This window comes from Syzygium oleosum, unplaced genomic scaffold (genome assembly GCF_021117445.2).
Source record: "Syzygium oleosum isolate NSW1041296 unplaced genomic scaffold, Sole_v2.1 Sole_v2.11, whole genome shotgun sequence".
Taxonomy (NCBI): Eukaryota; Viridiplantae; Streptophyta; class Magnoliopsida; order Myrtales; family Myrtaceae; genus Syzygium; species Syzygium oleosum.
Window position 1 is genome coordinate 11,375,996 of NW_026607495.1, and position 65,106 is coordinate 11,441,101.

Consider the following 65,106-nt stretch of genomic DNA (forward strand, 5'->3'; position numbering starts at 1 on the left):
TTACATTATTTTACTAGTGTTAAGTTTGTTTTAATAACAAGTCCAACTAAATTCGTGTTATGTTGGCCCCAGTTAAATGTTTTAAGCCTTCGTAAAATTCTCATAGGCAATAAAATTATGGGTTAATACCACAAAAAATCCCAAACTGGTACACCAGTGGCAAATTGCTAAGTTGGATGACACGTGATAGTTGACAGATGTACCAGTTTGGAGTATAGATTTCCCAATTTGTGATTTTTTGTGATATTACTCCAATTTAACTGAGGGTAAATTTATTACAAGTATACCAGTTTGGGTGTTTTGTGGTTAAAATATTAGTTCGAGGTAAATTTGTCACAGATATACTAGTTTGGAGCCGAAATTACTAACATCATTAAATTGAGCAAAAGTTAAAGTGAAGCCAGTATTTCCTAATTTGAGATACCACGTGCTAGGCACATGTATATTCGGCCACTTTAGAGGAATTATGGGCTTGTTCAAATTTTGCACTTCTATAGGCTTAGTCTAGATAATTCCATTAAGCACAAAGCTTCACTGCAGTTTATGTGGGCTTATTGCTATTAAATGAAAAATGCGCCTAATATGCCAATGCAAGTTAAAAATATTTTTGTTTAGGAATCGTGGTCGATCCCTAATTTTCTATACAATAAATAACTAAATGGATTGCCAAAATTTAGGTGTTAACAGATTACAATTGGATTCCCAATATTCCATACCTCTGATTCACACACCGATCTCATCCACAAATGGTTTCAGCTTCCAAGCGACTAGGCCAGTCAACCGTCACTCGGTATCCTTACCTTCAGTCAATATCATTGTCATCATGTCCTCCCTTTGCTTTCAATACTTAGCCAAATTCTAGGATAGCTAAATCTTTGCTTGTTCCATCTATGAACTTTGTTGAACACCTCTCAGCTATTTGTTGATGCCAATTCCATATAATCGTCGATGATTCTTCTTCATAGATGTCAATATTCATGTCATGTCGATCATTAAATGGCTTGAAACACTCTCATCGACTAGTCTTCCTCGATCGACTGCACTCCAGTGCTCATCGATAGCTATATTGTATGGTTGTAGAGAGCCACACATTATGCTCATAGATAGATTGGTTTTGTAATTGTGGATAACCATATCATGCAGTTATTGGTAAATATGCCGATACATCAGCCAAACTCAATTAACCTACTAAACCCACTGTTTATCAATTTAAAAGAGTTTGGTTTTTATTTTTGTGTGTAAACAGGTAGTCAATCATCACAAACAATTCTTTACCCAATAGAAGAGAGAGTTTGAGCAACAAAGCTTCTCCTCCATAAATAGGAAAGAAATCTCATGTCGTTTTGTTCAATATTGGACGATGCACGACAATGTATCTTCAGCCATGGTGGGAAAGATACAAACAAAGCAATGTCCAATCCAGTGATTTTAGCTCCAAGAACAAAACGGACAACAAAGTGACCAAACTGGTTATCCAGTACTTTTCGCGTATCTGCATTGATCGTTAGATAATGAAAAGATAACCATCCTTAGGGACTATATATAGGATGTCCCAACTCTAATTCTCCATCAACCCAAGACCTTTTTCGCTATCTTCAAAGGAAATAAAATGGCGATGAGCATGTTCAAGATCAGTTTGTGCCTAATGCTGATATTGCTTTCGCTTCCGAGCTCCCATGCGAGAGCTCCCCACATCGTGATCCGAGGGAAGACACTTAGGCTCCGTTCGTTTGGCGGAAAATATTCTCCCGGAAAATATTTTCCGGATTTTCCAGTGTTCGGGGGGCGAAAAACGTTTTCCGTGGGAAAATATTTTCCTTCCCCCCTCACAAAATAGCCTAAGTCTACGGAAAATGACTTCCGCTTCTTCAAAAGCGGAAATTATTTTCCAGAGCTTCTTCTTCTTCACTAAGGTCGCCGGCCGCCGCCGCGCTCGGTCGCCGGTCGCCGGCCGCCGCCGCCGGGTCGCCCGCCGCGGCTGCCGGTCGCAGCCTTGATCGCCGCCCGGACGCCGGACGTCGGTCGCCGACGGCGCACGCCGCCGGGCGCGGACGTTGGCCGTCGATCGCGCCCGGCCGCCGCCGGACGCCGACGTTGGCCGTCAGTCGCCGGCCGCCGCTACCGCCGCCGCCGGCGAAAAATATTTTCCGAAACTTTGTCATATTGGTCGCTGAACACCGGACAATTATGTTCCGGGAAAATATTTTCCAGGAAAATGACTTCCGGAAAAATATTTTCCAAAAGGAGAATATTTTCCGCCAAACGAACGGAGCCTTAGTATGGTGGTTCGAGCATTACGTGAAGACTATGGAAAGGAGGGGGATAACAGGCAAGGAAGCCATTACGAGCTTATGAGGCCAGGTCCTGGAGGTCCTGATCCGCAACATCATTGAAGTAATGATTAGCAGATCGATCGAACAAGACGGTTGCCACCTTCTTCTATTTGCGAATAGCGTCCTAGGGAGCATGCGATAATGCTCCTGTTTCTTTGTTGTCTCTCCGAATTTTACTGTGTCTTTTTCTAATGCAATTCCATAGTAGGGTTCTCACGTTGAGTTGTTCATGGAGTTTATGGGATTGGCAAGGAAAAGTACTGCATGTAATGTGTTTATCATAAGCGGACTTATAGTAGTAAACATTAAATAGATGCTATTGACTAATCTTTGAGCTTCTGAATCTCTACAACTTGGAGAAGATCTAAGGTAGTGGAACCAAAAGAGCTATGTTGTTATCAAATATGAAACTGCGCAAGTATTTTTGTTCGAGGGTGATATTGTCCGAATACAAAAGTAAAACCAGGAGCACAAGATGTAAAGTTGAAATCCACGGGATGGCAACTTCACAATGCTTTTCACACTGCGACGAGTCCTCACCAAATTGCGTATTGGGTAAATAAAAATTAAGCACAACCAGACCATTAGCATAGATTAGGGCCAAATGATAAAATTTCAAAAAGAGTTGACCCAATATGTTAAAGGTCCTCTTTCAGATAACTGTTAACGCATTATTTTCTGCAATTATGCGTTAGATGCCCAAATCTATATTATATTTTTGGTCAGGAGAGAGGGTCATTATGAAATATTATTGGTTATGGATCTTGCATCCACCAAGCATGAAGCCTTAATATCTGTAAGAAAAATATGTAGTCCTTACGTCCTTTAGTGTCACTCATACTTTAAGACACTTTCATATTGGAATGGAGTTGGATGAACACTTATTTGTAGATTTCCACAAAAAAAAAATGACATTTATGGACAAATGCAATCAAAATCCTAAAACATGTAAAGAAAAGGGAATTTAATCCTAAAATTTTCAATTTGTGCAATTAGGTATTAAAACTTGGCCGAAAATTGCAGTCAAGTACCTCTGTTAGCAATGTCCAATTTGGTGACAAAAAAAATGTTGAAGTGGCATTTTTCAACATTTTTCGAGACCACATGAATAGGGGTGAGCACTGGTTCCTGGTCAACCCGGAAACTGGACCAAACAGTTCGGTTCTGGGTGGTTCCTACAAGAACCGGCTCGGTTCCCTATTCCACAAACTTGAAACCGACAATAACCAGTCCGGTTCCTTGTTCCTTGTGCGGAACCGAACCAATTTGATAGGGCTGATGGAACCGGCCCGCTTCTCGTTTTTTTTTTTCTCAAGTTTGTCTTGTACTTCATTTTCTGTATATGTTTTATGGCATTGGTGGCCTTTTACTGCTGCAGGTTGTTCAACTTCTGCAAAACTGGGAGGTGTACACCTATATTAGTTGATTCCTAAATAACATGAAGAAGCATTGGACCTAAGTATGTCCTTAAACTGCTTCATCTAAACTCTGAGACGTAAAACTCGGGGGTATTCCCAGGAGAGAGGGAAGAAAAACTTTCTCTTCAAATAGTGGGCTGGACATGCGGGTATCGGCACGTTAAAATAAGGAGCGCAGTCCTGTTAGCCCGTTAGATGTATACACCTAGACAAGCGGGGTGGCCTAGTCTTATGTGCTTGAGTATTGTTTGAATTTATTTTGGCAAAATGATGTGACTGGCTCTTGCTTGATTCCAATTTTTTAATTTCATGTGTTAGCAATATCTTTCCAGTTTAGGTAGACATTGTTTTATCCTTGTCAATGAGGATCATCATGCTGCACTTTTAGATCAATGATTGCTGTGATTTCCCTTTGCCACTTGATCTTGACCGAGAGGATCGATAATGCTTATATTGTCAAAATAGTTCTTTTGAACGAAGAAACCAAAATAAAAGAACCCGTCGGTCCCGGGATGACCTTAGAATCAGATCGGACCGGTTCGATCTGTTTCCAGAGTCAATTCCCAACAAACTAGGAACCAACCTTGTTTTGTCTGATTCCAAGTTCCATGGTGGGAACCGACCCACCATAAAATTGATCATCCTTACACATGAAAGTTAGCAAAAGTCCCGAAAAATTAAAAGAGAAAAATCAGAACTGGAACAGTGGCCCTCCCTGCCCACCTTCGCTGGCGAATGTTGCCCCTCACATAGGCACTGACAAGGACCGGCGAGACAACAACCTTCGCCAGCCACAAGCGAGGGCAAACAGCCCTTGCATGGTGGTGGCGCCAACATCACACGAGAATAGGTCGACCCTCGTGACCTACCCTCTTGGGGTGGTGGCGAGACCACCGCGCGAGGGCTTGCAATGGGCAAGATCCAGGCGAGGGGCCTTGCTGGCAAACCCTCGCCTACTCAACACACGGACCACCGCTCCATTCCAGTTAATCAATGGGTGCTATTTTTTTTTTTCCTCTTGTTTTCCCTTTGTCTTTGTATCTTTGGTTTTTGTCCTTCTTGAGGATGATGCTAATCAGCACCACGTCTATTCAAAATATTAAAAAAAAACTCATATAAGTTTTTTCCGTCACTCAAATTGAACGGATCTAATGGAAGCATTTAATTGTACTTTTTGGCTAAGTTTGAAAATTTGATAACACAAATTGATAATATTTAGGATTTAATTGTATTTTCATAATGAGTTTTAGGTATTTAATTGTAGTTTATCCCTTAACTTTTCTGCGACAGAGAAAAATGAAAATGGTACATATGCATATTGGATGTATGATTTGCTACACAGTTAAGCGTGCTAATGGTACCGTGGCCATTCAAGTGATGGACATGACAATGGCGGCGTGGTTGGATCTGAGGTACCCAAACCATCCCTTATTTTTAATAATGAATAAACGGATTGCGATCACTACAAAAGAAACTATGCTATCGTGATAACATTTTGTAGCTTTGGCCCAGTCTCTTCGTACCAATCACCTATCGCGATGAAATTTTATCATTCTAATATATTCGTCGCAACGAAAAATATTTGGGCGGGATAGATGAACCAACAGCAACAACAATTTCATCAAAAAAACGTGCCAAACTTTGTCATTGCCCATCTCCCCTCCCCCACAATGATTGGACATGGTTGAGGGGGTCAACACCACTTGAACAGGGCAAAGATCTGAACTTAATCAGATTACAGGTTTTCTAGAGTGTTTTATGTCTAAATCAAAAGTTTGAACCTACCCGATTAATAAAAAAAAAAAACCTAACTGATTCATGAGACTTATAAGGTGTTTAGTAATTATTCGAGACCTTTATAATTATGCATAGATCTGTCAAAATGGGTTATAGACTCATTTCTTAACAGACTGAAATATTATATAGGTTAGTCATATTCGACCAAATAAATAAATAAATAAATAGGTCATAAATAGATTGAAATGGTAAAGCCCAACATAATATGATTGTTAAATGTGTTTACAACTTTCTTAGACCCAACCACATCTATGACACTTTCTTCATTCTCTCTCGTTCTCCCTCGATCTCAAGTTTGCTCACTTCTCGCTCTCATCTTAGTTTGGGAATTAGTTTTTCTAGATTGGGTTAAATATGTAAATATTTTAACAATATTAGTCAGGTCGGGAGTTTTTCTATATTGGGTTAAATATGTAAATATTTTAACAATATTAGTCAGGTCGGGTATAGATTGGGTATGGGTCACTTGATTTGCATTATATTAAAATGGGTCAAAACAGGTTAAATGAGTTTATTTGAGTTGAACCATTGTCAATCCGACTCGACCCACGCATTTGACGAATCTAGTTGTGCCCTGGATTATGAAAAAACAAATTTTGGTTACATAGGTTCAAGTGTTAACAGTGTATGATCTTCTGGCATTGTATTAAAGTATTGATCATTAGCTTAAATCCTGACATCTGTTAAAGGAGACTATATGTAAATAAAGTGTATCCAAATCCAATGTTCAAGCGATGTTGGATAAATACTACATCTCCTTACATGCAAATTGAGACTGAAACCGACTAGCATCTAAGAAGGTGTGTGAATCGAAGAGCGTAGATCCACACATGCATGATATAAACCTGGGGCACAAAGGACTCCAAGGCTTGGTTTTGATTCCGCATTAACCAGCCCAACCCAACCCAAATTTATGTTACTAGATGGAGAGAAATCATGTAAACATAACCCAATCAAATCGAGTTGTTAAGCGACACAGGATAATGCTTTAATACTTTAAATCATTCATTTCAAGTATAAATTCAACCATATGTAAGGAAGAACATTACAGTGGGATTTGCTTTTTCTCCACATAAGTTTTGTGACAACATTTAAACTTTTAAATAAGCGGTTTCCTCGACAAGGACAATATTTAATACGTTGTAAAAGGTGGCTAATACGTGTTTCCATTTAACTTGGTTCGAAACATTACACTTTCTGTTAGCACTAATATTACATGATGGCCAAACTTACGAAGATTGGGGTGGCTCATTTCTGATTTGACGTAGGAAAAAGCACAAAGTGAAGGGGCAAAAGAGATGAATGTGTCGGCATGTAATCAGAATACTTTGATTAACATTTATAAACCAAATCCAAAGCTCTTTCCAAAAGCATTGGACTACGACAGATCAGCTCAAAGGGAGGTCCTTCCGAGTAACGAGAAAGCAAGCGTAGTAATTGCACTAAGTGCATATGTTGAGCCAATGGAATGTAGGCGTTATGCGTGTCAAGACGGCATATACATATTTTTTTTTTTCAGAATAAAACAAACCAAATTGTCGTTTGGGGAAGTTTTGTCTGCTGTGTGTTTACTTGAGTAAATATAATCGCAATGCACAAGCTCCAAGAGACTTAAAGGAGACTTTATTTTAGGGATTAGGATTCTCTAAAATTTAGATAATAACTTTTACCAAACCCTAATAGTGATTCTTTTTATTGGTGAAGGGGGTTGGCAAGGCTACGTTGGCTTAGATAGTGAGGAGCTTTCTCTGAGTTATGCAACCAGGTTGAGTCATTAATTAGGTCTGATAGACCAAAACAAATGGAAAGAAGGATAAAGCAAATGTTTAACAGAAAACAAGATCTTGAAGATATCTGTAAGACTTGACATAAAACCAATTAGGTCTATTGTTTTTCCATAGGTTATGTAATCAGGTTGAGTCATTAATTTGGCAATTAGGTGATGAGTTCAACTCCCATTAAAAGCAATAATTTTATTGAGATCGCTATACCTAAACTTCATGTCGTGCACGATTTATAATACCAAAAACCAATTAGAATGAAACACGAAAAGTCTGAGCATAAAGTACAGCGTGATGTTAATTAATCATTAGATTTTAAAAATACACCTAACAATTTAAATTTTTGAGTTAAACTTTCTAGCATGATATTAGAATCGAGTTCTGGCAAGTTTATTTCACGTGTTCGTCCACCCCATTTGTTGTATTCCATAGGTCATTCCTAATCTAGCATACACGTGAGAGAGGATGTTGAAAAGTCTCACATTACTTGACTTTGGGTTTGTATGCTCTTTACATACATATGGTCTCTCTCCACCTATGATTTCAAGTTTTTAGGTTGGATTTTCTAATAAGATTATAGAAATCAGACAAATTGGTAGAGAATCAAATTTTAAAGATTAATATCTATAAGAGTAGACTCACAAACATGAATAGAAGATTGTTGTATTTTATAAAACGATTTCCTTATTGTATTTCATGATTTCTATGAGGTTATGAATAAAAGCTTTTATCAATTGAAAGTTTGATATGAGAAATCATTTTAGTAATAATGTGATTATACTGAAATCAAATCATTGTTTCTTAAATGTAAAGGAGTTACAATAGATTATATAATGAAATACTTATTGAAGATAAAGAGGAAGAGCCGCAACAAATAATTAATGAATTGGTGAAGGAGAATAAGTCTAATGTTGTCAACTAAACAAAATGGCAAAAAATAGCATAAAAAATCTATGGTTTCTCCATTTGCAAAGACCTTCCACAGAGATCTCTCTCTTAAATAAATATCTAACTATATCACTTAGTTGCTTTGAAGGGTGGGCTCGACAGGTAAAGTCTACTATGAATCTTGATCAATAGGGACTAGATCAATCACGACAATTAATCATGCGAGCCACATTTGAATTTGTCGTGATTTCAGAATCAAAAGTTTGATTTTACATAATCTATGGATTCGAATCTATACAAAAATTTCATTATCGGATCAAAGAAATCTAACTTTGCATGATGATAGCGGAAAAATCTATCCACCTCCAAAATATTTTTAAGACCCAACTACGTTTAGTAGTAGGGACAAAAATTATAATAGGATAAAAAATTTTCTATCCTATGCTTGATTCCTGCTCAAAACAGGATAAAGTTGAATATAAAAGAGATATAGCCTGGATAAAATTATCCAATAGGGAAGGTGAGCTAAAGGTGAATAAGATTTCTTATATCCATGGTATAAAAACTATTTTTCTCAATTAATAAACTTCTAAAAAAATTCAAATAATAATTAAGTACAAGTAACATTTGAATTTCAATATAAAGAAAGAAAATTCAAAAATAACAAAAAAATAACAACAATTTTCGTTTTATTTTATATTTTAATTTCTTTCTACTTTATAATATATATTCTTTACATATTTAGTGTTTATGTTTATTACATGTTTTAGGTATATTATTATAGTTTATTATTTAATAAATTTTTTATGAAGGAATTATGGAAGGGAATAAAAAAGAAATAAAACAGAATATAAACAAAAAAGAAAGGAAAAAATAATGAAAAAATAAGTAATAAAAATGAAGTAGGCGGGAGAGTCAATCATTTTCTCTCTCTTATACTAGATTTTGCATTCGCTAGATGATCTACCTCGTCGATGTTGCTGTACACCATTTACATTTCTTGTCATAATCGAACATGTAATGTTGTGTCCGATTTAAGATCTCCATAATTAGGTACTTATTGACGAAGGTTATCTTTGTTTGTGTACTTGTGGTTTTTGTAGAAGTGAATCGTATTTTTATTATTTTTGTTTGTGTATTTTCAAGTTCATTTACACTGATATGTTGTTCATACCAAACAATGAACATGATAGAATATAAAAATATCATTCGAACAAAAAAATGAATATGAAAATATCCAACTTTATTACTGCAATTCATCAAACATTAGATAAAATATAGCCAAATTCCCGAATTTCATATCTTATTATATTTAGTTATATTCTGATTAGAAATTCATATGACCAAACATGGCTTTAAGATTTATACGAGTCTTACAATATATCTAAAATGGAAATTTACGCATTTGACTTTGCAGTTTTATGTTAGTCTTCCACTAAAACAACTCTTGCATTATCATACCCATTACAGCCAATGGCCACTTAGCTTCTACCACTTTCTTTTGATGCATAAAATCAAATACACTTACACGCACGTCGCACGGGTTGACTCTAGTGCAATGTAAAAATATATTCCTATTGTACGATGCATGCTTTTATTTTTCCCCTTGTTTTTTTTTCCGTCTTTATACAATAATCCCTCTTATTACGCAACATAGATCCGATTTTGTTAGTGATAATTAGGATATTTTCATATATTAAAGATAATTTGGAAATTTCTCTTAATTCTCCATATCTCTTAGTATTGTGCATATATTTGTCTTGATTGTGCATATTCCTAATTGACTATAATTGATGTCGTGGCTATCTTATTATCTTAAATAGTCATCTAATAAAACTTATAAATAGGCTCATGTGCACACAATTCTCATTTTTGCATTATTTATTATCCGATATAAGTAAGGAAAAAGAATCTGGTACTATTACCTCCTTTGCATGAGTTAATAGGAGTTCGCTCAAAAAAATAATTAGGAGTTAAATTTATCGATCTTGATATCAATCTACTATACTACCTATAAAGGGAAATATTTTAGAAGTGGCCACTCGCAGAAAATGACTATTTTATCCTCGTTGTAATTAGGGGCGAGCGGTTCCAAGTTCCAGTTGGAACGTGTACAGAACCTAAAACCTACCGTTGGAATGGGTTCCTCATTTTTCGAAACTTGGAACCTATCCTGCATACCCTAGAACCTATCCTGTCACAGGTTACAAGGTCTACCCAGGTTCGAACTGTATTATTAATTGAAAGTGATTTATCACCTTTAATGACCACCACTTGCTGCTACAATCCACTGATTACAACTTATATTTAGACACACGAATAATATGAAACATTAACAAAGTAAAAGTCTTAGTTACAAAATAAAAGCTCAAAATAGTAATTTTAAATTATACACTTATCATTGGATGCCATGGAATACTGTAGAATCGCGCAAAACATAGACAAAAACTTGTTCTACGTTTCAGGTTTCACCTACCTAGAATCTAGAACCGACCCATCGAAACAAGTTTTGAAACTTGGAACCTACCTGCAGATTCTCAAACTTGGAACCGGTCCAGTTTTCCGGTTCCAGTATTTACCTTGGCACGATACTCCCCCCTAATTGTAACTTCACTAACTTCTACTTTCTTTTTAACTTCCACATTTTATTTTATGTCTTCTTCTTTTTTTCTTTTTATGTTTTGAATTTGTGATCATTAGATCACAATATTCTTCATAAATCTCTCTCCATATTTCCTAGACTATAACTGTGAGTAGATGGCCATTTTTTTCGAAAGATTTTCTTTTATGATAGAAAGGACAAAGGGAGTTATTTTGGCTTAAAATCCGAATAATATTCATTACTTGCATGAATTGGTTCTTTCAAGCATTCATCAAAAAGGACTTCAAATTTGATCAATTCAATTGAGGTCTCTTGAAACCAAATTTCATCTTATTTCTTCATCCGAAGCGTGCTCTTATCCTATTTTTGTATTCTTTCTAAATTTAAGGACTAACTACTGAATTACAAATTAAAAACAGGGAATAGATTCATTAGTCTGATGCCTTGTTATAGAACTTAAGGTTAATTTTCACTATAATCTATTTTTGCATCCTAGAGGCAAGCAAGCAAGCAAATCTCAAGAGTTCTTTTTACTTTGTTTCCTTCTGCTGGGGAAAAATTCAGCGAGTTATATTAGAAAAAAAATAAAAGATTTCGAGTTTTTTTCTTGATTAGGAGACACCCTGATATGAACCGGAGAAAAAGGATTTGCAGTCTCCTGCCTTACCACTCGGCCATGCTACCAAAATTTATGATACCCAACACAAATAGATGAAAAAAGTCCATATTTGTTTCTAAGATTTGTTTAAATCGAGGGTTTATGATGTAAGACTTATATGATATTCAACTGTTAGAATTTTTTTTCAAATAAATCATGTCTAGGACGGCATTAAAGATCTCATCGAGGTTGCCAAACAAATGCTAAGAGAAAAAAAAGAAAAGGATTATTACAGGCCTAAAATCTATTATTGGATTCAAAAAGAGAGGGGGGGGGGGGGGCTTTAGGCAATTTGGCTAAGAAAAAACTACTAGAATAAAGGGTGGAATGAAGACAGATACAAATCTAACTAAAGATATTAACAATGAAATATTTTTTTTCTTGGACTTGGAGATAATTGTATTTTAATTGACTTATTGCTATTGATAATTGATATCCCTTTTTTGTGTCGTATATGTTTAGCAATTATCCAATTATTTAAACATCATAGAAGGATTTCTTATACCAGTGCTACCCTTATCAATACTAGCTTGCTATTGGGTTTTTGAGCTTGGGCCGCCCATAATAGGCTTGACCCAAGCCCAACCCACAATGGCATGTTTCGCAAATTTCCTTTCTCTTGTATGATTTTAATATCTGTTGAGTTCATTTGGCCTATGTTTATTATGACAAGTTTGATTTATTAAGAAATTGCTTGAACGCTTTTGAATGGAGATTTATAAGCCAATGAAAACTCATGTGGAGAAAGGGCAAAGATGTGAGCCTTGTGACTTAAGCCCAAGGAAAGAAAGTGAATTGGCAAGGACACCTTATCCTAGAACATTTTCGCCAGCCAAATCAAACGGATCTAACAGAAGGATTTTGTTTTTTGGTCGCACTAACAGAAGGATTCAATTGCACAAATTTGACAAGTTTTAAAACTTGATTGTAATTTCACGATAAATTTTAGTACTATACACTTTTTTGATGTAATTTTATGGGGGTCGCAGAACATGCTAGCGTAGCGCGTTGGGGTTCTTTGTAGTAAAACAAGAACCGTCCACATGGGACACGCTAAATAATAAGATGGAGAGGGAAGCCAATGAAGAAGGTTTTTCAGCCAAATGGGTCCATGAGTGCGTTTACAAAAGTGAAGCTCTTTCTCACCTTGTGTTTCGCTCAAATTGGATTCTACAACAAAATATCTTTCAACGAAAGTCGTTCTTCAGTTTATAAGAAGAGACAGGTTCTCTAGCGATTTCGAGCAGGAAATATCAAGGTAGACAAGAGAACCGGTAACTTTACTTCAAACGGAGCCAAATGTACACAAATTCTGTCGAAATTTAATCGACGACAACACATGAGAATGTAAGTACTAAACCGAACATACACAAACTCTATTGGAATTTAATCGACGACAAAGCTAGAAAACATGAAGATGCAACGCCGGAATTTAATCGACGATGGCCCTCAGGGTATACAGCAAAGACACACGTCGAAATTTAATCGATGATGCGAATATGAAAACCGCAGCTAAGTAACACGCCAGAATTTAATCAACAACGTGAGTCTGAAAACTATAACTAATGTGTAAGAATGTAAAATTTATTGAAAGATAACATGTTTGTTTGTTTGTGTGCGGAGAGGGGGGCTCTCCAATAGTTGAGCACTGGTATTTATAGTGCTTGTGACATAACCGCTCAAAAGCAGTTTCCTTGCGATTTTAGTCATGCCTTCGTATCTCCAAGGATTTCGATCCCATGTTTCCACGATGCCACAATCTTGTGTTCATATAGCTTCTCCTTTAAAATTGCACATCGATCCTTCACCCTTGCTGCGTTAACTTCATCTCTTTTCCACGATTTGTTAGACTTTGACTCTGTTTCTTCCACGAATGATTCAAAATTGGAATATCACAACTGTTTATTGGCGCTTCTCATAAATTTCTTCCCTGTTCGGAGCCTCAATGGGTGATTCTCTGATACGACGCTTGTTATCGTCAACCATATGACATCGTATATCGACAAATGATTAGTACTCATTGATGTACTTTAATATCGGTAACGTTTATTATGATCGTCGATAATTGCTCGTGTGTTTAATAAAAACTTGTATTGTAGTCGCGTGCCTATTCATATCGACAATCTTGATAATTTTTGGCTGCGACACCCCGCTAAGGAAAAGTAGTGAAAGGCAATGGAAACAGAAATGGAATTTATGAAAGGCATGGAACCATTTGGATCAAATGGGTTCCCAAAATTAAAAGGCAGGGGGATGGGACAACTGATAGGTACAAGGCTCCATTGATGACATAAGGTTGTACCCAACGAGAGTGTGTTGATTTTGAGGAAACCTTCTCGCTAATAGTGATAGCGATATTCACCTCTATTTGCCTTATATCAACCATAGTAGCATGTTCAGATTTAGAATTCTATCGTATTGATGTTAAAATTGCTTCTTTGAATGGTGAACGAAATGAAGAAATTTACATGGAGCGATCTACTTAGTTTGTTCAAGAAGGCCAAGAGCAGAGTGTGCAAGCTGCAGAAATCTATCTATGGCCTTAAAAACCATCTATGCAGTGGTATCTCAAGTGCCAAGAACTGATAATATCATATGATTTTACTATGATCCATGAAGACCACTGTGTATATGTTAAGGGATCTATCGATTAATTCGTATGAGGTAGGAGTCATCTTGATGGCAACGTTGCAAAGGTTTCCTTGAGGTTGTTTTCCCTTGAATTTTGCTGACACCATTCCGACCATCCGATTGATGGAACCATGTCGATTTCCATCTTCGCTTTCTCTTTCTCATCAGTAAACTTTTTTTGTTCTTGCTGAATAGACATGGATTGTTCGCCCGAAAACAACATAACTAGTTGTGTTATAAGTGGTGCCATTTGCAATTATTTATTCGCTAACCCTTCTTTACTCGAAATGGTTTGGCCTACAATTAACTTTATTAGGCCATGCTTCAAAGGTAAGTCAAAGATTCCATCTTTCTTACTTATGCCGAACGAATATACTCGGGTGTCTTCAGCCCTAGCCATGGTAGTTGCTTTCACCTTGAAAGGCTTTAAAGCTTGATGAACATATGTTTTGTCAAGCATTATCTTAGCCACAACAATTTTGATTTTCTCATCTTGATCAGATTCATCCTCAGAATCATAATAATCGACTATAGCCACATTCTGTTTGAAATCTTTATATGGCTTCTTATCTTTTTCTTTTAAAATATGTTCATACTTAGACACCCTTGCCTTTAATTGAAACAAATAAGTGAACGCCTGGCCTTCAAATTTTCTCTCAGATTAAATTTTAATCCATCAAAGGCTAGATCATCAAACTCTTTTCCCATAAGCGAAGTGAGACATTTATTTCTTGATTTTTAAATCGAGAAATAAAATGATCCACAGATTCATTCTTGTTTTGATATAGCCTAGCTAATCTGTCATTGTTAATATTTCGACCGATTAAATTGAGAATGAAATTGTCTATCCATCTTAGCCTAATTATGTAACGAATTAGCATACAAATTAGTATACTATGTGAAAGGGATCTTTGACAAAAACAAAGGAAACAATCTAAGTCTTAAGAATTCATTGGTAACTGCCACATCACACTAAGCCAAGAATCGACAAATATGTTCAACCGTTGACTAATCATCTTCGCCAATAGGCACAACAAAGTCAGAAGTTTTATATCGCCCATGCTAAGATACAACATCGGCCCAATAAGGATGTGACTTTCTATAAATGGGCCTAGCAGTCCCTCTAACAGCTCCTAAATGTTGTAAAATCACATCAGCCACTTGCCCATTGCATTATCGATAAAGATGACCATCCTACTCCCTAGGCGGAGATGGTGTTCTAGCCTGATCATCCACATTGAGATTAATTGGAAAATTGGGCTTATTTTCAAATATCGTTTCATCATCTCCCTGGAAAAACTTACAAAATAATATCTTATCATAGTCTCCACAAAATTTGAGAGAGATCGAATGGTTAACTAATGCGTACTTGTCAATTTCGTGAAATTACGTGCTGGAATTTTTCAAGGGGCCACGGGAGAGAGAGCTCATGTGTATAAGTTTTTTTGTTCTCTCGTGTCCTTTTTATCTTGTATTATGTATTGCCAACCTCTAATTGTGAACCACCTATAATGGGTTTATATAGGGTTAAGCCTAGGGTTGTCTTGCAAGAACCAAGGATATCTTTATTCCTATTTTAGGTCATGCGATCTTTCTTACTAGGAAATTTTAGAGTATACCCTCTTTCTTATTTCCCTATGATTAAAGTTTGATCATTTGAAGCTTAACTGCCCCCCGAATTTGCTTCAATAAGCCAATATTTCCTGATTTGAGATACCACATGTGCTAGGCACATGTTTATTCGACCACTTTAGAGGAATTATGGGCTTGATCAAATTTCGTGCTTTTGCAGGCTTAGTCCAAATAATTCAATTAAGCTCAAAGCTTCACTGCAATTTATGTGGACTTATTACTATTAAATGAAAAATGTTCCCAATATGCCAATGCAAGTTAACAATATTTTTATTTAGCGGTCGGAGTCAATTCCTAATTTTCTATACAATAAATAATTAAATAGGTTGCCAAAATTTATGTGTCAACAGGTTACAACTGCACTCCTGAGATTCCATACCTCCTATTCGCATGTCGATCTCTTCTACAAACGGTTACAGCTTCCAAGGACACTAAACTACTAAACCATCACTTGGTATCCTTGCCTTCAATCGATATTCTTGTCCTCTTGTCCTCCCCTTGCTTCCAACATAAGCCAAATTTTAGGATAGCTAAGTCTTTGCTTGCTCCGTCGATGAACTTTGTTGAACCCCTCTCAGCTATTTGTCAATGTATATTCCATATTGTCATCGATGATTCCTCATCATAGATGTTGATATTCATGTCACATCGATTGTTTATTGGCTTGAAGCACTTTCATCGACCAGTCTTCCTCAATCGACTGTAATCCTACACTCATCGATAGTTGTATTGTATGGTTGTCGAAAACCACAAATTATGGTCATCTTAGATTGGTTTTGTAATTGCCTATAACCACATGTAGTTATCAGTAACTATGCTGATCACATCAACCAAACTCAATTAACCAACTAAACTCACTGTTTATCAATTTAAAGAAGTTTGCTTTTTTTTGTGTAAACAGGTAGACCTCAATCACAAACAGTTCTTTACCCAATAGAAGAGAGTTTGAGCAACAAAGCTTCTCCTCCATTTGTAGGTAAGAAATCTCATGTCGTTTTGTCCAATATTGGACGATACACGACAATGTATCTTCAGCCATGGTGGGAAAGATACAAACAAAGCAATGTCCAATCCAATGATTGTTGCTCCAAAAACAAAACGGACAACAAGTGAATAAACTAGCTATCCAGTACATTTTGGGTATCTATTTTGATCATTAGAAAAATGAAAAGGTCACCATCCTTAAGGACTATATATAGGATGTCCCAAATCTAATTCTCCATCAACCCGAAACCTTTTTCGCTATCATCAAAGGAAATAAAATGGCGATGAGCATGTTCAAGATTTGTTTGTGCCTAATGCTGATATTGCTTTCGCTTCCGAGCTCCCGTGCACGAGCTCCCCACGTCGTGATCCGAGGGAAGACACATGGTATGGCGGTTCGAGCATTACGTGAAGACTATGCAAAGGGAGATAACAGGCAAGGAAGCCATTACGAGCTTATGAGGGCAGGTCCCGGAGGTCCTGATCCGCAACATCATTGAAGTAATGACCAGTGGATCGATCGAACAAGACGATTGCCACCTTCTTCTGTTTGCGAATAGCGTCGTAGGGAGCATGAGATAATGCTCTTGTTTCTTTATTGTCTCTCCGAATTTTACTATGTCATTTTCTAATGTAATTCCATAGTAAGGTTTTCACGTAGAGTTGTCCGTGGAGTTTGTGGGAATGGTAAGGAAGTACTGCATGTAATGTGTTTATCAAATATGAACCTGCGCGAGTATTTTTGTACTAGGGTTCCTTGTCCGAAAATAAAACCAGGATCACATGATGTAAATTTGAAGTCCACGGGATACATTGCGACGATTCCTCACCGAATTGCGTATTGGGTATATTGAAAATAAGCACAACCACACCATTAGCATAGATTGGGGCCAAATGAGAAAAAAAAAAGAAAAAAAAGAGATGACCCAATTATCAACTGTTAACACAATACACTATCCAATTTGAGTGACAAAAAATCTGGTATTTGTCAACATTTTTTGAGACCACATGAATAGGGGTGAGCACCAGTTCCGGGTCAACTTGGGAATCGGACCAAATCGGCCGGCTCTGGCTTGTTTTCGTAGGAACTGTTCCGGTTCCAGATTCCACAAAATTGGAACCGGCAATAACCGCTCCAGTTATTGGTTCCGTGTGCGGAACCCAACCGATCAGATGGGGACCAATGGAACAGGGCCGGTTCTGGTTTTTTTTGTCTAGTTTTCACTGTACTTCATTTTCTACGTATGATTTATGGCGCCGGTGCCCTTTACTGCTGCAAGTTGTTCAACTTCTGCAAAACTGGGAGGGGTACTGGCTATTTTATTCCTAAGTAACATGCAGAAGCACTGGCTAGTTTTTTATGTGCTTGAGTATTGTCTGGATTTCTTTTGGCAAAATAATGTGACTGGCTCTTGCTTGATTCCAATTTTTTAATTTTATGCGTTACCATTACCTTTCCAGTTTCGGTATTGTTTTATCCTCGTCAATGAGGATCTCCATGCTTGCACTTTTTAAATCAATGATTGCTATGAGTTCCCTCTGCAACTTGATCTTGACCGCCAGGATAGATGATGCCCAAAAAAAAAACCACCTGTCCCGGGTTGACCCCTAGAACCGGGTCAAACCGATTCGATCCAGTTCTAGGGTCAACAAGGTCGATTCCCGGTTCTACAAACTGGGATCCGACCTAATTTGATCCGATTCCAAGTTCCAAGGTGGGAACCGACCTTGAAACCGATCACCACTATACATTAACAATGATTTAATGTCAAGAGGTGCCACGTTGACAAAAGCACCAAAAGATTAAAAAAGAAAAGGCAGAACTAGAACAAACTAGAACAGTGGCTCTTGCCGTCCCACCTTCATTGGCAAATGTTGACACTTGCCTAGGCATCGACAAGGACCGGCAAGACAGCAACCCTCGCTAGCCACAGGCGAGGGCCAACTGCCCTTGCAAGGTGGTGGTGCCAACACTTTCCACCACCATACGAGAGTAGGTCAAGAACTCTCGTTCACGACCTCCATGCGAGGGTCAACCAACCCTCGTGGTGTGGTGGCAAGCCTACCACGCGAGAGCTTGCAAATTGTCCCCTAGGTCTGGACGAAGTTTAGGCAAGGGCTTGCAGGCCCTCACCTACTCCCCACGAGGATTGCCGCCGCATTCCAGTTAATCAATGGGTGCTATTTTTTTTTTTCTTTTTGCCCTTCTTTATCTTTCTATCTTTGGTTATTTTCCTTCGGAACTACGTCTATTCAAAATATTAAAAAAAAGTCACTTCAATTTTTTCCGTCAATCTAACGGAAATACTTGATTGGAAATATTTAGGACTTGATTATATTTTCGTTATAAGTTTTAGGAATTTGATTGTAATTTATCACTTAATTTTTTCCGACAGACAAATGAAAGATACCTATGCATGGTGTATATTGCTACACGGTTAAGCATGCTAATGGTATCGTGGCCAATCAAGTGACAGACATGACAATGGCGGCGTGGCTGGATCTGAGGTGCCCAAACCATCGCCCATTTTTAATGGTGAGTAAACGGATTGCGATCGTTACAAAAGAAATTAGGCAATCGTGTTGAAATTTTGTAGCTTTGGCACAGTTTCTTCGTCCTAATTGCCTATTGCAACGAATTATTATCATTGTGATACATTCGTCGCAATGAAAAATATTTTGGCGGGATAGATGAACCAACTAAAACAGCAATTTTGTCCAGATTTTGTCCTTGTCCCTCTACCCTTCCCCACAATGGTTGGCATAATTGATGGGGCCAAGACCACTTGAACAAGGTAAAGGTCTGAACTTAATCGGTTTACTGGGTTTTTAGGGTGTTTTGTCGACAAATCAAAGGTTTGAACCTAACCAATTCATGAGAGTTGTAAAGTGTTTAGTAAGCATCCAAGATAATCCAGACCTCTCCGGTTGTGCCCTGGATAATGGAAAAAACAAAATTAGGTCACATAGGTTTAAGTTTTAGAGATATATGTTTTCTAATAATGTATTAAAGTATCGATCAGGAGCTTAAATCCTTACATCTATTAAAGGAGACTATATGTATATAAAGTCCAGTCAAATCCAGTGTTCAAGCGATGACGGATTACTACCGCAACATCTCCTTATTTGCAAATCGAGACTGAAACTGACTAGCATGGAAGAAGGCATGTGAATCGATGAACGTAGAGCCACGCACGCTTAATACAAACATGGGGCATGAAGGACTCCATTAACAAGTCCAACCCAAGTAGATAAGTTATTAGATGGAGAGGAAACCACAAGAATAAAGCGTAATCCAATCCATTAGTCAAGTAATGTGAGATAGTACTTCAGCAATTTAAATAAACCATCTGAAGTACCATATCAAATTATACGCGAGGGAGAGCATTACATAGATACATTGGTTATACAGTGGCATTTGCTTTTTTCTCCGCCTAGGCTTAGTGACAACTTTTGCACTTACAAAGAAAAAGGGTTTCCCCGACAAGGACAATAGTGTATACGTTGGAAAAGGTGGCTAATATGCGTTCTTATTTAACTTGGTTCGGAACTTTAAACCAGATATCTGGTTGGCCCGTTGAACTAAGTGAACTGTGTCGTTTTCTACCCTTTGACCGGCTACATCCAAAACACAAAATCTTTTGTTAGCACTGATCTTTCGTGATGACCAAACTTAAGAAGCTTCGGGTGGCTCGTTTCTAGTTTGACGTAGGAAAAAGCGCAAAGTAACGGATAAAGAGTTGATTGAACACATATAAGCCAAATGGAAAGCACTTTCCAACGGCATTGGGCTTCGACAGATCGGCCGAAAGGGGGTTCCTTTTGAGCAACCAGACAGCACACGCAGTAATTGCACTAAGTGCACATCTTGAGCCAAAAGAATGGAGGCGATACGTGTGTCAAGACAACCTTTTTTTTCAAAGTAGAACAAAAATATATTAGCTTGAGCGTCATTTGGGGAATTTTCGTTTGCTGTGTGCTTAGTTAAATAGATCACAATGCACGACCTCCAAAAGGCTTAAAGCAGACTTTCTTTTAGGGTTTAGCATCCTGTAAAGTCAAGATAATAACTTATTACCAATTGATATGATCAAATTGTCCCTATATCTTTATTGAACTTAACCAAAAACACTCCGACCCAAACCCTAGCATTTCCCCACCTCTCTCTCTCTCTCTCTCTCTCTCTCTCTCCACCGCACCATGGCCGTTGCACCGCTTGTGTCATGGGGTATCTCGCCATCTTTGGGATCTTGACTCGTGACCTCAGATATTGTGTCGAAAGATGCCGGCAAGAGTTGGGCTCACAACCTGAGATTTGATCTTGTGAGCCCAGCCGAGAGAGAGAGAGAGAGAGAGAGAGAGAGAGAGAGAGAGAGAGAGGAGGCACGATGATGGGGCTTGGTGGCAAGGGCAAGGGCAACATGGGGCTCGGACCCATGTGGAGCGAGCCTCCGACAGAGGCGGGACACGTGACCCGGGACATAGATCGTAGTTGCTTGTGTGCACTTTCTTTTTGCGTAATTTTGTTCCTGGGTCAGAAAAAGAGAGGGGGCAAAAAGGGAAAAGAGGGGAAGGGAAAAAAAAAAGGAGAAAATTATTCAAAAATCTCTAAATCTATTAGAGGGTAGACAATTCAGTCCTAAACCTTTTAATTATGCCAATTTAGTCATAAAATTTTTGACAATTTATCAATTTAGTCCTAAAGTTTTCAATTATGCCAATTTAGTTTTAGACATTTTGATGATTTTCCAATTTAATCCTAAACCTTTTAACAATTTGTCAATATAATCCTTCCAGCCAATTCTCCAAATAATAGGTTTAGGACTAAATTGGCACAATTTTAAAAATGTTAAGATTAAAATGGAACAATTAAAAAGTTCGAGATTGAATTGGCTGCCGCACAATAGGTTTAGGACTTTTTGGATAATTAACTCGGAAAAACAGTAAAGAGAAATAGGAAATTAACTTAGGCCATTTAATGGGCCTAATGATTAGGTGTCGATCTCTCAACGAGTAACATTCAAAAGCAAGCTTATTCCTAGTTTTCCAGGATCCCAATCCGTAAATCGAAGATGTGAGGGCGTCAAAACTCCGCACGCACATGTTGTCATGTGTTAGACTAAAAGAAATTTGCTAAGGGTTATTGTATTTTGTCAGTCAAATGAAAATGATTATAAATGGACGGAACTACCATGGTATTGTCCCACTCCCATCCACATTATCTACGATACCATTTCATAATAGATGCATGTTCACATGGTATTAGGGGAAATTACCAATAAAACCCTCAACTTGTCATACTTGTGCAATTTAATCCGAAACCCTTTGAAAATTTACTAATATAGTCGATCTAGCTATTTTGGCTTGAAATCACTAACGGGGATGCCGGCCATCTGACATGGTATAGCCAGTGCTGATGTAATAAATTTTTTTAATTATTTTTTTCTTTCCCTTTTTTTGTCCAATAGCCAGTCACCAGCCACGGGCGAGGCCCAATGAAGCCGCCCTAGCCTGCTTGCCGAGCCTCGCCTGGGCGAGGGCAAGCGCCTCCCTCGCCAGATCTAGCCAAGCTAACCCATTGGGCCTCGCCCTCAAATGAAAATGAAAGATGTGGGGGCGTCAAAACTCAGAGTGCACATATTGTCATGTGTTAGCAAAAAAGAAATTTGCTGAGGGTTATTCTATTTTGTCAGTCAAATGAACATAATTATTAATGGACGGAACAACCACGGTATTGTGCCACTCCCATCCACATTATTTACGATACTAATCATCATTTCACAGTAGATGCATGTTCACTTGGTATTATCTTATCTAGATGTTTTAACATTGGCATAATCAATATTACTATACATCCGTTGACAAGAATGTGGTCATCTATACAAGTCGCAATATATATCGCTTTACTTTCTACAAGATCAGTAAAATGCAAGACAATTAAAATTCATTGAAGAATACAGAAATAAAGCCACTTTTGGATGATTAAACGAGATCGACGGATCCTATGTGATGGGAAAAATTCATTACAGACATCGGGTGTATGCTCATTGTCGACTCACATGTTTTGTAGAGTTCACTCATGTGAAATTCATCCGGTCTACAAGTTGTGAACAACAGTGTGATAGCGTCGGGCTTGGCATGATCGAAATCTTTTAATATATCTAGCATTGTTCAAATTATGTTCGCACAATTAAAAATAGGGATAATGACACAAACAGTCCCTGAACTTTGGCTTAATGTGCAATTTGGTCCCTGAACTTTTAATTTGTTCAATGTAGTTCCTGAACTTTAGTCTAATGTTCAATGTAGTCCCTGAACTTTTGGTACATGTTCAATTTAGTCCTTGAACTATATAAAAATGTACAATATAGTCTCTAAATTTGAATTAATGGAAGGACTACATTGAACATTTTTATTAAGTTCAGGGATCATATTGAATATGTATAAAAAGTTCAGGGACCACATTGAACAAATTGAAAGTTTATGGACCACATTGAATATTTGATCAAAGTTCAGGGATTATATTAAACAAATTGAAAGTTCAAGGGCCAAATTGCACATTGAGTCAAAGTTCAGGGACTGTTTGTGTCATTTTCCCTTAAAAATAAAAGCTACATTGGCTTAGATAGTGAGGAGCTCCACCCGAGTCTCATGTTTGAAGCTATTGCTTTCCAGAGGCTATGAATCAGGTTGATTAATTTATTAGGTCAAATTGACAAAAACAAATGAAAAGATGGGCAAAGCAAAGCTTTAGCTGAAAAAAAGATCCTGAGAATATCCGCAAGGCTTGACTCAGAATTAGGTCTATTGCTCTTCCATAGGCTATGTAATTAGGTTGAGTCATTAATTAGGTAATTGGGTCACGCCCATCAAAAGCAATAATCTTATTGGGATCAAGTTATCATACAAAAGCCAAAAAGTCTAAGCATAAGTTTGGCATTATGTTAAATTATCATTAGACATATTAAAGATGGACCTATCAGTTTAAATTTTTTTGTTAGACTTTCTAACATGATATGAGAGCCAAGTTTTACCTAGTTTATTAAGCGTGTGCATCCACCTTGTTCGTCAAATTTCACGTGTTATTCCTAATCCTATCTACATGTGAGAGGATGTTGAAATATTACACATTATATGACTATGGCGTTTATATAGTTCTTATATACATGTAGTTTCCCTCCACCAACCAGACAAATAGGTAGAGAATCGAAATTTTGAGCAATTAGTATGTATGAAAGTGGATTCACAAACATGAATTGTTGTACTTTATTAGACAATTTCTTTATTGTATTTCATGATTTCTATAAGGTTATTTGAATAAAAGTTTCTATCAATTGATAGTTTGATATGAGACATCTTTATAAATAATCATGCGATTATTTAAAAATTAAATAACTTTTTTAAATGTAGAGGAATTACAAAAATTAAATAATGAAATACTTATTGAAGGTAGAGAAAAGAGCAACAAATAAATAATGAATTGGAGGGAGACAATAAGTCTAATGTTGTCAACTAAACAAAACGGCAAAAAAATAGCATAAAACTTCTAAGATTTCTCCATTTGCAATGACTTTCCACAGAGATGTCTCGCTTAAGTAAATATCTGAACTATTGTGAGATAGAAGAATTCTCTCAAACTTTGAGATCACTCAGTTGCTTTGAAGGGGCGGGTCGGATCGACAAGTAAAAGGCTCCGTTTGTGAGCCACTTTCTCAATGGACCTCCAAAGCATCTTGGGAAAAATTAGGGATGTTTGGCAAATTTCTCAATGGGCCTCCAAAGCATCTTGGGAAAAATTAGGGATGTTTGGCAAATTATTTGCCCAACCTTTTGGCTGAATGCTAGCCTTGTGAAAGCCGAAACCCCAAGGCACATCCTACTTTGCCTCGGGCTTTTAGCATTTTCAGAAAGCTCACTCTAGGGTTAGTAAAAAGATATTTCTTCCAAAACTATCCTCACCAATTTTTTCGTTTTTCAAGTTTGCCCTCGTAAGCATTGTTCATCTTTTCTACATAGGTGAAGCTCTGTTAAGAATTGCACGAGGCTAGCCGAGGGTCACCGACGATTGCTCGACCCAGGCAATGCTTGACTGGGTCGCGTGACCTCAGGCGGCGTTCGCTTGGGGCCCTCAAACCCAAGCAGTCATTGCTTGGGTCGTGCGAACCCAGTGATAATCGCCTAGGTCGCATGACCCTAGGCGACCATCGCCTGGGTTCACACAACCTCAAACAAGGTTGCTGACAGCCAAATTTGGCCTTGCTGGCCGCTAATCTTTCATCGATTTTGAGGTTTTTTAAAAATAAAATAGTAAAAGTGCTTTTCAAAGTGTGATTTTTACAAACACTGTTTAAACCAAAAAAAAATATATTAATGTAATTTGAAATTACAATTTATCAAATACTACTTGCATTTCGAAAAACCCATTTAATCTTAAGGCCTTTGCATTTTTCCAAAAACTTTTCCCAAAAGTCTAACCAAACGCACCTAAAGTCCTTTCAATATCTTGGTCAATAGAAATAAATCAATCACAACCATTAATCATGTGAGCCACATTGAATTTGACGTTATTTAAAAATATCAAAAGTTTTGATTGCACTTAATCGACCTATCCGAATCTAGACAGGAATTTCTTGATCAGGACTAGAGAAATCTAGTTTCATGTAATAACGGAAAAATCTATCCACCCCCATAATTACTGTAAGACCCTTAAGTTTTGTGTGGTTCTTATAATAACAAAGTCCAAAATGGTAATTTACGCATTTGACTAGGTAGTTTTTTTCTGTTTGCAGGTAGCTACTTCCACTAAAACCACTCTTGCATTATCAAACCCCTTATAGCCATCGGCCACTCAGCTTCTATCACTTTCTTTTCAAGCATAAGCATCGAATTGCACTTACATGGGTTGACTCTAGTGCGATGCAAAAATAAATTCCTACTGTAGAATAATCCCTCCTATTATGCAATGTCGATTTGATTTTGTTAGATATAATTAGGATATTTCCTTGATTCTCCATTTCTCTCGGGATTGAGCATACATCTCCCTTGATTGTGCATTCCCCTAATCGACTATAATTGATATCATGATTATCTCGTTATCTTAAAAATAGTTATCTGATGGGCTTATGTATTCTCCATTATAACACCTAAAAACATAAAGAAGTTGCACAATTCTCTTTTCCGCATTATTTCTTATATAATCTGAGTAAGGTAAAAGGATCTAGCACTATTGCCTTATTTGCATGAGTCGATTGGAGTTAATTTTATCTATCTCAACATCTATGTATGCTACCAATAAAGAGAAAGATTTTAGAAATGGTCATTCGTGGAAATGACTACTTTATTCTTATTGAAACCAAGGGCCTGCTTTAGATCCTTAGAAGTGATTCCGAGGGTACCTCACCAAAGTAAAAGGAAGCTTAAGCTTATGACTAGGGCCGCCTTGTCTATTTAGATATATGGCGGGCTAATAGGATTGCGTTTCTTAATTTAACGTTCTAGTGCCTGCACGCCCAACTTCCCTAATTGGAGGATAGTTTTTCTTCCCTCACTCCAAGAAATACTCCCGAGTTTAACATCCCAGAGTTTAGATGAAGCATTTTAAAGTCTTGCTTAGGACCAAAGACTTCTCTAATTTCTACTGTCTTTTTAACTTCCACATTTTATTTTGTTTTTTATTTTGTCGAAAAGGTTTATCAGTTATTTAATTATTTAAACATCATAGGAGGATTTCTTTTGCCAGTGTTAACCTCATCAATACTAGCTTGCTATTGGGTTTTGAGCTTGGGCCACCCACAATAGGCTTGGCCCAAGCCCAATCCACAAGCTTTGAAGAAGGAACAGTTTTTTTTCTGAAGAGAAGATCAACTTCTCCTGTAAAAGTGTGCAAGTAACAAGCGTGTGGGAGAGTGTTTGGGTGCATGGGGTGATTATAAAGAGAAACACTAATCTCAGAATTGCAAGCAAAATGGGAATTGAAGGAGTATATTTGGTTGTGGGAGTACAAGTGCTAGTCCGAGTGCATGATTAAATTTTCTGACCGGCACATTCACACAAGTATTATGTGAAGCAATCTCGATTCTCGGGGCTTGTGATACAATTATGCGAAATCCGACATTGGTATCAAAGCATGTCTGTTGCGACCCACCAGATTTTTCCATGAAGGAGAGGGAATGTTGATTGTTGACCGTGCTTCATCTGTATCCGATAAATGCCATGTTGAAGTGTTCTTTATGTGCACTCCATGTTTGACATCGGGGAAATTCCAAAACGGCATGCTCCTCAAATTTTCTTCTCTCTTGTACGATTTTCACATCTGTCGTGGCTAATATGTCCTCGATCTAGTATGAAAAGTTAGAGTTACTAAGAAACTGCTTCAATAATTTTGAATGGAGATTTATAAGCCTTTGAATACTCCAATTGGCAAAAGGCAAAGACGTGAGCCACGACATGTGCCCAAGGAAAGAAAGTGAATTGGCAAAAAGGACACCTTATCCCAGTGCAGTTCCCAACAGCCAAATCGTACGGCGCTAACGAAAGAACTCAATTGCATAACTTTGACAAGTTTTAGAATCCGGTCGCATTCGTTGAAATTTTTAAAACTCGATTGCAATTTCACTGGCGTTATACACTTATTTCATATTGGACCTAAGCATGTTCTTAAAAAGTTTCATCCCGGACCTAGTCCGGATCTCGGGATCCCCATAATGTAAAGAATCTAAAAGGTATTCCATCTCTTCGGGAAAGACAAAGACATAGAGGGAATTAGGGATATACGGCGTGCGAGCACCGGCACATTAAAATAAAGAACGTATTCATGGTGCTCGCCCTCAATGTGTGTCAAACAAACAGGCCACAAAGGCCTCTGTGGGAGCTTCGGCTCATCTTCTACGGTGAAATTACATCTTAACCAAATACCAATTATCCATAAGAGACCAGAACTCAATTACAATTTCACAACCGCTACACACTTATATCATGTAAATTTATGCTAGCGTAGCGTGTGGGACTTCTTAGCAGGCAAAGACAAGAAACCTTTCACATGGGACACGTACAGGGAAGCCGACGAGGAAGGTTCTTTCGGGCCAAATGGGTCAACAATGGATTGATTCGGAGGGTGACGCCAGAGCTTGCAGGTTAGCTGGCCCGTTCATCTTATCCCCCACCAATCAAGACCTTTCCTTTGTCGTGCATTGGACGGCTGATTTTTCAACGCTTTCTTTCTGCCCCTGTCCTCACTCGCTTTTCTTCCCCACCTTTCGTTCTCTCCGTCAAAACCCAGCGCAGCACAGCCTCCTCTTTCTCATCGCCCCCCACACCCCATAAACAAAAGACCGAACGAGTAAGCTTTCCGAGAGCCCACGGCGAAGAATTCAAGCTCACCCAGAAGACGAATTTGGCTCAGAGCGAAGTCGAAGAAGGCCGGCCATCATGTGCTGCTGCTGCTGCGACGATGAGGAGGGCTGCGAATGCCGGCCTCTTGGGTTCCTCCTGGGCCTCCCCTTCGCGTTCCTCTCGCTCATCCTGTCCCTCGTCGGCATCGTGATCTGGATCATCGGGTAACTTGTTCTGTTCATCGCGTATGCACTGCAACTGTTTGACGAAAGTCCTCTTCCCCAAAAGGGCTTTTCTATGTGCGCGCGCGAGACAGAGCGAGACCTACTAGTGTTTTTCAGTGGATGGGGCCAAATTTATTTCGCATGTCACATGTTTGATCACATAAATTCGAGTTTAATCTCATGATTGCATTCGTTCACGGTGATTGCATACGTAGTGTTTGCGAAATTTACAGCGATCGGTTTCTGATTTTTTTATTACTTTTTCTTTGGTGGACCTGCAGACTGCCCTTGTCCTGCATCTGCCCCTGCTGCTTCTGCATCACGGTGGCGGTCGAGTTCGCTCTGGCCTTGATCAAGGCTCCTATTCTGGTCATGAAGTGGTTCACCTCCAAGATCCCCTGTTGATACACATATGATCTCGAACGTTTTTGTTGTCGTCGTCGTCATCATACATTCGAGCTCGCTGCTCGAGAAAGACTGATAGTTCGAATTGATTCATTCGTGCGAATTTCCGGTACATACATCGCTTCGCCGCGCATTTATTTGATTTGCTAGATCTTTCTTCTAACTCGGTTTGTAGACCATTTTCTGTGTAATGATCTCATCAGTTGCAATAATCCTTTAGAGGGTTCTTTTTTTTCTCAAGCGGCTGTGTTGTCTCAAATCATATGTTAGGTGGAAATTCTATTCAACCAATCAGTGATCGTCGTCGCAGATGCTCGACGCCATGGATCGAGAAATTCGGGCAATAGATTAGGGCCTCGGTATAACGGTGCCTCGGGGGGCCATCATCTATGCTAGTGTGTGAACGGACATTTCGAATACTTTAGAGTACCGATGGCGAGCCCGTGGACCGAAAAATGAGGATTCCCGCGGCTTTTTGATCACTTATGATCAATGTTCACAAGAGCGAGGCCGTTCCACATCTTCCAATATCAAAGTAGCATTCCTGTCGAAAGGTTCTTCAGGAGTCGCTTTAGCTTTACCCAATTGTCGTCTAAAAAGTCGAGTGCGATGACCTCGACGACGACAGCGACAGCAATGGCGATAGATCGAAAGCTAGTTTTTTTTTTATCACATATCGGTGATTAAAGACTCTTGTAAATGGCTTAACATTAATTTTTCGATGGAAATTTTCTCCAATCATAGAATTTAAATGCGCGCATGTGAAATCTCCAAACCGTCCACCATCATTTTCACTGCATAAAATAGATCGCCACCGCACATGACAAATCTCTTACGAAAGTGGAGAATCGGCTTGGTCAATGTCACGCACGTGTCAACTGGGGCCCGCCAGCTGCACGTGGCAGTCCCAGCGTGGTCAACGCCCGTCGATGGGGCCCACGGTGAGAATCTGCCGGAGATTTGTGCGGTCCAGTGGGCGGGCCCATTTCTGACGATCATGGCACGAACCGGATCTTGCATCACCCGACCCGGTTGCCCGAAACAAGCATTATTAAAAAAAAAAAAGGGCTAGTTTCGTGCTTTTCTTTTTTCTTTTTTTGAAAAAAGATATGAATTGCTCTTTCAATTTGGTGATGTGGTGTCGACCGCAAGGCTCCGTTTATCTCACAGAAAATAAATGATTTGAAAAATATTTTTTTAAAACTAATCTCTTATATCGCGTGAAATAAGATTTTCGTAAACATATTTCATCCATAGCAATTTACGTTTAAAGATTTTCGTAAACGATGAAGATATTTTTCGTTAATTCATTTTTGTAAACGATGCAAGCGATCGATTTTAAGAAATTGTTATTCCAATCATTTACTTTCCATGAAACAAGCGGAGCCTAAAAATTTCAGTCAAATTGAGAATTACGGAGCCATCGGTTGGTAAATTCTAAAATTTGGAATTTAATGGTCATTAACTGTCTATGTGTCTTCAAGGAGCAGTGAACCTTCATCGTACCTATTAATTATAAAATATTGGTATATTTGTAGCTAGGGATGGAGATTCGCCATGTAAAATTAGCCTTGCGATCAAATTGTTCTTACTTTCTAGTTTAATTTACCTAAAATTAACAAAGGCCCAAATCCTAACCTCATGCGTCTCTCTTTCCAAATAGAATATTTACATATTAAATTATACATTCATCTAACAGTTTAAACGTGTAGAACAATTGATTGTTGTCCCATAAAATCTCACATGGTAACAAAGCAAGAGATCTCGAATTCAAATCTTTCTAAACCCCTATTTGCCTCTCAACAAAATATTTTCCCGCTTAGTATTGGGCAACAAGACTAATTGTGAAACTTTTAGAATAGTTGGCTATAGTATCACAAAACTCCATATCCTTCATTGCCACCTCATCCCATCATTGCCCGTGAGTCGTCGAATGTCAGAGCCGAGACCGAGACCCCACCATCATGCCCTCTATTCTTGAAGATGGATTTCCTCGCAAGGGTCACAATCGTCGTGAGCGACGGCCCAGCCTCGAGCGGACCTAGATTTGGTGTCGCCCGAGACCGGCGTGTTAGTATTTGATTTATGTGACAAGAATGCACGTGGAAGACTTCACGGCAATGGAACAAGGAAATAGAGCTTCTCTAGTTTATAATAGTGGGTTTTACTGATATAGGTAGAGCATTCTTTGGAAGATAGTTTTTGGTTGCTCTTGCGCACTCTCCACCCATCATCCCTAGCTCTGTATAAAGAGCATTATAACTTTCTTAGCGACAAAAAAGCTCTGCCATTTTGCAGAGATAGCATCACAATTTTATCCAAGATTTCTGTTTCTTCTACAGGTATCTACCTCTCATGTATTTACCGCCACTCATTTTACTGACCTCAGACATACTAGAATTTTGTTGATTAATCTAGAAATACCAGAAAAATGAATCGCTGTTTAACACGGCGACGTCGGATCCGAGCTCGCGACCTCGAATCCGAAGTCGTTTCTACAACCCCTCTACACATTAGATGGCGTCTTTTATGGTGGGAGTATGCAGTAGAAATCCGATACCTTCACCTAGGAAGTTCGCTAAGAGAGAGCCCAAGTTCAAATCTGTTCACATATCTAGTTGGACTACCTTCACTCAAAAGCTTAAGCCAATGAGTTATGAGCCAACTAGGATATATTAACTACTCCATACCACACCAATTCTCCAATGTGAGATTTCTCTAACACAATTCACACGTGTATTTCAACATTTTATTCAATAAACAAGTTTTAACTTCCAACAGAAAAAAAAAAAGCTAGGAGGGAATACTATGCTTAAACCAAAGATTAGGGGTGCCAAATGGGTGGGTCATGTCAGATCGGGTTGGGTTTGAGTTGCGTTAGGTCAAAAATGGTCCAACTCAAATTGACCCATATTAACCTAAATTTTTGCAATACAATTTTGACGACCCATATTTGACTCGATCCCAACCCAATCCATACCCGAACTATATTACTAAAACACATCCATACTTAACCCTAACTAATAAATCCCCACCCATTTAACCCTCTTCATCTTAATGTGTTACTTCGATAAAAAATTATATCAAATTAAAAAGTAAAATAACAAAATATGAAGATGTAAGTAAATAAAATGAAAAAAAAATCAAAGATACAAGGAGTGCATTTGGTTTAGCTTTTCCAAGGAGTTTTGGGGAAATGCAAAGGACTTAAGCCTAAAGGGCCTTGGGAAAATGCAAAAATTGTTTGGTAAATTGTGCTTTGTGAAGCAACTTTGAGATAAATGTCGTTTGGTTGAAACACATTTGAAAAGCCCTTTGGCTAACCAATTTAAGCTTTTTAATTTTTAATTTTTTTAAAAATTTGAAAAAACGATGACCGCAATTTATAAAATTTGAATATTAACATATTAACAGATTTATAAATTTGAGAAAATTACATTTCTTTTCTGGTAAAAAAAATCAAATTCAACGAATATAACCATGTATTAAAAAATTCAACACATTGTAAGGTGCAAAGATGAATTGTGACAATCAACTATAATTGCTCAATCTTACACAGCAAAACACTGGTAACTATTAGAATTGCTCAATCTTGCACAGCAAAACACTAATTATTAGAAATCTCAGGACCCACCCAATGTTGTAGTTTTTTCAATCTCAGTTGCAGCCAACACACTAATCATGCTCAATTAAAAGTTTTTTCCATTCTCAAGCTGCAAAATTGCTCATATCTCACATCGATCTCAAGGTGCATTTATGCATCGTTAAAATTGACTCAAAGTTACACAGCATACATCACTCATCAACTGGAAATAGATATTGATTCTTCAGCAAAATAACATTTCATTTATTAACATGAACTGATTACATCAAGGGTCAAGAAACAAAAATTGTACAGCTAGAATGATTCTCCCATCTATTCTGAAATCTCATAGAAGAGTCTACGGCCCGGCAACTACTATGGCCAGGCAACTACTCCCTCAGCTTGACATGACAAAACTTGAGCCTCCGACCCACACTACAGTGAAGCCCATTGTTGCCATTGCTTTCCAACTCTTGAATTGCATCAACGGCGCTAATCGAACTAGTCAAGTGGGGCTTCAGTACACCAACTGCTTCCTTTATCTTCGATTGCTACAGAACACGTACATAATTAAAGGCTGGACGAAACATCGCATGCTAAGTTTGTGCTACCGTCAGTTACTTTGTTAAAAGGGCAAGGAAAGATTATATACCGAGCCTCTGTACAAAGCAAGAGACCGGGAATGCAGACCCAACTACTCATCACAGTCAATTCATGGCATTCAAACTAACTCATTCGCATTATTCCTACTTCAAGAAGCTGAGCTATTCGTCACCACAACACTTCACACTTACACAGACCTCTTCTCCACCAATTGGAATTTTATGGGGGACACACGAAAAGAAAAATTCTAGGCAACATTGAAAAAAGAGCAGCAAGTAAACATTGATGAACCCAGAAGCGCATGGAACGACAAAGTGTACCCATTTCAGCAGCTATAACGAGCAACAATCAATCAAAACTCCAATCAATTAGAACGGTAAGTTATGTTTTGATGAACCTAGAAGATCATGGAACTCTACTCAACATGGACTCAAACTCACAGTCAACAACCTCACTACCTTCTCTCTGGCGCTCTTAAAAATGGGTTCTTGTTTCATAATACAAACAGACCACGAAAAGCACAGATCTAAGCAATCGAAAGCAAAGCCACCGAAGAACGAGAGAGAGATTAACCTGCGGAGAGATGCGATTTGAAGGCGAGTGAGAGAGCGAGCAATGGGTGAGGAACTAAGTGAAGAGATGGATTCTTGTGCGAAACCAAGGAAGCGAAAGAACGGCAATCGAGCAAGAGAAATGAGCAGGAGTGGAGGCTCTCGCAACTCAAGCACAGTCGAGCGTCGAGCGAGGGAATGAGAGGTGGAGGTTCTAGAGAGGTAAGGGTCTTATTTTATAAAAGGGGCAAAATTGGGCTTTTCAAAAGATTTTGAGGGCAAAAAGGGTAACTGACCAAATTTCATTAATTCATGGAAGTAGCATTCCGAAAATGCTGAAAGCTCAAAGCAGGTCCCCACCTGCCTTGGGCTTTCAGCATTCCTAATGCTAGCTTTCATTTGAAAGCTCCTTGAGAATGGTTGTCAAATACCTCAAATTTTTTCTAAGGGGCTTTGAGGCTTCAGGGGACTTTCAAAATGCTGAACCAAACGCACTTTAGAGCCGCCCTTGAAGAGCTTGAAGGGGAGATGATATGCTGCAGCTTCACGGTGCCAGAGACACCCTCGAACATGCTAGAGCCATTGGCAATGGCGAGGAAGGTGTCCTGGTAGGTAAGGTAGGGGCCCGGACGGAGATGTGCCCGTAGTTGCTGAAGTAGAAGCTGTAGATGGCCCCGTAGCAATTGCTGCCCTTGTCAGGGTGGTTCTGGATGAGGATGCAGAGACAGAGGTGACCCCGAGGCAGCATTAGCGATCACCGGAGTAGAGCTTGTTGGTGAAGGGGACCAGGTCACCGAGGGAGTTGACACCCTTCTAGCTCAGCCATTGCTTCGGTTGTTGTCGGAGTGCCACGAGAACGAATCAGCCGCCCTCTTCCGGTGGTTTCATAATGAAAAGTATGGGTCGACCACGACGCTGCTATCCTTAGCTCCGTAAGCGAAGACCTTTGTCTCGGGGTCCTCAATGGGGAGGTCAAGGTTGATCGTGCGGACAATCAGGGTGAATGTTTGGCACGGTGGAAAGGGTGGCGTTAGTGTTTTGCGGTGGCAAATATGGTTGACTGAGGAGAGAGAGGGACGATTGGGAGAGACGGAAGAGGGAGACTAAGGTTGCGCATGACAATCATTCTGTGCCCGGAAACAGATTCTGGTCAGAAATGATTCTTTTTGATTCTGTGCCCAGGAACTGATTCTGAGCATTTGAAGGCGTTTGGTAACGGCCCAAAATTCTGTGCCCGGGAATAGAAATGCGTTTGATAATGGCATAAAATTTCTTTTTATTAATAATATTTTAATAACATTTTAAATATTTTAATATTTCTTTCTTTTCTTTTTTCCTTCTCCTCCTTGGCCATGACCGGTAAAATATTTTTTAATTAATAATACTTTTATTAAAAATAATTTTTTTATTTTTTTTTGCCATGGCCGGTAAAAAATTTTCTTATAAATAATTTTTTTATTAATAATTTTTTTTAAAAATATTTTACTAATTGCCATGGCCGGTAAAATATTTTTTTATAAATATTTTTTTATTAATAATATTTTAATAAAAAATATTTTTATTGAAATTATTTTTTTATTTTTTTTGCCATGGCCTAGTCGCCGGCCATGGCCGGTAAAATATTTTTTTATTAATAATATTTTTTTATTAAAAAAATTTCAATAAAAATATTTTAATTTTTTATTAAAAAATATTTTTATTGAAAATATTTTTATATTTTTTTCGCCATGGCCTGGTCGCTGGCCATGGCCGGTAAAAACTTTTTTTATTAATAATATTTTTTTTATTTTTTTCGCCATGGCTCGGTTGCTGGCCATGGCCGGTAAAATTTTTTTATTAATAATATTTTTTTATTAAAATATTTTAATCTCGCCAAATACGGCGAGGGTGGCCCTCATGCCGGACATTAGAAGCTATATTAAAAATCAAGAAAAAGAAGAAGAAAAAAAAATTGATTCTCTTTTTTGTTCCCAGAATCAAGAAGCTACTTTTTTTTAGTTCTTGATTCTACTCCAAAACTGATTATGGGCACAAATTTGCAAGAATTTGTGCTCAGAATCAAAAAATTAAACAAACGGATTTCTATTCCCAAACTGATTCTGGGAACAAAAGAACAGAATCAAACACTATTTGGCAAGTTGCCTGCGCAGCCTAAGAGAGAGACCTATTTTGCTTGGCTCAAATTTGGGTCATAAGCAAATCCATCATCCTGTCTTTTAGGCTTTCATTTTCTTTTTAACCCACTTAGGCCAAATTTACAAAAAAACGAGTTACCCATATAAAAATGGGCCTCATAAAACTAAGTTACACATGGATACATGACCCATTTTTCCAGCTCTACCGGAGATTCATGGTTCAACTATAAAAAGCTTCGCCTTCTTGAGAGTTGCAAGTATGTTGTCGTCTCCATGTGTGACGGTTATCTCATCTATGGGCAACTTTTGTTTCAGGAAGTCGTAAGCTTTCTTGGTCATTTGGCACGGGTATGAGATTCCAAATGCAGTATGGATCCATGGATGGTCTATTGGTACTGATAGAATTATAAATTTTAAATCACGTCTTCATCTAATAGCTTAAGTTTTTCTAATAGTTAGCAGTGATCTCACAAATCTCATATGATATCACAAAGTTAGAGGTCCTGAGTTTAAATATTTTTAGATCATATTTATCTTCTCAAGTAAATATGTTCACATTTAGTATTACGCAAAAAGATTAAACCAAACATAAGGCAGAGTGAAAATCAAATTAAACATAAAAATAAAAAGCGATAAAATATTTAAATATTAAATTACCCTGTAAAATCTCAAAGGCATCAGATAGGATATGCTCAGCCGGCGAAGGGCAAGCACGTGATTGCTTGCATCAGCGATGGGAGCTCTCAGGTCAATGACAATCTTATTTAGATAAACAGTATGACACCTTAAATATCTGCAGATATTATTGCACATTGAGAGTGGTACGCAGTAGATCTTTTCTTCGATCAGATGACAACTCTAGATATATCGTCCTTGTTCCGATGCGAGCAAAAAAAAAAAAAAAACCCCAGAAATAACTAATAAACATTGCATATAGAAATCATGTTAGGGTATGCATATTGCATGCATTGTGTGGTCTTAAGTTAATATCTTGCAGACCACTTGATGTATTGGACATAACGGAACTGTGCTTTTGATTTGATTAGCGCATCAAGTTTTTCTATCTCTTCAAGCAATTTATTTATTGCTTTAATTTATTGAGTTTTAAATTTTTTGTTTACGTATCCACATGATCACCCATCACATGTTAGTAGTTTATGATTAAAATCAACGAAGATTGCTTATAAAATATTTTTGAAATAAAGAAAAAATGTATAAAAAGGATGTTAAATTTTATCTAGCGGAACCAAGTCCTCATATCCATGAATTTTTGGTTCATAGAAGTAAGATATTCTCCCGCATTTTACTTGGAACCTAATTGACTCATAATAAATTAATAGTGATTTTAAAATAAATTGATTTGCATGTTTAATTAATTAAATTAAAACCTCAAAATTGTGATTGGTATGAGCTTGGTGAGTTTGCGCTAAGTGTTTACTTAGTAATTTATTAGCTTTCCCTTGGTTGTTCAGCTTTTTGAAAGTCGCGACAACTTGACGATTCTGTTGGGGTCTGAGCTTTCTCTTTCCGAAAATAATTTTTTTTGGCACCATAAAGACAAGGTACGTTACTAAGGATAGGTGTTAAATGTTCTTGCGGATGAGAGTTATCAGAGGTGGGGTACTTGCTAATCCTTGTTTTACAGAGGGGTTTTAGGAAAGCATGCCTTATACGATATTGAAGCAGCGTTCTCTTTACAAACTGTGTGCATACTTTATATGCCATAGCACTACGCTTATGCACACACATCCCAGCATCGTACCTAGATCGCATATTAAGGAAAAGCACTAGGATGGTGTTGAGAGTATGCAACTTTGTTTGTGAGACTGCGACACTTAGGGCCGCCCCTTTCAATCCCAAACTTTCTTTCTTGGAGTCAAAAGTGTTTATTTTTTGTCCACGAGACTGCAAGACCATAGGGTAACCTTTTAATTGAGCTGATGTCAAGAGGACCCGCCCTAGCCTCGAGACTATGCACTAGTTGGGTTACCCTCTTGGCCCCAATTGCTAAGCATTTTAGTATATCTCACATTTAAGCGTCAAACCTCATAAATATATGTGCATGTCTCTGAAATGAGATCCTATTTTGTTTAAGGTTTCGATCGTACAACAATCATGGGTTGATTAATGGAGATTGTCTCCATTTGTCTATTTGTGGTTCCTTTAGAAGTCACTTGTGAGAGGTTCTTTTCTGAGTTCATTTACACTCATACGTAGTTCCTACCAAATAGATGATAGGATTTAGCAAAATTCCTAAATTTTATATTCTGTTCTATACAACCCTATCCTGATTAGAATATCAAACTGCCAAACACAACCTACAAGTTCATAACCATGTGTGCATGGCACCAAAGTTTACACAAAATGTATAAGAAACTATTAAGTGGTTCCATATCACCACATCAGCTGGAGATGTGTCACGCATTTATGTGCCCGTCCAATTTTAGCTTGACACGTGAATTTGACTTGGAATCAAATTTAAAAAAAAAACTAAAAATCCGATTTTTTCTCTTCCTCCTCCAAGCACCTCTCCCTTTCTCCTCCATCTACACCCGCTTTGAGCCACGAGCGATGACGAAAAGGGTTCAGATGACGCTGACGCGAAGCCTAGGCCGCGAGCAGTCAGACTTCCAGATCTATAGATATGGAGTAGCTCTGGCCGAGGGTTTAAACGATGCCGACTACGAATCCTTGGCCACAAGCGCCCAGATTTCCAGATTTGAATTTGGGCGCTACTACAAGTTTGGGCGAACGACACTGACGAGTACCATGGACAAGTGCCGGCGTCGCTTGAGCCTGGCTCGTCCACCAGCCATGGCTGCAGCGTGCGAGGTTGAGATCCCAATGGCCAAAATTTGGTCCATGGGCGCGATGGGCAAGGTCGAGATCCCTAACTTCACCGTGCCTCCAAATCTGGTGAACGAGCTTTACATTTGGCCATGCCTTCTGGTCTTGCCATGACCGGCTCAAAGCCTTTGGCCATGGCTGAGATCCATGGCTGGCTAGTGGTCCATACCGGACTCGACCATGGTCGCAAGCCTTTGGCCGATGGAAGAAGAAGAAGAAATTTTTTATCTTTTCATTTTATTTTATATTAGCGAACACATGTCAACTTATAAATAGAAACCATACTAGTGAAAAATGGGTTGTTAACACTAGGGATGATCAGTTCCCGGTCCGGTTCCCAATTTTGGGAACCGGTGATCGGAACGGTTGGTCCTAAGACCGGGAACTGATCACTTTTTTTGTTTTTTTTCCACCACAACGAGATAGAGTGACAAATCTCGAGATATTGACGGAAGCAACGATAAGTAAAGAATCATTGTGGTGAGACGATAAAGGGAAAGCGTTGAATATGGATTTAGTTAATATTTTACTAATTTTTTTAAAAAATAAAAAAAGTATATGTAGTAGGTCAAATTCCTCCTTGGAACAAGAGAATCATGAATCGGACCGCCCGGATACTGATTTCACTTTTAGGAACTGAGAATTGAATCGACGCTCCCGGAACTAGACCCGATTTAGTTTCGTTCTGAGACGGTTTTCAGTCCGGGCAATCCGTTTTGAACGCCCCTAGTTATCACTGAATATTTTCTCGGCATGTGACCAGCCCGGCCGGCAAAAATTACGTGGAGAACTACAGAATATGCGCAGCGACAAGCAAGAAACCGACAGGACCTTTTGACTTTGGCAATGTCTGTGGGGGCAGTGGCAACGAGAATGGCAGATCCTTTTCACCAACCCCATTTTGCCAACCCTGGCGATTGATCCGACCCATCTTCTCCTCCCTCTCCAATGGCGTCGTGCATGGCGTCTTCCCTCTTCCAGAAGCACCTGCTCCTCCTCATCGCGCTTCCGATCGTCATCTCATCCTCCCCCGCCCTCAGATGCCACGACTCCATCATCAGCTTCGGCGACTCGCTGGCCGACACCGGGAACTTGCTCCACATCTCCCGCTCCGAAGGCCGCCCGACGCACGCCGGCTTCCTCCCCTATGGCGAGACGTACTTCCGCCGCCCCACCGGCCGCTTCTCCGACGGCCGCCTGGTCATCGATTTCGTGGGTGAGTCGGGAAAGTCGTCGCTGGAAATGGGTTCGGCACGAACCCGGGTCCGCGTCGATTTTTCGTGAGTTGCTTGAGAAACTTTTGACGGGTTATGATGGTGCTATGGTGTCGCGACTTGCAGCGGAGTGGCTGGGGCTTCCGTACGTGGCTCCCTACTACGGGGACGACGGCGGACGGAGCGCGGCGGACTTCGGGAAGGGCGTGAATTTCGCGGTGGCGGGAGCGACGGCGCTCGACGCGGGCTTCTTCGAAGGGAGGGGGATGGGCAACAGTGTCCCGAACGAGTCTCTGGGAGTTCAGCTGGGCCTCTTCAAAGAGCTCTTGCCTTCTCTGTGCGACACATCTTCGGGTAAGTCCTCTTCTGTCAATGCAAAAAATACGCTGAAGCCCCTGGAAAGTCCAAATTTTATAATTTAGCCCCTCGAAAGTTCAAATTCTATACATGGTATTGCTAGTCAAGTCACTTGGCGAATCGGTAATGTGAGTTGCTTTGGTGATGCAGCATCGATGTTGGGTTGATGTTAGTCCCAATTTACAGAGAAATTACATCGGCAGCTCGTTTGGCCAGTTTGTACGATTTTTAGTCATTGATCTTTATATGCATTGAGCTTGGATCACGTTCCTGTGCGTAACTAAACTGAATCATGACATAATTGTATCATGAAATATACAATCCGAAGTGACTTGAAAATAACCCGCAGGTTCACTCCCAAGTTCAATGCAGTCAGAGATCAGAATCACAGGAAATTGAAAGTCTAAAGGTCCAAGATCACGGGAAATTGAAAGTTAAAGGAGCAAAATTTAGTTCCAAGAACTTAACTGCAGAAAGGATAGAAGTTCAGGGATCAATCCCTTAATAAATTGAGACGTTTCAACTTTTCTGCATTCTTTTCTTGCAGCAAGGATTCAATCTGCTGATGACTCAATGACACTGGGTATAGTTTGTTAAATTAAGAAGTGTAATCCTAGATCCAAAATGGTCTGTACTTAAATCTCAAGGCCTCTTCTCATTGAAGCATTAAGTTTTATGTATACAGACATGTTGGTTAAATTCCTTGGCATCCGAATTACTTGGCAGATTGCAAAGAATTTCTTGGGAAATCTTTGGTTCTCTTGGGAGAGATTGGAGGCAATGACTACAATTATCCCTTCTTCATGGGAAGTCATCTGGAAGAGATTCAAGACCTTGTGCCTCTTGTACTTGAGGAGATTGTTTCGGCTATCAGTGTATGATCCACTTCTTAACTTCTGAGCTAAATGACTTTATGCAGCATGGCAAAACAGGGGCTAATGAACGTATCCTCTTAGTGACCTTCAGGACCATTCTTTTTAAGGCTTTCTCTGGCCTGTAGAACTTCTCTCATTGTCAACAAATTATGGTATATAGCAAGCAAAAGCTAGAGAATTATCCTAATCTAAGTAAAGATAGAAAAGCATGGAGCTTGTCCTGCTCCATTGAACTGATATCGGTGATGAGACCTACAATGATACTCTAAAGAACTTTACATAAATATGCCTCTCCATGTTTTGCTGCTGACAGAATATGTAAGTTTGCTGCTCCTTTAAGGGGAATTAGTAATTACCTTGATGTTATCCAAGTCCTTAATTTTATTAATCAAGCCGTGCGCGCTATTTTCTATGCATGTATAGGTGTATGATAAACTTATAAAAACAATGACTTCTTAAATCGTTCACCTATAATGTCAATAACGTTGGCTAGCTTACTTACATCGAAGCATGTCCTGGTCAATGAGATGAAAATCTGGCAATCTAGTTTATTGTCAAGAGGATCTCTCACAAGACCATCTCTTGCTGACTTTTAGTTCTGAAACTTATCATATTCATCTTATCACCCCGTGATGCATCAATTTCTCCTTTCCATATTGATGCAGGAGTTGATTGATTTAGGCGCAGAGACAATATTGGTGCCAGGAAACTTTCCGATTGGGTGCTTGCCTGCCTATTTAACAGAATTCCAGAGTTCAGACAAGGAAGAATATGATCCATCGACTGGCTGCCTTAATTGGTTGAATGAATTCTCTCAGTATCACAACGAACAGCTCCAGAGGAAGCTTAATCATCTACGAGAGCTTCATCCCCAAGCAAATATTATCTACATCGATTACTACAATGCTGCACTCCGCTTTTATGAGTCGCCAGATAAATTCGGTAAGTTGCATCTCCATAGCGGACTCTTCCATTAGCCCTCTCACTTCTTGGTGCATAGTGAAGCTCTCACTTCCCAATCCCGGATGTAGCGATGCTCACTTATTTTCGTCCAGAGGAAGTTAGTTAATCCACTTCTTTTTCACAATGGAGATGACCAAGCGTGTTAATTTGTTGGATGGATGATTTCAAAATTTCAGTGTTGCTACTGATATCTTATTTGGTCTTTCAAATTGACAACAGACAATGACTAACGTACGCAAATTTCTTCTGTCAACTCATTGTGTCCATGGTTGGCCAGTTAATAGCATACCGACTCACACATTGGTCATATTGGCAGATAATCGAACACTCCTTTTGAACAGGGTTCGATGGTGGAATACTCAGAGCATGCTGTGGAGGAGGAGGAACCTACAATTACAACTCGTCAGCATTGTGCAATTCCAATGCGAGGGTGTGCGATGACCCGTCCGCATATGCAAGCTGGGATGGCATCCATTTCACGGAAGCAGCATACAGGTGGATTTTCAAGAGCATGGCGGACGGTTCATGTACTGTACCTAAATTGGACATTTCTTGTCCTTCACTAGCCTTTGAATGAGCCTGCATTAACCAACTCTGAGTAACTAGCAACGTCATTTGGAAATAGATACACGATATGACATTTGTTTCATGGAGTGATATGGTGTTTGGTCTGTGCTGCATATGAAATGACCTTCTGTATGGTCCTTTTGGCAAATTGCTTAGGAAATTATGGTCAAGAAAAAGATGATCACATCTATAAGGGACGTATACTTCTTGCAAAAAGTGATCAAATTGTGTGTTTTTATTTTTTATTTTTGCGATGATTAAAAGTATGATTAATATGTACCTTGTTTAGTTTAATGATTGCCGATGTCCATCAAATTTCTGATGATGAAAAGGACACATAAATGGAAAGTTTCATACAATCGACCTATGACAAATTATTCGAATTACTGATAAATGGAAAGAAATTATTGCCACAATATGAATTAATAACGCAAATATACGTGGAAAGAAAAAGATACTTCGAGTTTTGAATTTTTCTTGGTAAGGCAGTTTATAAGGAAAAATAGATTCAAATTTTAAAAATTGGAATCTGGGAGATAAAATAGAATTAGCAATTACACGATTGTTCATCAATGGAATATTTATAAAACGGTTATAAGTAAACTTTAGGAAAGAGAAAACGAATTGTCATCTATTAAAAGTAGGAGGTATTCTTTAATTTGTATAGTATACGTATAATTATATGGATATGTGGACCTTGACTAATTATTATAACAAATTAAGCTTTTGTGAAATTAGAAATATTATGTATAATATTATAAACAAATATGATGCATGAAATGGAAAGTTATAAGAGATGTGTGCCATTTATATCCAGTTGATACCTAAATTTTTGCTCAAAATCTTCTCATTCATCTCATGAAAAAAAGATAGAGATTGCATTCGTTGATAATAACAGAAGTTGATGCCTAAACAGAAATATCGATATTGCAAAGTTTTGCATTCGCGTTCTTTACTGCTTTTAGGTATTAAAAGGATTTAGGTTTAACACATTTGCATCAAGCATGTTTGCAAGGGCTCGGCTATGAACTTTGTCAACAAATCAATCCAATGCACAATGGTCCGGTATGAAAGATGAGCTAGAGTTTATGTTACCAACTTTTTTGGAGCTCCAAAACATTGGGATTAGACATCATTCCAAAATTGGTTGAACTATATCATTTCCAACATTGTGGGAACTCCAACGTAGTGGGGGTAATTCCATGAAAGTTGGAGTCGGTCCTAATTCCAAACATGTGGGAGATTGGTCTTAATTACAAACATGTAGGAGTTTGGTCTTAATTCCAAGTATATGGGTTGGTCTTAATTAAGACCAAAGTTCATGTGCCATGTATGGCACATGCATGGAATTATAAACATGTAGGAGTACGATCTTAATTCCCTCGTCATCCGCCGGCGAGTCGCCATGCTCGGGTCCTCATTGGCCACGGGGGACCTAGGCGAGGCAATCTTCACCTAGATCTAGTGAGGGCTGGCCTTGCCTGTGGCTTTTGAAGGTGGGTTTGCCCGGCCCTCTTTGGGTATCGCTGATGGCCGGCCATCACCTGAGACCGGCTACCAGCGAAAAGGAAAAAAAAAGAGAAAGAAAAAAAAGGAAAAAATGCCCTTGACCAGTCAGTGAAGTCATGTCTTTCTTTGAGACTGACGTGGTCACTTCAAACCTTTATTTGAATTTACTTCATGCCCTTATTTGTGAAAATGATGACACTTTATATCCTACTTTTGAAATTTTCATTTTCGTCATTTGTACGTGAGATTTGACTAGCTGGCCAATAGAATCATTTAGAAAAGGGATAATGATCTAAATAGTTTCTGAACTTTGATTCAATATACAATATGTCAATGTAGTCATTGAACTTTAATCTAATGTTCAATGTTGTCCTTGACCTTTTAATTTGTTCAATATGATTCCTTAACTTTTGGTACATGTTTAATGTAGTCCTCTAAACTGTATAAAAATGTTCAATGTAATCCCTAAACTTAAATTAATGGAATGAATGCATTGAACATTTTTATATATTTCAGTGACTTAATTTATTGAACAAATTAAAGAGACTACATTATATATTGTGTTAAAATTTATGGATCACAGTGAACAAATTAAAAACTCAGGGACTAGCACATTGAGCCAAAGTTGAAGCATTATTAATGTCGTTTTATGAGAAAACGACATAAGATGCGCAGCTGCAAGCAAGAAGACGACAGGGCTTTTTGACTTCGGCATGGCAATGGCAGTTCCTTTCACCAACCCCACTGCCCCATCTGCGCGATTGATTCCTTCCCTCCTCTCTCTCCCTCTCTCCAATGGCTTCGTGCACGGCGTCTTCCCTCTTCCTGAAACAACTGCTCCTCGTCGTCGCGCTTCCGCTCGTCATCTCGTCCTCCCCCGCCCCCGGATGCCACGTCTCCATCATCAGCTTCGGCGACTCCCTCGCCGACACCGGGAACTTGCTCCACCTCTCCCGCTCCGACGGCCGCCCGACGGAAGCCGGCTTCCTCCCCTACGGCGAGACCTACTTCCGCCGCCCCACCGGCCGCTTCACCGACGGCCGCCTGGTCATCGATTTCGTGGGTGAGTCGGGAAATTCGCCGCTGGAAATGGGTTCGGCTCGAACCCGGATCCGCGTCGATTTTTCGTGAGTTGCTTGAGAAACTTTTGACGGGTTCTGACGGTGCGGTGGTATCGCGACCCTTGCAGCTGAAGCGGCGGGGGCTTCCGTACGTGGCTCCGTACTACCGGGATGACGGCGGACGGAGCGCGGCGGATTTCGGGAAGGGCGTGAATTTCGCGGTGGGGGGAGCGACGGCGCTCGATGTGAGCTTCTTCGAAGGGAGGGGGATGGGCAACAATTTCCGGAACGAGTCTCTGAGAGTTCGGCTGGGCCTCTTCAAAGAGCTCTTGCCTTCTCTGTGCAACACATCTTCGGGTAAACTCTTTATTGTCTCCCTCTTGAAAGTGAGTGTAGCATTCATTCTAAATTTGAGTTCAGTATATGAAGTAAAGACTACATTCTAGATTGGATCTGGACCGTTGAAAATGGCGGGTCATGTTGAGTTTCACATTGAGTTTAGTATATGATATAGGCTCTTGGAGCACCTGTAGCTGTAAATTCTCCGTCTCCAATTCAATTTTGTTGTTGTAATTCCATGAAGGTACATGTTATTAAAGATGCAGGGTCCAATTGTTGTTTTAAAGGGCTCGCGCCCTTCTGGCTTTGCACTCGAGGTCCAATCTCCGTCTGGCGATAACTAATGGACTGTGTGGTTGTATCAATCTTGGACTTTCATTTGGTACACCAGCTAGATTCATCATTTGACATATAGTTTTAACTAATGTACCTAATATGAATCTCTCACTCTTCTATTATTGTTGTAGGTGTCTTAACTTGTGAAGTAGTTTTGCTTCATGAGCAGATAAATCCTATTCTGTCAATACTAAGAATACATTAAAGCCCTAGAAAGTACAATCTTTCCAATTTTAGCCTCTGGAAGTGTGGAAAGTGAATGATACCTGCTGTTACCAGTCATGTCCCTCAGCGAATTGGTAATGTAAGTTGTTTTGGTAGTGCAGCATCAATGTCAGATTGATGTTAGTCCCAATTATGGAGAACTTCCATCAGCAGCCCCTTAAGTTTGGCCATTTGTCCATTTTAATTTTCGATCTTCAAGTTTGTACAATTATAGTCATTGACCTGTATTTGCATTGAATTTGGATCACGATGCTTCAAGTAACCAAATTGAATCATCACTTATTTGTACAATGAAAAGAACAATCCAAAGTGACTCAAAAATACCCGTGGAGTCACTTGGACAATTCATCACCCAAGTTCCATACAGTCAGAGACCAGAATCACACAAAACTGAAAGTTTAAAGGTCCAAGATCACAGGAAATTGAAACTTTGATTAAAATTTAAATCCGAAATCAAAACTTAAGTGCAAAAAGGATAAAAGTTTAGGGATCGATCCCTTATTTATTCAGATAGTTTGCCAGATAAACCATATTTCACCTGTTTTGCTTTCTTTTCTTGCATCAAGTATTCAATCTGCTGACAGATCCAAAATGGTCTATAATTGAATCTCAAGCCCTCTTCTCATTAAAGTATTGAGTTTATGTATACAGACACGTCGGTTAAATTCCTTGGCATCCGAATGAGCTGTTTTATTTGTTTATCAGTGCCATGAGATTAGCTTGCATACTAGTTGGTGCAAGTTATTTATTTAAATTGTGCTAGCATACTTGGCAGATTGCAAAGAATTTCTTGGGAACTCTTTGGTTCTCATGGGAGAGATTGGTGGTAATGACTACAATCTTCCCCTCTTTATGGGAAGAGATCTGGAAGAGATTCAAGACTTTGTGCCCCTTGTAATTGAGCAGATTGTTTCGGCTATCAGTGTATGATCCTCTTCTAAACGTCCAACTAAATGCCTTTTATGCAGCATGGCAAAACAAGGGCTAGTGGACATATGTTGTCAGTGACCTTCAAGACCATTCTCTTTAGGGCTTTCTCTGGCCTTTTTAACTTCTCTCTGTCAACAAATTATGGTATTTACCTAGCAAAAGCTAGAGAATGATCCTAATGTAAGTAAAGATAGAAAAGCATGGAGCTTGTCCTGCTCCATTGAACTGATATCTGTGATGAGACCTACGTTGATACTCTAATGAACTTTTCCATAAATATGCCTCTCCATGGTTTTGCTGCTCATATATTATGTAAATCGATTGCTCCTTTAAGGGGAAATCATAACTAATGGTATCTAAGTCCCTAATTATCTAATTAAGGCCGTGAAATGCTATTTTCTTTGCATGTATAGGGGTGCACATGATAAACTTAGAAAAACGACTTCTTAAATTGATGACCTCTAATATCAATAATGTTGGCTAGCTTACTTCAATTGAGGCATGTCCTGGTAAATGAGATGAAGATCCAGGGATCTGGTTTATCAATTAGAGAATCTCTCACCAGACCATATCACCAGACCATAACTTGCTGACTTTGAGTTCTTAAACTTATCATATTCATCTTATCACCTTTTTTTTTTTTTTGGTCGAAATCTTATCACCTTGAGATGCATCATTTTTCTCCTTTTCATATTGATGCAGGAGTTGATTCATTTAGGCGCAGTGACAATATTGGTGCCAGGAAACTTTCCAGTTGGATGCTTGCCTGTCTATTTAACAGAATTCCAGAGTTCCGACAAGGAAGAATATGATCCGTCAACTGGCTGCCTTAATTGGTTTAATGAATTCTCTCAGTATCACAATGAATGGCTCCAGATGAAGCTTGAACATCTGCGTGAGCTTCATCCCCGAGCGAAAATCATTTACGTGGATTTCTACAATGCTGCACTACGCTTTTATCAGTCCCCAAATAAATTTGGTAAGTTGCGTCTCCATAATGGACTCTTCCGTCAGCCCTCTCCCTTCTTGGTGCCTAGCGAAGCTCTTAATTTCCAGTCCCTGATGTGGCGATGGTCACTTATTTTCACCCAGAAGAAGTCAGTTAATCAACTACTTTTTCACAATGGAGATGACCGAGCGTGATAATTTATTTGATGAATGATTTCAAATATCATCCATGCTATTGATATCTTACTTGGTCTTTCAAATTGATTACCGACATTAACTGACACAAATTTCTTCTGTCAACTTATTGTGTCCACGGTTTTGCCACTTAATAGCATACCAACCAACACATTGTCGTATTGGCGGCTAATCTAACACTCCTTTTGAGCAGGGTTTGACGGCCGGGTACTTAGAGCATGCTGTGGAGGAGGTGGAACCTACAATTATAACATTTCGGCATTATGTGATTCCAGCACAAAGGTATGCGATGACCCGTCCTCGCACACAAGCTGGGACGGTCTCCATTTCACGGAAGCAGCATACAGATGGATTTTCAAGAGCATAGCGGATGGTCCGTTCACCGTACCTAAATGGGACATTTCTTGTCCTTCACTAGCCTTGAATGAGCATATGGATTGTCCAGTTCTGAGCAGCTAGACCACCTCATTTGCATTTAGACACATGATGTGCCATTGCTTTCATGGGGCGAACTGGTTTTTTTGTCTGTGCTGTGTATCGAATGACCTTCTGTATGGTCCTTTTGGCAAATTGCCTAAGAAATTATCAGCAAGAAAAGGATCATCACATCTGGAATCTCTGGATGTTCAATGATTCCTCTACTGATGCTCGTTTATAAAAAGAAGATGCTTACTGGTGTATGCATTGATAGAGTTGTAAAACAACTGAATTTTCAGTCGGATAGAACCTTATATAGTAATCATATAATTAACTCAAAAATTAGAAAATTTTAATCTAAACAGGAAGGCCAAATTCAAATGAACAAATAGCCCCGACGATCTATTGGGCGAACACTGTGGGATCTTTGCCTACGGCAATTGGTAGCCCTTGTCGATGGCGACCACCACGGTCGAGGCCGCCTCGGATGAAGTGGTCTTAGGAGATCATTGCGATGAATCTGAAAAACTACAATGCAACCATTGGGCTAGAGAGAAGAGAGAGACAGCAAGCAAGCGCTCAAGTGATGACAACGACCATCGCGGGGGATGTCGTCAGATGGGAGCTACGATCACCTCATGGCGGTCGCTAGAGATCGTCGTTGTGGAGGCAGCACCTGAAAACTGAACCATTGATTGGTATGGGCTTTGAGAGTTTGCGCCAAGTGTTTGCCAAGTAATTTAGTAGCTTTCCCTTGGGGGTTCATCTTTAGGAAGGTTGCGACAGCTTGATGGCTCTATTGGAAACTGGAGTTAAAACTCATAATAGACTTCGGCCATCTTTCCAAAAATATTTTTGTTTGGCACCGTAAAGACAAGGTAGCTAGTAAGGATATGTGTAAAATGTTCTTGCGGATGAGAGTCATAAGAGATGGGGTATTTGCTAACCCTTGTTTTGCAGAGAGGTTTTAGGAATGCATGCCTTAATACGATATTGAAGCGGCATTTTCTTTACAAACTATTGTGCATACTTTATATGCCATAGCACTACACTTATGCATACACATCCTAGCACCAGACCTAGATCGCATATTAAGGAAAAACACTAGGATGGATTGAGAGTATACAACTTTGTTCGTGAGACTGCGAGACTAAGGGCCGCCCTTTTCAATCCCGAACTTCCTTTCTTGGAGTCGAAAGTGCTTACCTTTGTCCGCGAGATTGCAAGACCATAGGGCGACCTTTTGACTAAGGTGGTGTCAAGAGGATTCACCTTAGCCTCGAGACGGTGTACTAGTTGGGTTACCCACTTGACCCCAATTGCTAGGCATTTAGGACATCTCACCTTTAAGTGTCATACCTCATAAGTATATGAGCATGTCTCTTAAATGAGCTCCTTTGTTATTTAAGGTTTCGATTGTACAATAATCATGGGTTGATTAATGGAGATTGTCTCCATTTGTCTATTTGTGGTTCTTTTAGAAGTGACTCATGAGAGGTTCTTTGTGCTTTTCTAAGTTCATTTACACTCATATGTAGTTCCTACCAAACAGATGATAGGATTTAACGGAATTCCTAAATTTCATATTCTTTCCTATGCAGTTCTATCATGATTAGAATTTCAAATGGCCAAACACAACCTACGAGTTCATAACCATATGTGCATGGCACCAAAGGTTACACAAAATGTACAAGAAAATATTAAGTGGTTCCATATCACCACATCAGCTACAGATGTGTCACGCATTTATGTGCCCATCCAATTTTAGCTTGACACATGAATTTGACTTGGAATCAAATTAAAAAACTAAAAATCCGATTTTTTTCTGTTCCTCCTCTATCCACCTCTCTCTTTCTCCTCCATCTACACCCGCTTTAAGCCACGAGCAATGACGAAAAGGGTTTAGATGACGCCGACGCAAAGCCATGGCCGCGAGCAGTCAGACTTCCAGATCTAGACATGAAGTAGCTTTGGCCTGGGGTTTAAATGACGCCGACTCCAGATCCATGGCCACAAGCATTCCAAATTTGGATTTGGGCGCTGCTACAAGTCTAGGTGAACGGCGTCGACTACCATGGAGAAGTGCCGGTGTCGCTTGAGCCTGGCTCATCCACCAGCTTGTCCATGGCCGCAACGTGCGAGGTTGAGATCCCCAATGGCCAATTCATCCATGGCCACGATGGGCAAGGTCGAGGTCCCGAACTTTGCCGTGCCTCCAAATCTGGCGAACTAGCTTTACATTTGGCCATGCCTTCGGGTCTTGCCACGACCGGCTCATCCATGGCCACAACGGGCAAGGTTGTCCTGATCTGGCGAACTTCCACATCCAAAGCTTCAAGTTTGCCTACAATCGGCTCATTCATGGCGGCAACGGGTGATGTCGAGATCCATGGCTGGTTGGTGATCCATACCAGACTCGTCCATGGCCGCAAGCCTTTGGCCAGTGGAAGAAGAAGAAGAAGAAACTTTTTATTTTTTCATTTAATTTTACATCAGCGGACACATGTCAACTTATAAATAGATATAATAATAGTGAAAGATGGGTCGTTATCACTATGGGTGATCGGTTACCAGTCCGGTTCAGTTCTCAGTTCCACCTTGGAATTGGACCGGAAAGACCGGTTCTCAATTTTGGGAACTGGGGACCGAACTGGTTGATACTAAGACATGGGAACTAGTCACTTTTTTTGTTTTTTTTCCAACCATAACGAGAGAGAGTGACAAATCTCAAGATATTGACCGAAGCAACAATGAGTTAGGAGTCAATGTGATGCGACCATAAAGGAAATCATTGTACGTGGATTTAGTTCACATTTTACTAATTTTTTTAAATAAACAAAAAAAAGTATATATAATCGGTCAAGTTCGATCGGTCCGATCTGGTCCAGTTCTCCTTTGGAACCGTAAATTGGACCTCCCGAACACCAATTTCAATTTTAGGAACCGGCAACCGGATCGATGCTCCGGAATCAAACAGTTCGATCCTGTCAGGATAATTTCCGATTTGGGTGGTCCCATTTGCACACCACTAGTTATCACCGAATATTTTCTCGGTATATGATAAGCCCGGCCAGAAAAAAATTATGTGGAGAAACACATAATATGCGCAGCGACAAGCGAGATGCCGACAGGACCTTTTTGACTTTGGCAATGTCAGTGGGGGCAGTGGCAACGGTAGTGGCAGTCCCTTTCACACCATCCCCGTCGCCAATCCGTGCGATTGAGATTGATCCCACCCATCTTCTCTCTCTCCGTCTCTCCAATGGCGTCGTGCATGGCGTCTTCCCTCTTCCTGAAACATCTGCTCCTCGTCGTCGCGCTTCCTCTCCTCATCTCATCCACCCCCGCCCCCGGATGCCACGACTCCATCATCAGCTTCGGGGACTCCCTCGCCGACACCGGGAACTTGCTCCACCTCTCCAGCTCCGACGGCCGCCCGACGGAAGCCGGCTTCCTCCCCTACGGCGAGACGTACTTCCACCGCCCCACCGGCCGCTTCTCCGACGGCCGCCTGGTCATTGATTTCGTGGGTGAGTCGGGAAAGTCGTCGCTGAAAATGGGGTTCGGCTCGAACCCGGGTCCGCCTCGATTTTTCGTGAGTTGCTTGAGAAATTTTTGACGGGGTCTGATGGTGCGATGGTGTCGCGACTTGCAGCGGAGTGGCTGGGCCTTCCGTATGTGGCTCCCTACTACGGGGACGACGGCGGACGGAGCGTGGCGGATTTCGGGAAGGGCGTGAATCTCGCGGTGGCAGGCGCGACGGCGCTCGATGCGGGCTTCTTCGAAGGGAGGGGGATGGGCAACAGTTTCCCGAATGAGTCTCTGGGAGTTCAGCTGGGCCTCTTCAAAGAGCTCTTGCCTTCTCTGTGCAACACATCTTCTGGTAAGTCCTGCTCTGTCAATGTTAAAGAATACGTTGAAGCCCCTGGAAAGTCCAAATTTTACAATTTAGCCCCGGGAAGGGTGGAAAAGTGAAAGATAGATACATGGTATTGCTAGTCATGTCACTTGGCGAATCGGTATTGTAAAATTGCTTCGGTGATGCAGCATCGATGTCGGACTCATGTTAGTCCCAATTTACGGAGAAATTACATCGGCAGCTCGTTTGGCCAGTTTGTACGATTTTTAGTCATTGATCTTTATATGCATTGAGCTTGGATCACAATCCTGCGCGGCTGCGCGTAACTAAACTGAATCACGACATAATTGTATCGTGAAAAATACAATCCAAAGTGACTCAAAAATAACCTGCGGGTTCACTCCCAAGTTCAATGCAGTCAGAGACCAGAATCACAGGAAATTGAAAGTCTAAAGGTCCAAGATCACGGGAAATTGAAAGTTAAAGGAGCAAAATTTAGTTCCAAGAACTTTACTGCAGGAAGGATAGAAGTTCAGGGATCAATCCCTTAATAAATTCAGACGTTTCAATTTTTCTGCATTCTTTTCTTGCAGCAAGGATTCAATCTGCTGATGACTCAATGACACTGGGTATAGTTTGTTGAATTAAGTAGTGTAATCCTAGATCCAAAATGGTCTGTACTTAAATCTCAAGGCCTCTACTCATCGAAGCATTAAGTTTATGTATACAGATTTGTTGGTTAAATTCCTTGGCATCCGAATTACTTGGCAGATTGCAAAGAATTTCTTGGGAAATCTTTGGTTCTCATGGGAGAGATTGGAGGCAATGACTACAATTATCCCTTCCTCATGGGAAGTGATCTGGAAGAGATTCAAGACCTTGTGCCTCTTGTACTTGAGGAGATTGTTTCGGCTATCAGTGTATGATCCACTTCTTAACTTCTGGGCTAAATGACTTTTGTGCAGCATAGCCAAAACAGGGGCTAATGAACATATCCTCTTAGTGACCTTTAGGACCATTCTTTTTAAGGCTTTCTCTGGCCTGTAGAACTTCTCTCATTGTCAACAAATTATGGTATTTAGCTAGCAAAAGCTAGAGAATGATCCCAATCTAAGTAAAGATAGAAAAGCACGGAGCTTGTCCTGCTCCATTGAACTGATATCGGTGATGAGACCTACATTGATACTCTAAAGAACTTTACAATAAATATGCCTCTCCATGTTTTGCTCCTGATATAATATATAAGTTTGTTGCTTCTTAAGGGGAATTAGTAATTACCTTAATGTTATCTAAGTCCTTAATTTTATTAATCTTTAATCAGGCCGTGAATGCTATTTTCTGTGCATGTACAGGTGTGCAGATGACAAACTTACAAAAGCAATAACTTCTTAAATCGTTCACCTATAATGTCAATAACGTTGGCTGGCTTACTTACATTGAAGCATGTCCTGGTTAATAAGATGAAAATCTGGCTATCTAGTTTATCATCAAGAGAATCTCTTGCATGACCATATCTTGCCAACTTTTAGTTCTTCAACTTATCATATTTATCTTGTCACCTTGAGATGCATCATTTTTCCCCTCTTCCTGCCATATGGTTGCAGGAGTTGATTGATTTAGGTGTAGTGACAATATTGGTGCCAGGAAACTTTCCGATTGGATGCTTGCCTGTCTATTTAACAGAATTCCAGAGTTCAGACAAGGAAGAATATGATCCGTTAACTGGCTGCCTTAATTGGCTGAATGAATTCTCTCAGTATCACAATGAACAGCTCCAGAGGAGGCTTGATCATCTACGAGAGCTTCATCCCCGAGCAAATATTATCTACGTGGATTACTACAATGCTGCACTCCGCTTTTATCAGTCGCCAGATAAATTCGGTAAGTTGCATCTCCATAACAGACTATTCCATTAGCCCTCTCACTCCTTGGTGCATAGTGAAGCTCTCACTTTCTGATCCCTGATGTAGCGATGCTCACTTAGTTTCATCCAGAGGAAGTCAGTTAATCGACTACATTTTCACAATGGAGATAACCAAGCATGATAATTTGTTGGATGGATGATTTCAAAATTTCAGTCCTGCTACAGATATCTTATTTGGTCTTTCAAATTGACAACAGACAATAACTAATGGACGCAAATTTCTTCTGTCAACTCATTGTATCCATGGTTGGCCAGTTAGTAGCATACCGATTAACACATTGGTTGTATTGGCAGTTAATTGAACACTCCTTTTGAACAGGGTTCGATGGCGGAATACTTAGCGCATGCTGTGGAGGAGGAGGAACCTACAATTATAACTTGTCAGCATTGTGCAATTCCAATGCGAGGGTATGCGATGACCCGTCCTCATATGCAAGCTGGGACGGCATCCATTTCACGGAAGCAGCATACAGGTGGATTTTCAAGAGCATGGCGGACGGTTCATGTACTGTACCTAAATTGGACATTTCTTGTCCTTCAGTAGCCTTTGAATGAGCCTGCATTAATCAACTCTGAGTAACTAGCAACCTCATTTGGAAATAGATACACGATATGACATTGTTGCATGGAGTGGAATGGTGTTTGGTCTGTGCTGCATGTGAAATGACCTTCTGTATGGTCCTTTTGGCAATTTGCTTAGGAAATTATAGGCAAGAAAAGGATGATCACATCTAGAAGGGACAGATATTTCTTGCAAGAAGTGATCAAATTATGTCTTTTTATTTTTATTTTTGCGATGATTAAATTTAGTTCAATGATTGCCAATGTCCATCAAATTTCTGCCGATGAAAAGGACACATAAATGGAAGCAAAATGCAGGAGGAAAGGAAATAAGGTATGAAGTTATGCAGCATCGGAAATATAATAAGTGTGCAAGTCCATTGTCCGGGTAAATTACCATGGATGGCAGGGGGCGGGTATTATTGGTTAATTGATCAATCCAATTCCTAATGGGATGGAATCGGTTTGGGAAACGGGGACGGGTTTGGAGTCTACTACTAAGATATTTTTTTTTGCGATGATTAAACTATGATTAATACGTCGGTCACATTTTCGTTATTTGCTTGAATCACAACACCTGCATATATTCAGTATCTTAGCCAAACAATCATTTAACAGATTCCTTTCAGTCGGAACCTTAAGGCTTATCTCGTTGATGTGCTTTGAATACATATACCACAATTCAAACTCTCGAACAATGCATCTGACGTCTCTGTGGCAAAATCCGTCATCATCCCACCTCGAAGCTCATTCAGGGCCACTGTACTTAGTTCCTTTCGTTATCACCAAGGCACCTCGGACAGTTTTCAAAACTCCATCTTCTAAAGTATAACGACACTCAATTGAATCCAAGGCACTCAAGGAAAATCAAATTCTTCTTCAACTCTCGAATATGCCTCACTCCAGTCAATGTCGTCATGATACCATCATGCATTCTAATATCGTCAACACCTAAAAAATCGCACTTAGCGTCGTTCCCCAACTGCACTTTACCATTATTTATGATGCATTGATAAGTTGCTCACCAGTTCTTGTTCGGTGTAGCATGAAACGAACAACTATAATCTATAATCCATCCATTATATGACAAATCATCAACAACAAACAAGACATAATCCACATTATCCGAATGACATTCAGCTACAACTACAATATAATTAGTAGACTCAACTTTAATGGTTACCTTTCGCATTCTTCAACTTAAAACAATACCTTCTAAGATTACCCATGTAGCCACAACTCCATGGTCGTTCACTCTACACCTACAATAAACGAGTATAAGTTCTCCCTCTATTTTTATCTACTAAAGCAGCAACCACAAGTTTACCAAATTATTTTCTACGGATGTTTTCACTAAGAATCAAATCACGAACCACATCAATTGTCAAACTTCTTGACCTAGAGGAATTATTAATAATAGTAATAGCAAAATAAGAATAATGAATTAGTAGAGAAAAAATTTTACCCCGTTGATTCAAATCTCGTAGATGAAGATGTGCATGGACCTAAAACATTACAAAGTCAATTTAGGAAAACATGACTCAAAGTTAGAGTAAAAAAACGATTTTCGATCGATTTTTTATACAAATTTTACCTAATATAGCTCCAACATTTGGTTCATTAAGAAAATTCAAACAACCACGAGAGACTTGACTCTACATCATTTCATACGAATAAAAAGTCAATTTATAGTAATGTATTTTATTTCAAAACAAAATAATAATAAGTACTTGCAACGATTGAAAAGTTGCAATGAAGTTGGGAACAATATCCACATAATCTTTTTCGTTGGCCAGAGAATAATATCCACTATTTTAAAGGTTGCAATTGAATTATTGGTATATTTCTTATTATTTGAATATTATATTTGTTTCTGTAAATAAGACAAGAAAATCATTATATTCTTATAACTTTTTTATATGGAAAATGTATTTTTATATAATAAAAATAGAAAACCTGCTAAGTTTCTTTTTTGGTTGCAGAAACCCGTTAAGGTGCGAATGATAATAATTTTATTCGCGAAATATATTTTTGGCCAAAAATAGATTTTTCTATTTCTATTTTTTGGACGAGTTTATGAATAGAGATACATATTTGATAACGACACAAAATTTCTCTTCCTGAAACATAAATTCATTTGATAGGCCTTCTTAAATATCTCTCTTTTGCTCTTTTCCATTTATTGATGGGTGGCAGCTGGCGATCAATGGTGGTGACTAATGGTGGCGGAAGGTGGCGTCGGCCAACGGGGGGTAGTGGCAGCCGACGGCGAGCAGTAGGAGGGGGTAGCCAGCGAGCGGCTAGGCGGGGGTGGCAGCGACTGACGACCGGCCGCTTGCAACGGGAGGGGAGAGCGAGCGATGAGAAGAGTTTTTATTTTTCTTTTTATTTCAAAAATAGAAAATTGAAAAAAAAATTACTTATCATTTCTATTCCAAACTTATTTCTAGACTAAAAGTTTGTTCTAGAAATAGAAAAATAAAATTACTTTACTAAATAGAATTTTGTTCTAAATTTGTTCTCAAAAATTAAAAAATAGATCTGATTAGATGATTGTCATGCACGCCGTAAGTAACTTTTCCGCTTTGAAAATGGAAAATGTGTAGATGTTTGACCGTGTGCTTTCCAAATTTGTACATGAGTTTTGACCACCCGGCCAATAGAATCATTCGGAAAACGACATAAGATGCGAAGCTGCAGACAAGAAGACGACAGAACCTTTTGAGTTTTGGCACAGCAATGGCAGTTCCTTTCACCACAACCACCGCCCATCTGCGCCATTGATTCCATCCCTCTTCCCTCCCTCTCTCCAATGGCGTCGTGCACGGCGTCTTCCCTCTTCCTGAAAGCAGCTGGCCCTCGTCCTCGCAGTTCCGCTCATCGTCTTCTCGTCCTCCCGCGCCCTCGGATGCTACGACTCCATCATCAGCTTCGGCGACTCGCTCGCTGACACCGGGAACTTGCTCCACCTCTCCCGCTCCGACGGCCGCGCGACGGAAGCTGGCTTCCTCCCCTACAGCGAGACCTACTTCGGCCGCCCCACCGGCCGCTTCTCCGACGGCCGCCTGGTCATCGATTTCGTGGGTGAACCGGGAAAACCGTCGCTGAGAACGGGATCCCGGCCCGAATCGGATTCGCGCGATTTTTGTGAGTTGTTCTGAGGGGAATTTTTTTGACGGGTTCTGATGGTGCGGTGGTGTCGCGACACTTGCAGCTGAGCGGCTGGGGCTTCCGTACGTGGCTCCCTACTACGGGGATGACGGCGGACGGAGCGTGGAGGATTTCAGGAAGGGCGTGAATTTCGCGGTGGGGGGAGCGACGGCGCTCGATGTGAGCTTCTCCGAAGGGAGGGGGATGGGCAACAATTTCCGGAACGAGTCTCTGAGGGTTCAGCTGGGCCTCTTCAAAGAGCTCTTGCCTTCTCTGTGCAACACATCTTCGGGTAAACTCTTTATTGTCTCTCTCTTGAACGCAGAGTGCAGTATTCATTCTGAATTTGAGTTCAGTATATGAACTAAATACTGCGTTCTAAATTGGATCTGGATCATCGAAAATGGCGGGTCATGTGGGTTTCACATTGAGTTTAGTATGTGATACAGGTTCTTGGAGTACCTGTAGCTGTAAACACTGTGTCTCCAACTCAGTTTTTTTTGTGGTAATTCCATGAAGGTGCATGTTATTAAAGATGGAGGGTCCAATTGTCGCTTAGAAGGGCTGGCCCTTCTGCCTTCGCACTCGAGGGTTAATCTCCCTCCGGCAATAACTAATAGAATGTGTGGTTGTATACATCTCGGACTTGCATTTGGTACACCGGCTAGGTTCATCATTTGGCACATATATAGTTTTAATTAATGTACCTAATAAAAATCTCTCGCTCTTCTATTATTGTTGTAGGTGTCTTAACTTGTGAAGTAGTTTTGCTTTATGAGCAGATAAATCCCGTTCTGTCAATACTAAGAATACATTTAAGCCGTAGAAAGTACAATCTTTACTAGTTAGCCCCTGGAAGGGTGGAAAGTGAAAGATACGTCCTGTTACTAGTCATGTCCCTTGGCGGATTGGTAATGTAAGTGGTTTTGGTAATGCGGCATCGATCTCAGATTGATGTTAGTCCCAATTATGGAGAACATCCATCGGATCGATGTTAGTCATTGACCTTGTTTGCAATGATTTATCAAGATGCTTCAAGTAACCAAATTGAATCATCACATATTTGTAAAATGAGAAGAACAATCCAAAGTGACTCAAAAATACCCGTAGAGTCACTTGGACGATTCATCACCCAAGTTCCATACAGTCAGAGACCAGAATTGCACAAAACCGAAATTTTAAAGGTCCAAGATCACAGGAAATTGAAACTTTGAGTAAAATTTAAATCCGAAATCAAGACTTAACTGCAAAAACGATAAAAGTTTAGGGATCAGTCCCTTATTAATTCAGTTAGTTTGCCAGACAAACCATATTTCACCTTTTTTGCTTTCTTTTCTTGCATCAAGTATTCAATCTACTGACAGATCCAAAATGGTTTATAATTGAATCTCAAGCCCTCTTCTCATTAAAGTATTGAGTTTATGTATACAGACATGTCGGTTAAATTCCTTGGCATCCGAATGAGCTGTTTTATTTGTTTGTCAGTGCCATGAGATTAGCTTGCATACTAGTTGGTGCAAGTTCTTTATTTAAATTGTGCTAGCATACTTGGCAGATTGCAAAGAATTTCTTGGGAACTCTTTGGTTCTCTTGGGAGAGATTGGTGGCAATGACTACAATCATCCCCTCTTTATGGGAAGAGATCCGGAAGAGATTCACGACTTTGTGCCCCTAGTAATTGAGGAGATTGTTTCAGCTATCAGTGTATGATCCTTTTCTTAACTTCCAAGCTAAATGCCTTTTATGCAGCTGGCAAAACAAGGGCTAATGAACATATGCTTTTAGTGACCTTCAAGACCTTTCTCTTTAGGCTTCTCTGGGCTTTTTAACTTCTCTCATTGTCAACAAGTTATGGTATTTACCTAGCAAAAGCTAGAGAATGATCCTAATTTAGGTCGCTGGTCCTGCTCCATTGAACTGATGTCAGTGATGAGACTACGTTGATGCTCTAGAGAGCTTTTCAATAAATATGCCTCTCCATGGTTTTGCTGCTCATATATTATGTAAATTGATTGCACCTTGGGAATTAATGATCATCAAGAGAATCTCTCACAAGACCATAACTTGCGGGCTTTTACTTCTTGAACTTATCATATTCATCTGACCACCTTGGGATGCATCATTTTTCTCCTTTTCATGCCATATTGATGCAGCAGTTGATTCATTTAGGCGCAGTAACAATAATATTGGTGCCAGGATACTTGCCAATTGGATGCATCCGTGTCTATTTAATAGGATTCCAGAGTTCAGACAAGGAAGAATATGATCTGTCCACCGGCTGCCTTAATTGGTTGAATGAATTCTCTCAGTATCACAATAAACAGCTCCAGATGAAGCTTGATCATCTGCGTGAGCTTCATCCCCAAGCGAAAATTATATACGTGGACTACTACAATGCTGCACTCCGCTTTTATCAGTCCCCGATAAATTCGGTAAGTTGTGTCTCCATAATGGACCCTTTCATTAGCCCTCTCCCTTCTTGGTGCATAGCAAGGCTCTCACTTTCCAATCCTTGGTATGAAAGAATTTCAAGGATTCAATTGGGTTGTGACCGCCAAAGTGGCACACTTAATTAGGTTTGAGAAATATCGATCTCATATTGTGGTGGGATGTCTCATGTTCTAATGCATGGTCATACTCCCAAAGGAGCTGATTGTGTATTGGTTCATGGAGGGTCACATGTATAGCATATGGTTGAGGATCGACTAATCCTAGTGGTTCATACACCCAAAGATGGGGAATGCACGAAGGTTGGAATATATTCTCATGGCGGCTGTCATGTAAAGACTATACAACTGCATGCCATGTATTTTGCCAAAGGTGATTATATGATAATGTGTGTAACTCTTAAGATGTGTACTTATACGGTTTCAAGTTACTCGGTACTCATATGATGCTAATTACAAACATTGTTTGTTTTTTAGTTACCTTCTCTGTAAATGGCAACTCCATTACGATTGAGGTTATCATCGGTTCAAACTTTAAGAAATAGAAAGAGAATTTTCAATTTAGGATAGAGATGGCGGATGTTCATATTGCTCTTACTGGGGATAAGCCGCAGATCTTACTGACTCCAGTATGGAAGCCCAGAAAGCACACTTTGCTGCCTAGGAAAAGAGCAACAGGATTTGCTTCTTATCTATAAAATGATCCATTTATGAATACTTGAAGAGTGGTTTGCCAGCTAACTGCACTACTAGACAAATGATGGAAGCTTTGGAGGCTAGGAACCGTGTCTCGTTTAATGCTGAGACTGGGACATATCTACAAGGACTTTTCAATATGAGCTATGATGGTTTTGGTGGAGTTAGGGATTACATCCATAGGATGGTAGACCTGCGGATAAAACTTCAGACTCTTCAAGTTACTATCCTGATACATGCATTGCGCATCATGCCCTAAACACCCTTTCACCTGATATTTGGGATTATCAAGATAAATTACAACCCCCAAGATGAGACCTGGTCAATTAATGACCTAATAGCTAAGGTGGTGGTAGAGGATGAGAAACTGAAGAAAGAAAGAGGGCACCTTGCCATGTATGCCTCTAGTTCCAGCGGTAAGGAGAGTAAGAGGTCCAAAAATCGTATTTATAAAGGAACTCACGAAACCACCGGTCATTCTGACGATTTGGGTTCCAAGAAGGCATCATACAAGAAGGATAGTTGTGACATCCTAAAAATTTCGTCCGTTAATTTAATGAGCGTACGTAACGGAATGTTATGTGGGAATTTAAATAACCGTCGACGATCTACGGAAGCGTCAACTTCGGAAGACTCGGATATTATCACGAAAACACCATACCATCATCTTGTCAACCACCGCAAGACCACCCTACAATTATCTATCATTTCAGTCGTTAACGTTGTGTTACGAATTAACTGTCCTGACCTTATCATGTCCTTCGTTCACACTAGGAACTTTAGTCACATTATCCACCCGAGTTGAATTCTTGCACGCCATTTCTTTTTTCCACCGACTTCATGCAATAAATTTACATGGTTAGCCCATTCTTCTGCTTTTCCATCTTCCACGCCATCACCAACACTTCATCCACTTTCAATCATTCGGTCAATACATTATTCTGTCATTCTAAGTTCTCACGCCAATTGCTTACTCTCACTAACAACAGCATCACCACCACCGCCAGCTGCTCTTTCCCTTGCATCACCACAACCACCTGCCCATTTCTTTTCTCCTATCAACAGCTTTGCTCTTCTTCAATCAACCGGCGAAGGAGATCAATCCAGTTAAGCCACCAAGTCTCTGATTTTTCCTTCCCTCTCGCCGACTTCTTCTTCTTCTTCCCTTCTCATTCTGTACTGCCCAAAACAGAACCTCCCCCTCCGTTGTTTTTCTTCTGTTCCGAATCAATTTCATTGCCCGATACCACCAGCTTGCTGTCCATCCTCGCGAGCCGTTTCCAGACCTTCACGCCGCCAACTTCCTTCTCACCGTGGGCATGAGGTGCGACGAAAGGCTTAAGGATAATTTGCTGTGGTTCTCTTTCCCTTTCTGGACCACGCCGTGCCGTATTCAGCCATTAAGGCAAGTGAAATTCTGCCTCCCTATGTCAGATCAGAATGGTTTGCATGTTGAATTGGTTGTAGGTATAGGATATTGATGGAAATGGATGGTGGTGATGGAAATTAGCTTCTGGTTGTGGGTGTTTTTGAATACCAAATTCGTGTAGATCAAGTTTTGAGTTGTTCTTGAACTTGAGTTGTGATTTTCAGATTCGGTTTCTGCTAGACCTTTACCGCTTTCCAATTTTGTAGAGATTTCTGTGGTTCGAATCTTGCAATACTTTCTTCATGAAAGTTGTTCAAAACATCTGGGAGTATAACGTATTTTAATTTCATAATTTTTGGAGTTATTTTGGGTAGTATAAATGCCAAATCTCCAACCCGTGCTAGACTGCCCGGGTGCTCTGTTTCAGTGACCTTTCCACGTTCTTGATTTTTTATAAAATTTTCTAGAATGATTATGAAAAAACTTCCTTCACAAATTTTCTTGAGAACTTATTCCTATCAACATATTTAAATTTGAGAATTTTTGGAGATGGTTTGGTTACTGAAATGAGCTCATGTTCAGAAGCAAGAATTCTGTTCCAATAAACAGTTTTTAGTCTGACTTTAAGCTCCTGAACGAGGTATTTACAGAAATAATTAGACTTTTAATCCCGCATGAAAATTGTTTATTAAGGTGTTCTCCGTAACATATTTAAATTCCATAACTAGGATGAGAATGCCCTAGATACCCCGGGAGTTTGATCGGGATGCTGTGGTCAGTGGATCATGAAGCCTGCGTGGGCCGTTGAGAATTTCGGCGTACACCGCGGCGGATCGGAGTGCGCACCGAACCCTGCCAGATGGGAGTTTTCCTCCTTGCGTGTCCGGCGAGCGTACTGGGTATGTGACTTGGAGTGAGATAATGATACCCAAACAAGAGTGAAGTTGTGTGTGTATGTTTGAATCGTGCTGTTGATTATGATTGCTAAGTTAAAGGATCACACTTGAGATGATTACTAGCATGGGCACAACAAAATATGATTCTTGTGATTAGTACGTTCAGCTAGAAGACTATTATACCTATGCCTGTTGATATGCATTTGATTCTTGTTTGGTATAGGTTGAAGGACATTTTACTTGTTGAGCTTAGCTCACTATTGTTGTGATAAACTTTTACAGATCTGTAGCCGTGTTGATACTTCCCCCATCGACCTCCATTAGTTATGGAGCACATCTTGATTTCGAGAGTCATCTGTCTAAGCTTGTGGATCCTAACCTTCCAGAGATGGTTTTTGTTAGATGTATTTCCATTCTGACTGTGGACATTGGGCCCCCAGTGGGACCTATACTGTTGGGGTTCGTAGCCATATATGTTCGTACTAGAGGGTTCAATTTTACCAATTTAATCATAAACCTCTGCGGGAAATTCTAACACAGTCCTTTTTATCAATTTTTGCTAGCAATCGCCAATGTGGTGGTGTGCCACATATGACAGTTGGCGATGACCGGACTACCACGTTAGCGGTTTCAAGTGAAAATTGGCCGGAAAGAGTACATTAGAATTTCGCATAAAGGTTCATGACCAAATTGGCAAAATTAAAAAGTTTAGAACTGAATTGGTATCCGCGTAATAAATTTAGGGCTGATTTGTTGATTCCCTATGCAATAGATTTCTTTCTTTGTCCCCACCAAGTAGTGTCATCTTGCACAAAGTCAGGACTCTGTGCAAGATTCTCTTTGAAGAATGTCCAGTGATGAGGAGAGGTCTAATCGAGTCTAGTCGAGTTGGTGTGGTTTAATGTTTGAACCAGACTGGAATCCAAAATTCAAAACAGGACACTCGATTTAAACTCGGTCTCAATAAAGCTCAACTTTTCTAGATTGAGTTTGGCTCACGAAATTATTTTATAGGTTTGAAATAAATTGATTTCATTCGACTTGTTTATTGTAAATGAGCTTTTGTCGGAGCTTCATTCAAGTTTGAGCTCAAATTCGGCAATCGTAAAATCCGAATTGATGAGGACAATATTGTAAAATGCTTATGTTAGTTGTAGGACTGATGATGTTACTTTCTTTGTGGGCTCATGTGTAGCGAATAGGAGCAAAAGCGCGTTTGTATTTTTTGGCTTTTCTTTAATCGTTTGCCGATTTTTTTTGATCATTTTTTATCAGAAAATCATTCACTTTAAAGAGTTTAGTGAAGATAAATTTAAAGCTCAAGAGCATAGCAAATCATAAAGGACTGACAAGGAATATATAATCCAATTATAAGATAGGCAATTCATTCACCGGGCCTTAGCAATTCAGTCCGCAATTTTGTTAGTGTCCCTTCTACAATGGGCCAGAGAAAAGCCCGAGAAACTCCTCATAAGCTTCGGGGTCCGGTCGACAATTGCTTGTGCTGCCCATGGTGGCTGAACAGTACCAAGAACACTTTCCACGAGTACTTTGCAGTCAAGTCTCCACACTTAGCTTCAGTTCAGATCGGGGAGAGAGATAAAGTAGAGGGTTTCAAGTAACGCCATTTGCTTCCGCTTGTTCAGCCGAGTCCACGTCCACTCATTTTGCAAATCCATCCACCGGTCATCCGTATGAGTCCCGATGGACACACGCGATGGCTCCTCTCGACGAATCGGCTACAAATGAGCTGTCTGATGTTTGATCTTTAGAGCCCCCTGGATCTTGGGGTTCCCGATTTTGGGGTAAGTCTTCGATTCGCATCTATTTCTTCTTCGTGTTCCCTGCCCAAGCTGCGATATTCT

At 39.7% G+C, this 65,106-nt stretch overlaps 4 protein-coding genes, 1 long non-coding RNA gene and 1 pseudogene across 10 annotated transcripts; 5 read left to right on the forward strand and 1 right to left on the reverse strand.

Annotated features, from left to right (window-relative positions):
• Positions 1-28,061: 28,061 nt before the first annotated feature.
• On the forward strand, positions 28,062-28,847 carry LOC115680474 (signaling peptide TAXIMIN 1-like). The gene is made up of 2 exons (XM_030604280.2): positions 28,062-28,279; positions 28,561-28,847. The coding sequence occupies exons 1-2, from the start codon at positions 28,152-28,154 to the stop codon at positions 28,682-28,684; spliced, it is 252 nt and encodes an 83-aa protein (XP_030460140.1). The 5' UTR covers positions 28,062-28,151; the 3' UTR covers positions 28,685-28,847.
• A 3,569-nt stretch (positions 28,848-32,416) lies between these two features.
• On the reverse strand, positions 32,417-33,841 carry LOC115680548 (uncharacterized). Its single transcript, XR_004005664.2, has 2 exons — positions 33,444-33,841; positions 32,417-32,818 (listed from the first exon to the last, which is right to left on the reverse strand). It is a non-coding gene; the product is annotated as an uncharacterized LOC115680548 (long non-coding RNA).
• Positions 33,842-39,235: 5,394 nt separating this feature from the next.
• LOC115664597 (GDSL esterase/lipase At1g31550-like) lies at positions 39,236-42,492 on the forward strand. Of its 2 annotated transcripts, XM_056316039.1 has the most exons (5): positions 39,237-39,619; positions 39,744-39,971; positions 40,701-40,849; positions 41,515-41,791; positions 42,154-42,492. In XM_056316039.1, the coding sequence occupies exons 1-5, from the start codon at positions 39,352-39,354 to the stop codon at positions 42,387-42,389; spliced, it is 1,158 nt and encodes a 385-aa protein (XP_056172014.1). In that variant the 5' UTR covers positions 39,237-39,351; the 3' UTR covers positions 42,390-42,492. The 2 variants fall into 2 exon arrangements, with proteins under 2 accessions (XP_056172015.1, XP_056172014.1); XM_056316040.1 differs by lacking the exon at positions 40,701-40,849 and having other exon boundaries at positions 39,236-39,619; positions 41,594-41,791.
• Positions 42,493-44,565: 2,073 nt separating this feature from the next.
• Positions 44,566-48,565, forward strand: LOC115664596 (GDSL esterase/lipase At1g28570-like; annotated as a pseudogene).
• A 2,953-nt stretch (positions 48,566-51,518) lies between these two features.
• On the forward strand, positions 51,519-54,910 carry LOC115664598 (GDSL esterase/lipase At1g28590-like). Of its 5 annotated transcripts, none has more exons than XM_056316034.1 (5): positions 51,522-51,869; positions 51,995-52,222; positions 52,970-53,116; positions 53,843-54,079; positions 54,442-54,910. In XM_056316034.1, exons 1-5 carry the CDS (start codon positions 51,602-51,604, stop codon positions 54,675-54,677), a joined length of 1,116 nt encoding a protein of 371 aa, XP_056172009.1. In that variant the 5' UTR covers positions 51,522-51,601; the 3' UTR covers positions 54,678-54,910. The 5 variants fall into 5 exon arrangements, with proteins under 5 accessions (XP_056172013.1, XP_056172011.1, XP_056172009.1 ...); XM_056316035.1 differs by having other exon boundaries at positions 53,882-54,079; XM_056316033.1 differs by having other exon boundaries at positions 51,529-51,869; positions 52,970-53,118; positions 53,803-54,079.
• A 74-nt stretch (positions 54,911-54,984) lies between these two features.
• Positions 54,985-60,533, forward strand: LOC115680557 (GDSL esterase/lipase At1g28650-like). The gene is made up of 5 exons (XM_056315787.1): positions 54,985-55,017; positions 57,536-57,767; positions 57,898-58,125; positions 59,389-59,537; positions 60,069-60,533. The coding sequence occupies exons 1-5, from the start codon at positions 54,985-54,987 to the stop codon at positions 60,126-60,128; spliced, it is 702 nt and encodes a 233-aa protein (XP_056171762.1). The 3' UTR covers positions 60,129-60,533.
• The last annotated feature ends 4,573 nt before the right edge of the window (positions 60,534-65,106 follow it).

Coding starts and splice junctions, on each gene's coding strand:
- LOC115680474 (XM_030604280.2), top strand. CDS start 28,152: ATGTGCTGCTGCTGCTGCGACGATGAGGAGGGCTGCGAATGCCGGCCT. Junction 28,280..28,560: donor ATCGTGATCTGGATCATCGG/GTAACTTGTTCT, acceptor GTGGACCTGCAG/ACTGCCCTTGTCCTGCATCT.
- LOC115664597 (XM_056316039.1), top strand. CDS start 39,352: ATGGCGTCGTGCATGGCGTCTTCCCTCTTCCAGAAGCACCTGCTCCTC. Junction 39,620..39,743: donor CCTGGTCATCGATTTCGTGG/GTGAGTCGGGAA, acceptor CGCGACTTGCAG/CGGAGTGGCTGGGGCTTCCG. Junction 39,972..40,700: donor TCTGTGCGACACATCTTCGG/GTAAGTCCTCTT, acceptor ATTACTTGGCAG/ATTGCAAAGAATTTCTTGGG.
- LOC115664598 (XM_056316033.1), top strand. CDS start 51,602: ATGGCGTCGTGCATGGCGTCTTCCCTCTTCCTGAAACATCTGCTCCTC. Junction 51,870..51,994: donor CCTGGTCATTGATTTCGTGG/GTGAGTCGGGAA, acceptor CGCGACTTGCAG/CGGAGTGGCTGGGCCTTCCG. Junction 52,223..52,969: donor TCTGTGCAACACATCTTCTG/GTAAGTCCTGCT, acceptor ATTACTTGGCAG/ATTGCAAAGAATTTCTTGGG.
- LOC115680557 (XM_056315787.1), top strand. CDS start 54,985: ATGGAAGCAAAATGCAGGAGGAAAGGAAATAAG. Junction 57,768..57,897: donor CCTGGTCATCGATTTCGTGG/GTGAACCGGGAA, acceptor CGACACTTGCAG/CTGAGCGGCTGGGGCTTCCG. Junction 59,538..60,068: donor AGATTGTTTCAGCTATCAGT/GTATGATCCTTT, acceptor TCTATTTAATAG/GATTCCAGAGTTCAGACAAG.